We start from the raw sequence: 72,089 nt of genomic DNA on the forward strand, positions 1-72,089 counted from the left end.
CGAGCACTTTTGGCACCATTCCTACTCGATCGAACCACTCTGAACTGCTCGATCGAGTACTTGCGTGACTTTGCTGCTATTTTTTACCTCCTGTGATGCTACGCAGTTATCCGTGACCTCCCATGTTCATGGTCGGTTTGGGGAGGTTCCTCCTTTACGTCGTCTTGTAAGTTTTCCGACTCCCATTATCCTTTTCTCTTTAGTTTGCATCACTTTCCCTATTTTTGGTACAATGAGGACATTGTACGGTTTGGTTTGGGGAGGTATGCATCCATATCTATGTCTGCATGTTTTGTTGCATTTTCGTTTGCACGTTTATTTATTTTCGCATGCATCGTTGTTTTAATTAAAAAAAAATACATAAAATTCAAAAATTCAAAAAATTCACGTTTATAATCGCATTTAGGTCGAGTCGGAACGATTGAACTTTGACGCTACTTTGAGTCCCTTTACCCTTACCCTGCATATTCTTGACATTCTGTTGGCATGGTAATGTGCATAATCTACGAGTTTTTGTTTCACTTTTATCTGAACGAATAGACATGACTCATATATTGGCAAGCTACATTTACATTCTATGGTTAGAGCTTAATAAACTGGTGACATTCATGGCCGGTTTCATATAGGATATGAGTAGTACTCTCTATAAGGCATGTAACATCAATTTGCATAAACATAAATCCAGTCTTCTTGATACCTGTATGCATTCGGTCGGTGGTTGGTGACACATGTTAGAAGAGGCAGTTCCCTTTATTTCATTCTACCCATGAGCCCCACATAGCCAAATTGCCTATTTTGTCCTATATAGCTACAGTCTATAATTTTGCCTTCCCTAGACGAGCTAGTAATAGTAGCCGTTTGGAATGTTTCACTGCAATTTGGTTACATATCTGATTTGAGAGGTTGGTGGAAATGTTGAAGGGAATGAAAAGAACAAAAATATGAAAAAGAAAAAATTGTTGTGAAAGAAAAAACGAAAAAGAAAGAATGTGTAAAGAAAAAGAAAAGATTATGAAAAAAATTATGAGCGAAAGGTATTTTATGCTCTGATTTATGCTCCCATGTCTTATTTGTATCTTATGAGGAGTTAACAATTTTATGGTGGTCAGTGAGTTATGTGCTGTAATTTAGCACCATTTTGTATTGATACGTTGAGTATGAAGTTGGGAAGTGTTCTAATTTGGACCCGTTGCTGCTAGCTTGGCTGCTAACTCCACATTTCCAAATTCATTATAGCCCCTTATTACCCATTACCTTACTATTCCAGATGTAAGTCCTCGGCATGTGTCTTGGTCATCAGTTGGTGGGAATTCATATGTACGGTTATAGAGATTTTATTCATGTTATACTGCATGCATGTTCTTATAGGTCGAGTTAAGTGAGTGTCTTTACTTTTTTCTATCTCCTACTTATATACTCACCCTGTGCCTAAATTGTGTGATGAGCGACCCGTGAGAGTCTGATATTTGTGAGTCTTGCAAGGCTGACGGTTCAGTAGTCTGAAACATTGATTTAACTCGTTTGTACTTACCTATTGCTACTTTGTTAGTTGTTGCATTAAACTGGTTTTGGTGGGTGATTTGTAGCTGACGAGTTGGTCCCGTTCCGTTAGTTGTCTTTAGTTGCATTCATAGTTTGCTCGAGGACAAGCAAAGGTTTGGTTTGGGGAGATTTGATGCGTGTATTTTATATAAGGTTTTTACCTCATTTTTACACGCATTTCTATGTTATTTACATGGCATCAAGCTACAAACGCCCCCGAATAGTCTACTTTTGTTTGTCTTGTGTAAATTGCAGGTACGGACCAGAAAGGAGCAAAACCGAGCCGAAACCTGTCCCGTTTGTGTTCATTTTTGGAGAATAAGGAATCGGAGCTTGGAATCCATCACTTAAAGACGCGTGAGGTGGCCTCGAAAGGTGCCAAGGAGTTCATATGTGCTAATATAGCTCGATCGACCAGTTTTGCTACACTATTTGGTCGATCGAATGCTTTATCCATCAAAGAATCACTCGATCGAGTTGTTCTGTTACTCGATCGAGGTGGCTGATATAAGGAGTACTCGATCGAGCTGTTCTGTTACTCGATCAAGGGGAATTTTAAGATTTGTCCTCGATCGAGTGGTTTCATTTCACTCGATCGAGAGACTTTGTGTTTAATGTGTGTTTTAGCCTATTTTCGTGTTGGGCTTTGTAAATTAGATATAAGCTAGGTTAGTTTACGATGCACTTACTTCTTCTTCTCCTCTGAGACTTCGATACACTCTTCTCTCTACTCTGAATACTCTTCCCTTTTCTTAGAACCCTAATTTGGATTGGAATCATTTGTAATTGGTACTTTTACTCTTCTCTTAATCTTAATCCTTTATTGCTCTTTATTGTTTTCTCTTCCTTAATCTATAATTGTTATCTTTAATCTTCTTTATTCTTGCTATCATGTTTAATCTTTATTGCTTGTGTATGATTGTTGTCTTTTCAATGATAATGCATAGCTAATTCCCCCTTGCTAAGACATAGGGGAGCCATGATTTTAGGAGGATTGTAAAATAAGTAATTAGGTTTAATGCAAAATTTAATCTATGTTGTTAATCGCTACATTTAACTGTTCTTGTCTAATTGAGTCGACGCAATTTGTTAATAAATCGCGGTACACCTTGACCTAGATCGGAAGATTGGAAAGGGTAAGACCTGTAGCGAACAATAGGGCACTTTAGTGAGGGCGAAAGCTAAGCTATTAGTGTTTTAGGGCGAATTGAGACCGGAAGGAGATATTCATTGCCCCGTAGATCAACCTTGCATTGACCTGAGACCTTAGATTGCATTACTTGAGAATCATGGTGAACCGACTGTCTTAGCTGCTTTCTCTCTATTTGCTTACTTTCAACCCTTTTACTCTCTTTCTCTCTTTTGACCTTATTAGTTTAGAACAAACATTCAAACCCCCAAAGAACTGGTTACCTCGACAGACTTAGTTAAAGCTGACATTTTCCCATCTCCCTGTGGAGATCGACCCTACTTACTGCTAGCTTCTGTTAGTGTATTTAGGTATTTATTTTTGGTACCTGACGACGGTATCAAATTTTGGCGTCGTTGCCGGGGAGGTAACTATTTTATTTACTTGTTTATCTTTGTCCGTCTTTAGCCTTAAGGGATTTATTCCTTGAGGCAGTTCTCATCTTTTTCTCTAGTGTTGTTTTAATAGGGCCTACATGTCCTACCTAGACAGTTCTAGGTAGAAGATCATCAAAGGAAAGGCTTGAGTACCTTTGATCTTCCACCTATGTTCCATCCTATGGCGCAGCAGGTGGTTTACTGTGAGAGATGTGGTACTGCTGGGCACAATGCCGTTATTTGCTGGACAGGGAACGACGAAGTCTATGCGTTTAGGCAGCGTAGACAAGCTAGTCATTCCTTTACATATGTGCCGCCACATCCGTTTCAACAACGAGGCTATCAAAAGCCTCCATTCATTTGGCCACCGCAACAACAAGCTCCTCCTCCTGATAAACAGAAATAAGCGATTGCTGAGCTGAAGTCTTTGATTAAGACACTTGCACTTAAACTGCAAGAAGATAATAGATATAAGGAAGCTCAATTCAATGAGCTGGAGTCTCAAATAGCTCGGTTAGTTGCTGAGTCGAACATTAGGCACTCAGAGAAGGTACACGCTACCTACACCGATAACAGTCTTTCTTATGAAGGACCTGGATTGCCTATTGACGAAAATGATGTATATGACTCGGAATACGAAGATCTATCTGAAAACGATGCATCACTTGAAGATTTCTGCACTGTACAGCAACAAACACTCGATCGAACTGGTTATAGTGTTCGACCGAGTGAAATATCTGAGTAAGTGTTCGATCGAACAGAGTTATCCACTCGATCAAACAACTATTATGAGGAAGACCTCGATCGAGCAGATCTCTGTGTTCGATCGAGTGATATTCAGGAGGAAAGTCTTCGATCGAGTACACTCTTTGCTCGATCGAACATATTGGCCATGGAGAGCATTGATATGTCACTTTGGTCCGTTTTGAAAGATCATAGATCCATATTAGACTCTCTAATAAAATTAATTTATCTCATAAATTGTCATTTAGGCGATCTATGTAACATGCATGCTAATATGAAAGCATAAAAATAAAAGTATAAGGAAAAACAATTTCCTTACATTGATTTAGTGGTAAAAAGGGCACAAACTAGTTCACCTTACTAGTTTGTTCTTGAGCTATATGAATATGGAAGATCCTCCAAAAACCAACCTCCAAAGTAGAAGGTCTCCTTCCTTAATCCACCCAAGAACTTACCCAACAACCTTACTAATATTAACTAGATATAAGTAAGACTACTCTTGATAATATGTAGATATTACTAACATCTTAGTAATTATTTATTTTACTAACATATCTTAGTAAAATGATTTTATTGGTTTTTTTTAGAGAGAAAAGACCAACAAAACATTCACATGCAAATGCACAAAATGAGGTAGTGTGTACAAATGAGCAAATGTTGGTTCATAAAGAGGAGGAAAAGTGGCGGGTTGGTGAGGAGGAGTGTAGGAGTGAATTTCTTGTGTTTTTATCAATCTCACATCACATGCAAAATTATTATAAGATAACTTATGGAAGAATATAAAGTAAGGTGAAATGATTATGTGAGTAATCATCCACTACTCTTATTTTACACGGTCCACTTGACCATTTACGGGTCCATGTTGGTTCTTATATTTGTCGCAAAAATCCGTGTAATTTTTATTTTAAACATCGTATCATGTTTAAATACTTCCATAATTAATTCGTCCAATTGACTCCGTAAATATACGTGTACCACTACACATATTATTTACGTACTAATATTAATCACATTAATCAATTAGTACAATTTTAGTAAATTAACAGTTAATTAACTAAAACCCGTCTCCCAAAACTTATTATTCAATTATCGCATAATTAAATAATAACTGCCGCTCCTCGAGTTCGCAACTCGAAATCTCTCTAAAAATAATCGACTAACTTTTTAGTCTACAAATCAAGGGACTAAATAAATTGTATCTCATACAATTAATTAGTTGTCTATTGGGGTTCGTTCCTTTAGGTGTGACCGAAAGGGGTCAGTTGATCACCGCCGTTTCACGACAATAACGTCAAACTCTAGTCAGCCAACCGTTATCGATTTACATTAATCAACTGACGAGGATCAAATAATTAAATATCTGATGATATTCCATTAATGAGATTTAATATGTTAACGCACTATTGTGGAGGACACTAACTCCAATAATCTCCCACTTGTCCGACACAAGGTGTGCGCTACCAATTCTCTTGTCCGTTTTAATCTCCCACTCAATGCAAGGTGTCTTTCAGGTCGCACTTGCACACGAACATATCGCGAGTGGTTTTCTCGATCGGGAGTGTGACTACCTGACTGGAAAAATCTCTCACAGACACTTCCCGAGCGTGGCCACGCATTTGTAGTCATTAACTCCTCGAGTGGCCTTGAGATATAGTTACCCAACGTGGGTGGACAATTCCTGTATGCCCTATCTATCCTATTGCACAATACTGCTCACCATGACCTAGTAAATGCCCTTTTGGCCTCCTTTCACGGCACGACCTAGGACAAAAACTAAAGTCACTCGGAAACTGCACCTGCTCAGATAATAGTCTCCAGTCAAAAGAATCGACTCATTAGAACATCTTAGAGATCCCCGCCACGACCAGGCGTCTATAATAGAACTTAGGGACTCTCTAAATGGTCACTGTCCGGCAAAGTGTCACACACTCTGCCTATGTAATCGACCAGTCATCACATATGACCTTATGGTGTTGAACAACCATCAATCGACTTACAATCTAGTCACTCCGGACTAGGGACAAAATACAATGTTCATCTTATTCACTTGAATATTGTCCAACATTGTCTCCACAACTTATTCAGATAAACAAGGTATTCAATGTTTTCAGTCAAACTGAATAATTGAGTTCTTAAAGAAACTCTAACAATGAATGCGATCATCACTTATGTAAATATCAATACTCTATCCAATATTTACATAACGATCTTCAGCAATTAAGGTATACTACTCAATCACATTGAGATGACATAACCATCATGTCAACCTTATGCCAACGGCTTTGGTTAGAGGATTAGCAACAGTTGCATCACTCTAATTTCCATTGCAATTTTCCTTTGTTCTATGCAATATTTTCATCACATAGAGCCTTTCTAAGTACATGTCTAAACAAGTTTTTAGACTCTGGTTCTAAAGCCAGTCAAACACTCCCACTGTTTTCACAGTCTCTCGGGAGACGATATTCGGCTAACGGAACTACTCTAGTTCCATTAAATTCCGGTTATCAACTATCTCTTTTACAACATCGGATGCTGTAATGTACTTAGCTTTTCGTTCATGATTTGTACGCATAACACTTATACATACACATTCTTCATATGACATCTTTTATGTATGACTCCTCATACATATCTTCTTTATACATGTATAATTTCTTATACATATATGTATAACTTCTTATACATATTATTCTTTATGCACATAACACTCTTACATGCTAACCATTCCTTAACGAGGCCCATAACATCTTATAAGCATAGGAATGTTTCCGTGTAATCCTTTTACACAAAATTCATAAATTCCTCCAAACTATAAGAGTAAATCCTCAGTGCTTCTCAAGTACTCAAGAATGCTCTTGATAATCATCTAGTGACACTCACTAGAAAATGATTGGTAATGACTTATCATATTCTCAACATGATAAGTCCCGACGAGAGAAGCTTTTAGCATATTTAATAGATCCTGCAGCGGAAGCACAAGAGATCATATTTTAATTGTTCAACAACTTGAACGACTCAAGAATCTTATCACATAAGTCTCTTGACTATAATGCTAATATCCATAGAGATCTATCTCATTAGATCCGGATATTTAATATGCGCCATGCTACTCTCAAGTATTCACCCGAGAATATTTCTAGTCACTAATATGTCAAACACATATTTAGACTAAGAAACATCACCTTAGCTACATTTCTAGTCACTAATATGTCAAGCACATATTTAGACTAAGAAACTCACTTTAGCTCCCACTAAACTCCATTTATCATCATGGTACCTCGACACTCGAATAATACCATTTTGATAGACTACATGATTGAACCCAAAGTTCCAACTCTTTGACGTATATAGATCACAAAAGGGATCTTTCAAGCATGCTAGGCTTCTTAGCATTGACAACATCAACAAAACTTCTCCCAAGGAGAACGTTTCATTATTCATTTGCCGAATCTCATCCTCATGAGAAGCTATATTTCTAAGAACATACGAATTGATAAAGGCATTTGGGTAGTCACAAAACTCTCTATAACCAACCCAAATATTAAACATCTTATGTAACCTTTACGACAAGATTAAGGTAACCAACCAAAGTATTCACCTTAAATCAAGTCTCGAAAAACATCTCGTGTTTCCTTCCTTATCGCATCGTGTGCAAGGAGATCAATTCGAATTGCATGGTGACACGCCATCATATAGAGTTCATACTATAGAAAAGCCTTTGATGAGGGTTTAAGATTCGTTACTTTTCTCCTTATAACCACTGAGCCACAATAAAGAACGTCTTCTTGCATTGTACTCACCACTGAGCCTCAATAAATAACGTCTTCTTGCATTGTACTCAGTTTGTGGGTCTTGGACTTCCGCAAGTTCAAAATTTCTCCCACTATGTCTTCCAGAAAATGAAAATCTTTCTGGAAAGACAGCATTATGAGCCACAAACTCTTTGTTCTCGTTTTGGAGGAGTAAAAACCAAGTGGTTCAATTTTGGATAACCCTCACAAATACACAAATTGGTTCTGAACATAAACATTTATGATCCCAAATGTATAAAAGACAAGTTAAGGACTCTCCCTATCCATATCTCGTATGGAGTCATTTAGGCTATTATAGTTGGGTTTTAAACTTTTAGTGAAAAAAATAGCTTACAAAAATTGCGAAAAAACCTCAAACTATATCTCATAAAGTTCGGTTTATATACTTGACTACACCATACTCTATGGTGTCCCAAGGAGAAGGTATTATGTGAACTGGTTCACAATCTTCTTAGTGATTATCAGGATCATTACTTGATATTACCCATTTGATCTTCAAAGTCATTAGTTTGAAACTTCCGATCAACATCTTGATCTTGACGTGCTTTTGGTTTACTACTTCATTTTGAAAATATTCCACGTTTCAAAAATTACTTTTATGTCTTATTAAATAGATATGAGGTTTTCATATCTACTTAAAATTACGGTAAAAGTAACCAAGTATGTATATTACCAACTATCGGCCTTACACATCCGTATGTATATGGTCAATCACCTCAATATTTGTGTTTCTTTTCTACAAAAGAAAACATAATACATGCACACATACCATAAGACTCACAATCAAATGGTTGTTCGATGTGCTTATCGTTTATTCATGTAAACGAATTTACTTGAGGTTTGATCAATTTGGGTTCACCGAATTTCAGACATTAAAATCTACAAGGTAGTATAATATTTAGTTTTCGTGAAGAATGTAAAATTCCTCTAACTTGAGTGGTCTAAACCAACCACCAAGTCATCATAGGAGTAGGTACAACATTTTGTTTTAAATCACATGAGTGATGCCTTCTATGTATAAACATAGATGATTACATTCTTTTAAAACAAAATTTAGGTACATTTGTCCCTATCGAAATCATTGCTACTCTAGCACCATTTCGATACAAAAATGTCCTATGCTAGACGTCTTACGTTTTATCAATTTATGTAAACTTCTTTACTAAGAAATGACACATACTTGATATCTCATACCAAGATAGTGGAACTAGCCTATCCATTGAGTAGATGTCTCTTTCAACTTTTGCTCTATCGTATACATCTAAGGTTGATTCTTCTTAACTCCCACTCACTTTCACATTCCTCTTTGGTTCAATCAAGCAAAAATGAATCTCATGAAGACCTCTCTTCATGTCATTTGTGATATTTTATACACTTAGTAAGAGTGAATTACTATAAAGTGAGTGAAAACATGTGGCAAAATCTCAACTTCTTGCGAAATTGGACTACCTAACCGTTCAATTGTTATCACATGCCTAAACTCTTTAGCGCATAAACAATCGATTTGGCTTTTCTCGAATTGAGCCATTTGACGGTATTATATTGGAGTATTATTTGTGTTTTTGAAAACTCTTTTCGCAAACTTTTAAATTACTCTTGAGTAATTAAAAACTAATATGTCATCTTCATGACGGAGGTGTCACTTCCGAAATCAAGACTCTCTTGATAAAATGTGACTCCCTTTTAAACTCGTAATAAGAGTTTGCAAGATGAAAACCCCTTTTAAATATGTATGGATGTTAAGTTGTATAATAATCGCAATAATTGTTGTAAGCTTATATAGGTGAATTAGTAAATCATGTTACCAATCATTGCTACCGAATTCCTTCAAAGAAACCGCTTCCTATGAAAGAACGAAATGAGTATAACAATAAATAGAGAAAGGAGGATGAAGTGCGCGATGTCACACATTTATGAGAATGAACGAAAAATAGGAAAAATTAACATTCAATAGTTTAAAAATACTTGTGAAAAACATGTTCAACAAGTTTTAGCATTTATATAATGACCTCCCACTAAATTATATAAATGATTCCAAGACCCAAATATTAAACAAAAATGAGCATCGCTTGGGCGAAACATCCCATAATTGCGTAAATTCGGTAAGTCACGTTGACTAATTCTACCTCTAGAACTCTTGGTCGACGAATTTCCTCAAATTCATCTACTAGCCCCGGAACACAAGACCGTCTTATATCCCGTTGAGTCCAACCAATTTTAGCGTGTGATAACCGTTTACCACCCTACTTACCCAAGGTAAAAAGAGAACACCCCGCTTGGGCGAGCGTGACTCTAATGAACAAGAGATTCATAGGTGTTACTAATTGGTAAGGCTAATCTCAATTTTAGTTATGTGAGAGATCTTGTCAATTTAGTCATAAATTCCTTATAAGTGAATTAATTCGGTGAATGTAAATGACGTGAATTGACAACCGCGAAAATAAAATGCATGTGAATGACGATTTTGGTATGCGAAAATAAAATAAGCAAACATGTAAGCATATGAATAAATCCTAGTATAGCCTCCTAGTAAATAAAAAAAAAACTAGTCTATTACATTTCGGAAACCAACTCCTTGGTCCCTTGCCTCTTCATTCCAGAAGTGGCTCTTCCTTGTGGGATTTGGAACACCTTCCAAAAATAGACTCCGTCTCGTTGTAATCCGTCTTTTGGAAACGCCGGTAAAAATAACTATTACAAATGAATTACATAGCTATTCCTATTATACATTAATTAATAAAATAAATAAAACTATTAATTAATTACAAACCGACGATACGAGATCGTATTTATTACAAACAAATCGATATTCCCATTCATTTCGGGTAATAACGATTAAAATTAACTGGGCCATACTAGGTACAACAAGATAAATACATTAAATAAATGACAATCATTCATTCAACTTAAAAAAAAATATGTTTAAAATGGTGTAAATATGATGCCAAAATCGCCCTATCTATCATACGTTGGTATCCATCTCGGTTTTTGTGGATTTAATCGATTTTTAACATGTAAAAATCAATAATCAATTCTTAAATCTTATTTAAGCCCAAACTAATTGTCCAAACTGTTTTGAACCTCAAAATTAGTCCTCACTAATTTTATGATAAATAATTAGTTTGATTTGGTGATATTTTGCTAATTTAATCGGTAAAATCATAATATTTAAGTAAAAATCCAAAATAATTGAAAAATTACCCAAAAAAAAAAATTTTTTTAGTATTCTGTAACACTCCCAAGAACACCAAAATGTCAGAAAAATTTCCCAAAAAGTCCGGATACATTTTGTGAAGAAAAAGATCGATATTTATCGGTTTTTAACCACAAAAACCAATAAACATCAAAACAAAGTGAAAACACACATACAAAACCACTTTTGACATTTGAATAATATTCTTAAATGTACATAAATTTATCATGGGCAGAATCAAAAGTTTCAAAATTATGATTAATTAATTTGACTTTTATCGACTTTTAAATTAAAAAATCAATAAACATGCAAAAAATTCGAACCAACCTTCAACTTTTTGCATACAATCAGTAGAAAACATTCATGAACTACCATAAAAAATCCATGCACCGAATCAACCTTTAACTAATTTTAGTCAATTTTTAACTAAAATACGGCATTTTGACTCGGTTTTCTACCAAAAAACATTAAAAATAGCAAAATAACTTCAACAATCTCCAAAAAATTCCACAAACCTTTTGAGATCAGTAGGTATGCATGTCCCAAAAATTTCGTGCTAAAACTTCTTCTAACACAATTTTTGAGTTTTTATAAATTATCACATAATTCATTAAAATGCTTAAAATCAACATGCAAATTACAAGCCTCAGCTCTGATACCACTTGAAAGATCATAGATCCATATTAGACTCTATAATAAAATTAATTTATCTCATAAATTGTCATTTAGGTGATCTATGTAACATGCATGCTAATATGAAAGCATACAAATGAAAGTATAAGGAAAAACAATTTCCTTACATTGATTTAGTGGTAAAAAGGGCACAAACTAGTTCACCTTACTAGTTTGTTCTTGAGCTATATGAATATGGAAGATCCTCCAAAAACCAACCTCCAAAGTAGAAGGTCTCCTTCCTTAATCCACCCAAGAACTTACCCAACAACCTTACTAATATTAACTAGATATAAGTAAGACTACCCTTGATAATATGTAGATATTACTAACATCTTAGTAATTATTTATTTTACTAACATATCTTAGTAAAATGATTTTATTAGTTTTTTTAGAGAGAAAAGACCAACAAAACATTCACATGCAAATGCACAAAATGAGGTAGTGTGTACAAATGAGCAAATGTTGGTTCATAAAGAGGAGAAAAAGTGGCGGGTTGGTGAGGAGGAGTGTAGGAGTGAATTTCTTATTTTTTTATCAATCTCACATCACATGCAAAATTATTATAAGATAACTTATGGAAGAATATAAAGTAAGGTGAAATGATTATGTGAGTAATCATCCACTACTCTTATTTTACACGGTCCACTTGACCATTTACGTGTCCATTTTGGTTCTTATATTTGTCGTACAAATCCGTGTAATTTTTATTTTAAACATCGTATCATGTTTAAATACTTCCATAATTAATTCGTCCAATTGACTCCGTAAATATACGTGTACCACTACACATATTATTTACGTACTAATATTAATCACATTAATCAATTAGTACAATTTTAGTAAATTAACAGTTAATTAACTAAAACCCGTCTCCCAAAACTTATTATTCAATTATCGCATAACTAAATAATAACTGTCGCTCCTCGAGTTCGCAACTCGAAATCTCTTTAAAAATAATCGACTAACTTTTTAGTCTACAAATCAAGGGACTAAATAAATTGTATCTCATACAATTAATTAGTTGTCTATTGGGGTTCGTTCCTTTAGGTGTGACCGAAAGGGGTCAGTTGATCACCGCCGTCTCACGACAATAACGTGAAACTCTAGTCAGCCAACCGTTATCGATTTACGTTAATCAACTGACGAGGATCAAATAATTAAATATCTAATGATATTCCATTAATGAGATTTAATATGTTAACGCACTATTGTGGAGGACACTAACTCCAACACGTTTTGGATGACGATATGGACGAAGACAATGGTTATGGTGAATCCCCCATTTTCAAAGCCGAGTTAGATGCTTTAGAGGCTGCGATTTACGGGATAGAACCCACAGAGGAGGGGAATGATAGGGTAGCTGAGTCAGAGAACGCTTTTAGCACGGAAGAGGTAATACATTCTTTTATAAATGATTCCGACGTTAGGAGCGACCAACCTGAGGTAATTAAATATGATTTCATGATTATTGCTATGACTGAAAGTAAATTACCTCATATGACTTATGCTTTATATTTCAATACTCCACCCCCTCCCAGTTGGATAAATAAGCTTATTAAGTTTCACCATATTTGTCATCGAAAATTTGTTAGGCTGAGACAATACTTTATATTGCTTTCATATGCTCTTTCTTTATTATGGTGCTACTTACAGTTTTGTGTAGCACATGCGCAGTTATTTGATCGGCTGCTTCGTGCTTTGAGCTGTTTTGACTGGGCTAAATTAGAAGGACTGTTGAAGAAAAGATGGTCGAGCTAGGACCTGTTTGAAACTAGCGCTGTCCGGGAGGCAACCTGGAGTTTTAATTTTTAGTTGTTTTTCAAACATTTCAGTTGTGTGTGTAATAATTGGTTTTTGAACCATAGACTCTGAACAATTTAGGCTTAGTTTTGGTCGTATTTGTGGTTGCTATTTGCGTCTCTTGCAGATGTTTTACTGTACACCTAGAAATTTACGCTTTAGGGAGCTCTCAATCGAGCAGTTTTCTACTCGATCGAGTGCTTGAGCCCTTTGATCGCACTACTCTTCTCGATCGAGCACCCAGAGATGATGGCCATTCGATCGAGCCCTTTTGTTTCTCGATCGAGAGGTTTTGCAGCCCAGTGTACTCGATCGAGTCCTATACCTTCTCGATCGAGTACCATCCAGTTTGCTTGGTTTGATTCGTTTCCAATGACGCCACTATGAAGCTGTTTGTGACCTCCCATGTTGCTGGCTGGTTTGGGGAGGTTCCTACTTCGCGTATTCTTGTGAGTTTTCCGCATCTCCACTCTCGCCTTTTTAGTTTGCATTTTCCTTCCCTATTTTTGAGTACAATGGGGGCATTGTACGGTTTGGTTTAGGGAGGTTATGCATCCATATTTGTGTCTGCATGTTGTTTTTATTGCATTTCTGTTAAAACGTTTAATTTTTGTATGCATTGTTTTTTTTTTTTTTATAAAAATCAAAATCTCATAAAAAATAAAAAAAATAAAAAAAATCTATAAAATCAAAAAAATTCACGTTTACTTTTGCATATAGGTTAAGTCGGAACGTTGGTTTTCAATGATGAAATTGCACTATAATTTGTCCTTTTTACTTAAGCCTTGCTTAACTGTTATCTTTTAGCTTTGTCTTTGCATATCTACGAGTTTATGTTGAAATTTAGCTGAACAAATAGACTTGACCTAAAATTTTGGCAAACTACTTATAAATTCTAAGGAACTAGAGCTTAATAAATTTGTGTCATTTATGACCGATTTCATGTAGGATTGTGAGTAGTTACTCCTTGCATAACATGTTCATTAATTTGCACGTATATGAAATTCAATTGCTTTTTGCCTGCATACATTCGGGTTAGTGGTTGGTGTCACATGTAGGGAGGCGCTTACATATTCCATTTCTTTCATTTTTACCCATTTAACTCCACATTAGCCAAATTTGCCTGTTGACCCTTAACTACATTCCAGATTTAGCCTGCCTTGTCAAGCTAGTTAGTGTATGTTTTGCGGTATATAATTCATTGTGCCAAGTTTGGTTTGTATTGCATTACTTGGATTTGGTAATTTATGGAGGAAGGAGGATGATATATATGAAAAAAAAAAGTTGAAAAGAAAAAAAAAACAGAAAAAGAAAGAAAAAGAAACCGACAAAAGAAGAAAAAGAGAAAAAAAAAGATGTTTGATTGTTGACGGTTTCACTCATATGCGTTATTTATATCTATTGAGGAGTATGTTCGGTTCAGTTTGGGGAGTTTGAATGCCAAATATGGGCGTTGTGCTTAATTTCGATGGATTAGAAATGGATTTGTTCCATTTGGTTCTGTTCAGATACTAGCTTGGCTGCCTATACCCTCACATTTCCAAAAATGTTTTGCCTTTTCTTACCCATTGCCTCACTTAACCATATTTTTGTAAGCCCACGGCTGTGACGGACCTTGCTTGGTTGGAATGTATGTGTACGGTAGCTAGAATTGTCTATCATATTAGTTGCATGCATGTTTATGTAGGTGGTAGTTTAGGTGAGCGACTATATTTCTTTCTCTCTTACATTTATATATGCTTACCCTTTGCTTCATGAGAGAAAAGTGACCCGTGAGAGTCCATCATTAAAGGTCTTGCAAGGTTGACGGTTCAGTTTTATTATAGACATCTTACAACTCGTTTGCATTTGACTGTTTTGCTATAAGTATTAGTTTGCTTGCACTAAATTGGTTTAAGTGGGCATTTGTAGCTAGCTCTGAGTTTTCTTTTCCGTTCCATTAGTTTGCATTTAGTTTACTCGAGGACGAGTAAAGGTTCGGTTTGGGGAGATTTGATACGTGCATTTTATATAGTCTTTTTAAGTCTCTTATGCACGTATTTCTATGCGATTCTCGTAGTTTTACGCTACGAAATGCCCCGAATATTCTACTTTGGTTTGTTTTGCTTTATTTGCAGGAATGGACCCGAAAGTAGCGGAATTGAGCCTTTTATCGTCCGTTTTGCATGCATTTAGAGGATGAGTGGATTTGGAGCGGAGATAAAACAACAAGTCAATGCTGAAACTAACGACGCAATGTTGCTGGCCGAGTCAAAGTCACTCGATCGAAGCCTTTATTGATCGATCGAGCACTTTTGGAGGATAAGAAGACTCGATCGAATACTTTATGTGTTCAATCGAGGGGTGCTTTATTAGAGGTATTCGATCGAGTATTCATTCTACTCGATCGAGAAGATTTTGCTAGATGTTGTTCGATCGAGCAGTTCTAAACTGTTCGATCGAGTAACTCGCAAATGGGCTCGAGCTTTTTAGTTTAATTTCGTATTCTAGGTTTAATAATTGTTTTTCCTATAAATAGGAAAGACGACATGAGGTTTTAGTATCACTTCATACATTATTTTTCCTTTTCTTACCGTTGAACACTGCTTTTCTCTCTATTTGCCGGATCTTAATCTTTAATCCTCTCTTTACTCTCTCTTTAATTTGCGATGCTTATTATTCCTGTTAGAATTCATAATCTCGTTATTTAACATATTCATATATGTGACATTTTAATTTAGTCATAAAATTAAAACTAGATCTTATGCATGCAAACTTGAATAAGAATAGAGAAGAAATCGTCTTTCTTACTATGGGAGTTTCGGATTTTGGGCACAAATGAGTTCTCCTTCTCACTTGTTCTTGAGCTTTCCATATGTTTATTAGGATGATCCTCCATAAATCCCAAAGTAGAGATTCTCCTCTTGATTGCACCCAAGATTATCCCTTATCCCCACTAAACAATATTAGCTAGATATTAGTTTAGTAGTTTACCTTAAAATTGATTACTAATACTCATATATTACACTAATAATTTTAGTAATCTTTTATGAACAATTTGAATCAAAAATCTCATGTTTTGATGAAGAATAAGATGAATATGTGAGAGAGAGAAACTTTTTGCATGTGTATGAATACAAGTGAAAATTGAGAGAATAAAATTCTCTCCTCTTCCTACACAAAACCGGTGGAGGGAGTATCTTAAGGCCAATGCTTGGTCTTTTCTTTTACTTTTGTTCTTTTTTAAGTAAAGTAGGTGTAAGACTACCCTATATCATAGGTAATCATGGTGTTTTATTTATCCATTAAACAAAACACCCACTCACCCATACTACCTCCAATATTTCGGTCATATGAGATAAAATGGACCTCCATTTTATTTTGTCAATTTGTCACTTGTCACACATTATGTCACATGTAGTATGTTACATGTTATTTATTAATTTGATGCATATTTATCACATAAATATCATTTCATGGATTAATTAAATTACATACAACAAATTGACTAGTTATACTTGATCACATAAATAAAATGGGTCATATAATTATAATTCACAATATTTTGTAATTATAATTAATCATTCATCCTTATCTCTATTGTTTCTCAAACAATAAACAATTTTAGTAACAAAGCATTTTATTACTAAATTAAATCTTATTTAATCCCATTACAATAAGATGATTATTCTCTCTCACAAATTGAATTGTTCAATTTTAAGGAATTGATCAACTTGCATCGTCATACAATTAATCAACTTTACAGATAAGGGCATCATCCTTTAGGTGTGACCTTAAGGGACCAACTGATCACCACCATCCCACGACAGTAACGTCAAACTCTAGCAAGCCAATCGTTACCGATTAATGTTGGTCAGTTGACTATATAATTGAATCATCCCTTATGTATTCTTGAAATGAGATTTAAACATGTGATCATCATGATCGACAATTGTGATCGCATTATTGTCGGGGACACTCCAACAATCTCCCACTTGTCCTCGACAAGTGTGCGTCACCAATTCTCTTGTCCTATCACTATCTCCCACTCAATGCAAGGTGTCTTTCGGGTCGTACTTGCAAGTGATCATATCGAGAGTGGTTTCCTCGATCTGGAGAATAACTGATTGACCGGAATTTATCTACCATAGATACCTTCCGAGCGTGGCCACGCATTTCCAGTTCATTACTTCTCGAGTGGCCCTAAGATATGTTTTAACCCTGACAAGGGGGTGATCAATTCCTATCGCACTATTCCCTTCGACTAGCCACAACCATCATAACCCAAAATATGCCCATTTGACCCCATTTACGAAGGTCGTAGTAACATAAATCAAAGTTAATCTGAAACTGTGCCACCTTAGGCTAATAGTCTTTAGTTAAAAGAACTGACTCATTAGAATACTATAGTAGCTCTCGCCACGACCAGGATTTTTAAATTTGCCAGAACTCTATAAGCGGTCACTGCTCGACAAAGTGTTCCTAACAGTCTGCCTATGTGATCGACTAGTCATCTCACATGACTCTATGGCACTTGAACTTGCCATCAATCGCATCACACTCTAGTCACTTCGAGACGTTACCTCATACAAGTGACTATGGGCAAATACCATGTTAATCCGGTTTCACTTTAACGGGGTTCAATATTGTCTCTAGAACCCGTTTGGATATAACAAAGTATAAAAGGAGTTTTCAGATATAAAAACTCAAACGACAAATGTGATTATCACATATGAATAGTCAATACCTAATTACTACTCCATATTTTTATAATCCATTTTCATCTTATATGTTGTAACACTACGGATTTTGTTAAGTTTTATACTCGACCGAGTAGAGCCTACTCGGCCGAGTAGTGTTAATTGTGGAGTCTGTTTTGGTTCTGCCGAGTAACACTCGGCCGAGTATGGAGAATACTCGACCGAGTAGAGGATACTCGGCCGAGTGTAGCTTTACTCGACCGAGTATCCGGTCTGGCGAATGTTATTTTATCGGTTTGATTTGGGAATGTTAGGGTTATTTTATATTCGACGTCAGTTTCTAAAAACATCACTTCCAACCCTAATCATTCTACGATCTCTCCCTAATCACTCCCTAATCATCCTCATATCTCGTTGTGTGTGCAAATCGTCGTGATCCTTGCATGTAGTCTCTTATTCTACTGTTGGTAAGTTTCATTCCCTTGTCATTTGTATTCTTTTGGGGTTACTGTATATATGGAATTGGAGAAAATGGGATTGTGCAATGTGTAATTGTATTATGTGATTATTGTTGTAGGTGACGATGTGATATTTGTTATGCATTTGTATGGTTGATTGCAGCATAGCGGATTGCGAAAAGGTAGGGTTTCTCCTACTCGAAGATCGTTAATTGATTGAGATTGCATATGTTCATAATTGTTGTTATCTGCTGATCATCGGAGGATGGGTGTTGTGGAGACTGTGTTGGTGTGGTTGTGTTGTGACGGTTGTGGTGTTGTGACAGCTGTGATGCTGTGTGTGTGTGATTGTGGTGGAGTCACTTGCGGGAGTGGCTTCACACCCTAGTTCGCCCTCCGTGGAACCCGTCACGGGAGGGGATGTGCACATTAAGGGACAGGGGATTGTTAGTCGCTCGTTGATGAGTGAACTAGGTGGGGATGGGCTGGGTCACCCATCGGCGGCGAGGATTACCTGTTGCGATGGGTAATCTGGCGGGGCTACACACTTCGGTGTGTAGTCGATTCTTGTGCGTGAGATCGATGATCACCGGTGGTAATGTTTGTTGTCTTATACTTGATTGAGTAGTACCGACCCCGTGTTGTTGTTTTTTGTAAAACCTGCGGTGATCCATTCGGGGATGGTGAGCGATTGTGACAGTGATACATTTATTGAGCTTGGGGGCAGTCATGGGAGAGTCACCACGCTGGATTAGATGACACCATCACGAGCTTTAGTTATTGTTTTGATAGTTGTTGCCATTTGGTTAATTCGTTTAGTAGATTTTGGAGACTATGTAACTTTTATAATTACCGTACATTAATAAATATGTTTGGACTGTTGCTTTTGATATATACTAACCTCGGGCAACCGAGATGGTAACAACCTTTCATGCTGGGGTAGTCCTGGTAAGGTACCTTGGTATGAGGGGGTGTTACAAAGTGGTATCAGAGCCGACGATTCCGGCACCTAAAACAAATGAACCCAATGAACTTAGGGAGTCTAAATAAAATGAACCCGGGGAGAGTTGTTTGGAGCTACCGCAAAGACTTGGGAGACGTCCCGGAGTCGCACTAAGGCCCTTACGATCTCAAGCCGGTCACATGGGGGGAAACTGTTGTATGTTTGAGTTATGTGTGTTTGATATCTATAGTTTGAATCTTGTGCATAGTTGGATGAAATTATGAAAGAAGTGGAACGTGGTAAAATATGAAAAGTGAATTGTGAAATTATATCTGGTTATATTGAGCATGAAGAATGTGATCATGTTACCTGTTTAATACAATGTTGAACATGAAGTATGGTAGTGGTACATGTGCATATGGACATGATGATTTTAATGCTTGATTGTTGGTAGAAGCATGTGATTAAGGTCATGCGTCTATATATGTGAATGTCGTGTTTAATTTTCATGTGAGTATGATAAGAGTTCACTTGTGTACCGTTTCTTGGAGTTTTGAGTTGTTGTTGTTGCTTTATGCATGTTCAAATTGTTTTGGTTTAGGAAATTTGATTGGTATGAAGATCGATTACGGAAGGGTGATCTTAAAACTGTCATAAGTCGAGTTCTAGAAAAGATATTGTTGTGATTCTAAGTTGAGGTGATAGCTTGTCCTCTTACGATTCTAACGATAGGTCACACGCCCAAAATGACCAAGTAACGAGTGAGATATGACTGTTTTACGAAAACTGGACGGTGCTGAGAACTGCGCCGATACTCGACCGAGTAGTCCCTACTCGGCCGAGTATCTTTTATACTCGACCGAGTATTCCATATTCGGCCGAGTAATCTCTCTGTGATAATACTGTTTAGCGTCTGGAGTCGTGAACTCGGCCGAGTAGTCTCATACTCGACCGAGTAAGGTCTATTCGGCCGAGTATTCTTAATACTCGACCGAGTAATCCTTCTGTGACAGTTGAGTTTGCTTCTGGAGTCGTAAACTCGACCGAGTAATATAGTTACTCGACCGAGTACCCTATACTCGACCTAGTATGCCATGTACTCGATCGAGTACTTCAACGGGCGGTCATTTTGAGTCGGTGGTTATGTTCTTACGGTTGATTTGAGTCGTAAGGTATGTATACATGTATGTTTTGGGTCTTAAAGTATTCTTTATATGCGACGGTCATGATACGTAAGTTACCAAATGTTATGATAGGGAGAATGCCGGGTTATGAGAGATAAGTGTTGGATAAGGAAGACATGTGTTAATGTGGTTGTGAGAAATAGTGGAAAAAGGAAAGGGAAGGATGATGAGCTAGTCGAGGTAAATAGCATGTGTTGTGGGATATGGTGAGTGATATAGTTGTGTGTTGAGTAATATAAAAGTAAGTATTTATGGACAAAAGTAATGTAAGTTTAAAGAAACGTGAGAATGAAAGATTGAGATGAGGGAGACGAATAGTGACATTTCAGGATGTGTAAGGACTTATAGAGGGAGACGGTTAGCATTGTGTTGCTTAAGGATATATGTAATGAAAGGTTGCTTTAGAGGGATGGAGAAGAGGGGTATATAGTGAATTTAGATAGAGTTATGTCGTGACGTGGATTTGTAGATAGTGACCAAGTTTGGGAATTTGGAATATCAAGAGGTGAGCCTAGTGTGTAGTTCTTTGGGCGATTAACGGTATGAGATTAATTTTTTGGTTTTCTAGAGATACGAAAGGGAGATACGACTAATTGAATAGTAACTGTAGAGTGTGGAGTTGATGGTGACAAGGGTGAGTGAGAAACAAGATGAGAGAGGATAAATGATAAGAAGAATGATAAGATATTGATATGAATTAATGGAATTAGAGTTGTGGAGCTATGGGAAAATGAACAGTTTACTAAAAGTTAGGTAGAAAGAGAAAGGAGATGAATTATTAATTGGTATCATTGAGTAAAAAGGGGGAAAGATGGATGGATGGAAGTTGAGAGAACGTTGACCGGAGTTAAGGAGCATGAAAGTAGGAAATTAAGAAATGTACGATATCCCCACTAGAGGGTGTGAGTTAATGGTTATATAGGAGAGCAGGACGACGTGTTAGCCGTGAGTTTCGAGGTATTAAGGGAATAAGGAGCTTGTAGAGTGTTTGCACGATCTGAGATTTTGGTGGAGAGTTAGGTAACGATATGATAAAAGATAGAATTGGGATTAATGTTGAGGTAAATTTTGTTGATGGATTGGATGTTTGTTATTTGGGATGATAACCAAAGAGAGAAAACGGATTGTGATATTAAGAAGTGATAGTAAGAGAGTAGTCACATGAAGGATGTTGGTGTCATAGTATTGTCACTAGTGGTTGAGGATGATGTTACATTAGGGAAGCTAGTTATCCTAATGAGGCTGATTTTGTAGAGACCAGATTGATATGTATGGTTGTGAGAGAGAGTAAAATGTAGTTATATGAGGCGGTTGTTAGTAGTTGAGTATTAATGGTATGGTTACATTTGGCAGGGGGTGATGGTTATGCGGATGGGAGAATATGTTATGAGGGGTGTACGAGTTAAGCTCGGGTGAGAGGTAACTTTTAACAGGTGGTAACTTACGTGATCAGGATTGACTAGTTGGATGTGATTATGGGTCTAAGATGTATATAAATGTTTGGGTGAGGTTGTGACCTCACGAGAAGCGGTATGGTGTGATAGTTATAATGTTGTTATCCAATGTTCTCAATATATGTTGGATACGGTAACTTAATGGAATGATGATCAAAAGTGATAGTTTGGGTGGTCTGACAAGACTGGTTATACTTGCATGTGTATTCATGATATATGTTTATTCCATGAAAAAGTATGGATGGTATGCATGAGATTCTTGTCTATTTATTCCGTATGATATATGGTGTTGTGATCTGCGGTAAAGCGAGTTTTGAGTAAGTTTTTCTTGTCGAGATGTTATATTGAGTCGATTTTTATGGGATTGTGTATGTTGTGATGTCTATCGGTGTGGTTGTGGTGCCTCGGGTGGTGATCCGGGCACGGTACTTATCTGTTGTGATGCGGGTATTTTCGCACTGCGGTGCGTCTGTTGGTGGCGGTGTTGCGATGCCGTCACCGGTTGTGTGGAGTAGGTGAGATGACTATGATACGAGTTTTCGAAAGTGCATACCAGTTAAACATTGATTGTTGTTTTGTTTGTTTGCCGTTCCTTGTGAGTTTTGGTTGAACATAAAGACCGTTATTTTGGTTTGTTGATGTTTCTTACCGTTTTCGGTTTGGAATGAGGATAGAGTATGATATGAAAGAGAGTTGTATATGTTTTCGTTGTTGTCATGGTATAGTGATATTTTGTTGATGGGACACGATTTGTGAGAAGTTGTTACAGTAATTTTGATCTTGTTTTAAGATGAGGCATCGGTAGTCATGGTAATGACAAGTGATTCGTAAAACATGTGTGGTAATGACCTGAAAGATGCAGGTGGTTCATAATCCTTTGTTGAGACAGTGAGTGTAGGGTGTTGGGGAATTAGTGTCATGCTAGTTATGTATGAGTTTTGCGATAATGAAGGAAAGAACTTGAGGATCTAGTGTGAGCGTACGTAACGAGTGTGGATCGTGAGTTATGGTTTTGGGAGATAGGTGCTTTACATATAGAGGTATATATGTTGTTTTGCAGTAATAATGGAGAGTTAGTAAGGTGATTTTGCTACGAGTTTTATGGTATAGGTTAGGTGGTGTGCCGAATGAGTTGAGGTATGAGAAATGTTTAAGTAAGAGAGCCTTGGATATATGCATGGCGACTGTTCAGATTATAAGTGGTTATCTTTGACATGCGGTGGTGATGGGGATAATGAGAATATATAGCTAGGATTTAGTATTAGCGAGTTACGAGGACGTAACATTTATCTTAAGAAGAGTAGGATGCGATAAAAGAGATTTTGATGGTTGTGCATATGGTAGTATAATTGGAAGTAGAGTGTTGGTGTAGCATAAAGGACGGATATTTGTGTTGATTTTATTAAAGGTCATGACCGTGCTTGTAGTAGTTCGATGTTTAGGAATGAGAGAATATTTCAATAGTGCTGACAGTTGAATGATGATGATTATGAGTTCGATAGTTTTGACAGTTGGAAGATGATGTTTATGTGTTTGAGTAAACTTCGAGGACGAAGTTCGTTTTAAGGATGGTAGAATGTAACATTCCGTTTTGATGGTTGATCTTCTTTTGTGGATTGAGTGCTATTGAGTGTTATGGAAGTGATACAAGGTTGGCAACATTATATTGTGGTTATTGGGTAATGTTATGGAGTCAGTATTGGGAGCCTATGCTATAGTTGAGACGATATCGTGAGCCATGTTGTAGAAGTAAGCGTGGTTAGTGGAGCTGGTGTTAGGTGTCCATGTTTTATAGGTTGGGTTGGAACTTCGGGGACGAAGTTCTTTTTAAGGGGGGAAGATTGTAACACTACGGATTTTGTTAAGTTTTATACTCGACCGAGTAGAGCCTACTCGGCCGAGTAGTGTTAATTGTGGAGTCTGTTTTGGTTCTGCCGAGTAACACTCGGCCGAGTATGGAGAATACTCGACCGAGTAGAGGATACTCGGCCGAGTGTAGCTTTACTCGACCGAGTATCCGGTCTGGCGAATGTTATTTTATCGGTTTGATTTGGGAATGTTAGGGTTATTTTATATTCGACGTCAGTTTCTAAAAACATCACTTCCAACCCTAATCATTCTACGATCTCTCCCTAATCACTCCCTAATCATCCTCATATCTCGTTGTGTGTGCAAATCGTCGTGATCCTTGCGTGTAGTCTCTTATTCTACTGTTGGTAAGTTTCATTCCCTTGTCATTTGTATTCTTTTGGGGTTACTGTATATATGGAATTGGAGAAAATGGGATTGTGCAATGTGTAATTGTATTATGTGATTATTGTTGTAGGTGACGATGTGATATTTGTTATGCATTTGTATGGTTGATTGCAGCATAGCGGATTGCGAAAAGGTAGGGTTTCTCCTACTCGATCGTTAATTGATTGAGATTGCATATGTTCATAATTGTTGTTATCTCACGATCATCGAGAGGATGGGTGTTGTGGAGACTGTGTTGGTGTGGTTGTGTTGTGACGGTTGTGGTGTTGTGACAGCTGTGATGCTGTGTGTGTGTGATTGTGGTGGAGTCACTTGCGGGAGTGGCTTCACACCCTAGTTCGCCCTCCGTGGAACCCGTCACGGGAGGGGATGTGCACATTAAGGGACAGGGATTGTTAGTCGCTCGTTGATGAGCTGGACTAGGTGGGGATGGGCTGTGGTCACCCACTGGCGGCGAGGATTACCTGTTGCGATGGGTAATCTGGCAGGGCTACACACTTCGGTGTGTAGTCGGTTACTGTGCGTGAGATCGATGATCAGCTGGTGGTAATGTTTGTTGTCTTATACTGATTGAGTAGTACTGACCCCGTGTTGTTGTTTTGTAAAACCTGCGGTGATCCATTCGGGGATGGTGAGCAGATTGTGACAGGTGATACATTTATTGAGCTTGGGGGCAGTCATGGGAGAGTCACCACGCTGGATTAGATGACACCATCACGAGCTTTAGTTATTGTTTTGATAGTTGTTGCCATTTGGTTAATTCGTTTAGTAGATTTTGGAGACTATGTAACTTTTATAATTACCGTACATTAATAAATATGTTTGGACTGTTGCTTTTGATATATACTAACCTCGGGCAACCGAGATGGTAACAACCTTTCATGCTGGGGTAGTCCTGGTAAGGTACCTTGGTATGAGGGGGTGTTACATATGTAGTTGTTCATCTCAATGCAATTGAAACGACATATGACATGACTCATCATGTTAAGCCTATGAGAAGTCTTTGGTTAGTAGGTTTTATCAACTTCTTGTACCTTACTCAACCTTACTACATACTCGTTTTCCTTTGTAATGTATACATTTGCATTACAAAACTTTCTGAGTACGTGTCTAGATCCAATCTAGACATAGGCCCTCTACCCTTAGAATGGCTCCCACTGTTTTCACAGTGTGCGGGCTCATCCCTCTTGCACATCCCATGATTGCAAGTGTACTCAATTTCCGTTGTAAATATCTCTCATTGTTCTTCATTGCCTAGAACGATTCTAGAAAATCCATTTCCTAAATAACATAGCCACAATGGTTCTTTAACCATCTTTAGGTGTTTCGAATACGGTTTTGTCGGAAACCATGCGCAATCTCAATTGTCAATTGTCATTTGTGTAACACCCTTACACAAATTAGTGAATTGCATTAAAAACACTTTGCTTTACACCATTACTGCTTCTTCAAGCACTTAAGTGTAATCCTTATGGCTTAGTTGGTAACTATTACCTAAAATCGATTTGAAACAATTCATCATACTCAAAGTATATGAAGTGTTATACATCATTACTTATTCAATTGATCCGGCAGCGGAAGCAAATGGAATCAATCAAATGTGTTCAACTTGATTGAACTAGTTATGAATCTTATCAACATAAGACTTCTTATTTGACGCTAATATCATGTGGATTTATCTCCATAAATCTTGATATTAAAGATGTATTATGTATATCTCCAAGTTTTAAATCATTCCCAATGATCAATATGTCATCCACATATAAGACTAATTAAAATTTCCATAACTCCCACTAAACTCTATGTATAAACACAACTTCTCGACTTATCGAGAAAAATTTTATAACATGATCAAAACATTGAGTCCAACTCATTGATGTCCTACTTAAGACAATCTCTTAAGTTGCACATTATCTTAGGATTGTAAGAATCTATAAAACTCATGACATGTATTGAATACATTCCTTCTAATTGAAGAATTGGGTTTTAGATTCACTCGTTATATGTATATCATCATAATGAAATATAATCCCTAAGAAGATCCGAATAGTGCAAAACACTTTGCAACTAATCAAGCTTTGATATCTCTCTTTGATATCCAACAATTTCACTCGGAATTTATTTCGGATTTTCATGGCTCTAAGCCTTGTATTGAGTTGTGACTTAAATACTCTCATGTAAGTCATATATTCATTACTTTCCAGAAGTAACTTGAATCAAACAATTTCTTTGTAAGTTGTAAGCTCTTTACTTTATTAAAAGTAACACTAATTCATCATTTTCAACAAGTGATGACTTTAACCTCCTAGGTTTTGAAGAAATAACGTCTTACACAAACCGTCTCATGTAGCCAAGAAAGACCAGTTTCTTGCGACATAACATTCTTTGTGGCTCTTAAATAATTTCTCCCACTCTGTCTTCTAGAAATAAACTTGTATATTAGAAAGACAGCTTCACGAGCCACAAACCCGTTGTACTCGTGATTATTGTAAGGAAAAATGAGCATTTGTTTCTTTTGAAAACTTACAAACATGGTACCTTACCATTTCATATCTCATATGATTCGTTTTAGATTTAGAGGAAAAATAATTTCGACAAAATGATAAATTCCCCAAAAGGATCAAGTAACTCAAAATAACTTGATTGAAGTCCAAACCATATCGAATAGTGTTTGATTTCTTTATCCAATCACATATTATCCCATAATGCGTGCTAAGAGAGATTAGTTTGTGATACTATATCACATTTCCTTTGGCTTATATCAAAGTCTTTACTTTGATAATCCCATCACGACTAAATTGTGATTCTTTGAACTCTTTGAACTTCTTTAAAGATTTCCTTTTCAACCAAAAGGCATGAGAAATCTTGCTTTGAATACAAGATACGCATATACCATAAGATCTAATGGTTTCAAGAGTACTCGACAACTCTTTGCGTTCATCATTCCAGAATCTAAGGTTTAATCTTGGGTTACCAATTTGAGTCTTGCATCATCTTCATGATATATAATTCTAGTTTGGTTTAGAATATAATCACCTTAATAATGGGCTAGCCATACATCAAATCATGGTGTATAGGGTCACAAAAGTGAAACCTCTTTTGTATCTTAACAAGTTTATATTCTTTTTTAGAGTTTATGTACTTAATAGTCACAATTAAGTACAACTCTAAACCCAAAAACTAGATTGAGTACACAATGACTCTATCTCTCGACATCATTGTTGCTAGTCGTCATATTCTAATCATCCTATTTATCAAACATAATGATAAAAACCACCACCGGTTTCTAATATTGACGAAGTAGTACTAGCAAAATTTATGTCAATCAAATAAACATTTAGAGAAGAAGGTCTCATTAGATGTCCCAAAACTAACTTGTTGATTCTCAATAATTTGGGGTAGTTTCCTTTTTAGCGTCCAACAATTAAGACAATGGAAACTTTATTGGTTGGGATTGATAGGTTTAGTATCGTTATTAACAATAACTTTACTTTTAATATTACCTTGTATCAATTGCATTCTAATTTTACTTCTTTGAACCTCGTCCTATTCTTAACGGTTTAAGAGAATGCTCCCACTCATTTCAAAGAATCTTTACTTAGAGAAGCAAAGTTTGAATCTTATGAAGACTACTCTTCAATTCAATCGTTTTAGTCTTAAAACTTTCATTGAAGTGGTTGCGTTATTTTGGTCAATTACGATTTCTAACAAATCTAATTACCAAAACAATTCTATCGTTTCAAGGTACTTAATTCAATTAAGTATATGAAAAACAATCCATTGTAAGTAGATGTGTTAGTCAAGAATCAAAAGCCTGTTTGATAATGAATAACTTTGATCTTTCTATACTCTTCACAAGAGATCCTTCCAACGGATAACACGAGTTTTTAGAAGAAAAATTCAAGTTTTGTCTTTAGGTACGATGTTTTAATAGAGATTTTGAAAAATCGAAATGATATCGTATATGAATTGTGGTAAAGAAATAGAACAATATGATAACGGAATAGTGGAAAACTTAACATTTATCGTTTTATTAATACTTGTAAATAACAAGTAAAGCATTTACATAGTGACCTCTACCCAACTATGATAAATGATTCCAAGATCCAAATTCATATTAACTTGGGCATCGGTAAAGCCGAATACAACCCTCATCAATATAACTCGGTGGATTAACTCTTTAATCGATTCTACTTTTAGAACTCTTGGTCGATAAAATTACATTAATATTTATCTTTAGCCCGAAACACATCCGGCAACCGTCGAGAATACTTTCGTTGAGTTCAACCCAAATTTCGAATAAATGTGTCCATGATCCAAATCTACATCAACTTGGGCATCGGTAAAGCTGAATACAACCCTCATCTTTATAAATTCGGTGGGTAGACATTTATCACCCACTTCCCCTACGTAACAAGGTTTGTACCCCGGTAAAGCCGAGTGCACTCCCTCACGAAATAGGTTTTCATGGTTTCTACTTTTTGGTAAGGCTAAGTCTCAATTGTTTATTTAAGCGAGAGGTCATGTCAATTTATTATCTATCACGTTTTAAGTGAACTAAAGCGGTGAACTACGATAATTGTAATTGACACGGCCGATTTACTCGATATAAAATGCATGTTTAGTTATGGCGATTTAGCGATGCATGCAACATATAAATAAAATGCAAAGCATAAAAATAAAATCCTAGTGTGGCTTCCTAAAATAGTAAATCTAATAAACTATTTTACAAATTCGGAAACCAATTTCTTTGGTCCCTTGAACTTCGGTTTTGACACGCATCTCAAGGTAACACCGTCTTTGATGGACCGTCTTCTCGAAAGGCACCATCTTCAAGGAACTCCGGAATAATTAAATTACAAAATGAATTACATAATTTTCTATTATACATTTGTAATTAAAATTTAAATCTATTAAATTACAAAACGGTGATACGAGATCACAAAATTACAACCGAATCGATATTCCCATACATTTCGGGCAATACCAATTAAAACTAAGGCCATACTAAGTAAAATTACATAATTCAAAAACTACATAAAATTAAAATATGACAATCATAAATAAAATGCAGCATTATAATATGTATGAACATGCTTAATTTTATGCTAAATCGCCTATAAAGAGCCAATATCGTATATTAATCGGTTTTTACGGATTTGCGTGATTTAACTTACTAAAATCACAATAATTACATAAATTCATATTTATGTACAAGTTAATTACCCTAACCATCTTAGGACTCAAAATTAGTCTCCACTAACATTTGACAATAATTAACTCAGATTTCTTAATATTGTTCATAAATGGACCTAAAAACAAAATTATGCCATAAACTTCAAATTTAAATCATAAAAATTTCAAATAATTTCAAAATTTGAAATTTAAACTCATGAACATTCTGGAAAAATACCATGACACTCATAATGTTCAAAACATAGGTTAAAAAATTTCGAAAATTCATCGAGGAAAACAATGTTGCGGTTTATCGGTTTTAACAATTATGACCATAAAAATATGAGAAAAATTATTTTTATCAACTTTTCACTTTTAGATCTGAAATATATGATAAAATTCAACATGTGACGTTTTTCCTTAGTCATGAAGTATGTTTTAACATTTTTACTAATTAAAGTCACTATTTATGTGATTTTTCATCAAAAATTCATAAATCATGCATAAAAACTTCATTATAGCCAAATATTTTACACACATCTTATAAAACTGCATGTGACAACATACTAAATTTCCATGACCATATTCGAAATATAACTCATATTAACCTATTTACCCATTTAAATACGATTTTAACTTGAAAAATCCAACTTTCGAGCAAAACAGCTCACTTTATCATGAAAATTTACAGACCATAAGTAGATAATATATGTGAAAACATATCCAAAAATCACTGAAAAAATAGAAGTTTAGCTATTTTTCGTCCAAAAATGACATTTTTATCATAAAAATCACATTTTAATGCCATTATTATATAAAATGAACAATAAAATCCATAAATAAACCAAAATGTCCTAAAAATTACTTAGGACCAGAAACTTTTAACATGCAAGGTTATTATTAGGTTTTTCTTCATAAAACCAATTTAATTAGTTTTGTATGTTAATCATATAACTCGGAAAAATTATAAACTGATTTGCATGCAAACAACCTAAGGCTCATGATACCGCTTGTTAGAATTCATAATCTCATTATTTAACATATTCATATATGTGACATTTTAATTTAGCCATAAAATTAAAACTAGATCTTATGCATGCAAACTTGAATAAGAATAGAGAAGAAATCGTTTTTCTTACTATGGGAGTTTCGGATTTTGGGCACAAATGAGTTCTCCTTCTCACTTGTTCTTGAGCTTTCCATATGTTTATTAGGATGATCCTCCATAAATCCCAAAGTAGAGATTCTCCTCTTGATTGCACCCAAGATTATCCCTTATCCCCACTAAACAATATTAGCTAGATATTAGTTTAGTAGTTTACCTTAAAATTGATTACTAATACTCATATATTACACTAATAATTTTAGTAATATTTTATGAACAATTTGAATCAAAAATATCATGTTTTGATGAAGAATAACATGAATATGTTAGAGAGAGAAACTTTTTGCATGTGTATGAATACAAGTGAAAATTGAGAGAATAAAATTCCCTCCTCTTCCTACACAAAACCGGTGGAGGGAGTATCTTAAGGCCAATGCTTGGTCTTTTCTTTTACTTTTGTTCTTTTTTAAGTAAAGTAGGTGTAAGACTACCCTATATCATAGGTAATCATAGTGTTTTATTTATCCATTAAACAAAACACCCACTCACCCATACTACCTCCAATATTTCGGTCATATGAGATAAAATGGACCTCCATTTTATTTTGTCAATTTGTCACTTGTCACACATTATGTCACATGTAGTATGTTACATGTTATTAATTAATTTGATGCATATTTATCACATAAATATCATTTCATGAATTAATTAAATTACATACAACAAATTGACTTGTGATACTTGATCACATAAATAAAATGGGTCATATAATTATAATTCACAATATTTTATAATTATAATTAACCATTCATTCTTATCTCTATTGTTTCTCAAACAATAAACAATTTTAGTAATAAAGCATTTTATTACTAAAATAAATCTTATTTAATCCCATTACAATAAGATGATTATTCTCTCTCACAAATTGAATTGTTCAATTTTAAGGAATTGATCAACTTGCATCGTCATAAAATTAATCAATTTTACAGATAAGGGCATTATCCTTTAGGTGTGACGTTAAGGGATCAACTGATCACCACCGTCCCACGACAGTAACGTCAAACTCTAGCAAGCCAATCGTTACCGATTAATGTTGGTCAGTTGACTATATAATTGAATCATCCCTTATGTATTCTTGAAATGAGATTTAAACATGTGATCATCATGATCGACAATTGTGTTCGCATTATTGTCGGGGACACTCCAACAATTCCTTCATCTTTCGCTCTTGCCTTATTTACTAGTATGCATAGCTAAATCTCCTGCTAGGATTTAGGGGATTCAATGAATTATTGTTAGTTGCTAATTAGGTTTACAGATCTTGCATTGCTATCATGTCTTTGTTGTTAATCACTGCATATAATCGTTCTTGTATACTTGAGTCGACACAATTAGATAACTAATCTTGGTAAGCCTTGACCTAGACCGGAAGGTTGGAAGGAGTGAGACCTGCAGTGAACATTATGATGCTTTAGTGAGGGCGGAAGCTAAGCTAATAGTGTTTTAGGGCGAATTGAGACCGGAAGGAGATATTCATTGCCCCTTTGACCGATACAAGTGACCGATCTGTGACCTTAGCTGCAATTATCTGACATTCATTGATGACCCAACAATCCTAGTTTTCTCCCTTTATTGCTAATCCCTCTTATTCTTTTCTCTCTCTTTAATCTCATTTAGTTTAGTTTAAACAACTCAAACCCCCAATTGTGACTATAGACAGACTAGAATTTAAAAGTAGATAGTGACCGCCTCCCTGAGGAGATCGACCCTACTTACCGCTGACTTCTGTTAGTAGTACTTAGGTATTTATTTTTGGTACCAGACGACGGTATCAACGATCCGCGCATGTCCCTCGGGAGTTGCAAATCCTCAAGCTTCTCTTAGGGTCTTAATAGTCATTTAAGCCCTTAGTAACCCTAATCCTTGTACCTAATTTTAGTATAAATACCCCATTGTACTACCTAGATTATCATCAACCCTTAATATGAACTCTTAATATCATCTTAATTTAGTCTTAATTTAGTTGTAATACACATTTCAATATTAATCAAATCTTAATCTTTCCTTAATTTCTCAATTATTCTTAGTTTTATTTGGGTAATTAGAAGATTATTTGGGTTTATTGGAAGATTGACAACCTTCCATCAACCATCAAGTACTTCTATTATTCTTTGCTTTATTATTTTGGATCATCTCAATAGGTATAATCTCTTTTTACCCTTGTTTAATCATTGTTAATCACATCATTTATTCATCATGTTTTGCTTTGTTAGTATGATTGACAACCTTATTAGCATGTTAAATGATACATGCATTTTATATAGTCTTTTTAGGCCTTTTTATGCACGTATTTCTATGCTATTATTGTAGTTTATGCTACGAAATGCCCCGAATATGCTACTTTGGTTTGTTTTGTCTTATTTGCAGGGATGGACCAGGAAGTAGTGAAATCAAGCCATTTACCGTCCGTTTTGCATGCATTTGGAGGAAGAGTGAATTTGGAGCGGAATTATAGCTGTCTTGGGATGCGTGAAGCCATTTCGGGAGCCAAAAAGACAAGTCAAAGCTGAACTAACGAGATTATGAGCTGCTGAAGTTAGTTTTCACTCGATCGAGTACTTTACTGGTTGATCCAGTGGTTTTAGATCAAATAATAAGTCGATCGAGTACTTTATATGGTCAATCGGACTGTTGCATATTTAGGTTTACTCGATCGAGTGGTTATTTCACTCGATCGAACGGTTTGAGCTCGGATTTGCTCGATCGAGTGGTTCTAAACCACTCGATCGAGTGGATTCTCTTATGGGCTTGGGCTTTTAGTTTTAATCCGTCATTAGGTTAATCAATAATCCTATTTTCTTATAAATAGGAAGGTAGGACGTCATTTGTAACTCTCCCTTTACTCTGACACAGACTATCATACGTTACTTTTTTCCTCCTGTTACTTTGGATATTGCTTTTATTCCCTTTTCCGAATCCTTACTCTACTATCATACGTTACTTTTTTCCTCCTGTTACTTTGGATATTGCTTTTCTTCCCTTTTCCGAATCCTTACTCTGTAACTTTCTATTCCTTTTTATTCTTCTTATTTAATGTTTGTTAATTTTCTTTCCCTTATTCTTGATCTCTTATTATTTATGTCTAGCTAATTTCTCTGCTAGGATTAGGTGATTCAATGGATGAATGTTAATGGCTAATTAGTTTATAGATTGGTCGTTGTTGTTTTAGTCTTTGTTGTTAATCACTGCCCTAAACTGTATCCTGCTAGTTGATTCGAAGCAATTAGCTTTTTAACCTTGGTAAACCTTGACCTGGACCGAAAGGTTGGAATGGGTGAGACCCGCAGTGAACAATAGGATGCTTTAGCGAGGGCGAAAGTTAAGCTAATAACATTTTAGGGCGAATTGAGATCGAAAGGAGATATTCGTTGCCCCTTAGACCGACACATCGACTGATCTGTGACCTAAACTGTGATTGACTGACGTTCATTGATGACCCGACATCCTAGTTTTCTTCTCTTACTGTTAATTTCTCGTATCTTTATTTCTCTCGCCTTAGTCTCTTTAGTTTAATTAAAACAACCAAAACCCCCATCTTGTGACATTAGACAGACCGAATTTGACAAGTAGATAGTGACCGCCTCCCTGTGGAGATCGACCCTACTTATCGCTAGCTTCTGTTAGTAATATTTAGGTATTTATTTTTGGTACAGAAACGACCATATCACTAAACTTGATCATGAGTGAGTAGTCCTTTAGTTAGGGTTAATGGGGAATTAGGGAAAACAAACATGGGAATTGATCTATGCTTAGTCTAATATGTTTTCATAATTAAATTGCTTGCTTGTTGTGATTTAAACCTATGCACATGTTATGTTTGATGAAATGCGAGCCTATGAATCCTTGCATTTTTTACCCATCTCTTATCTTTTCAATGAGGCTTGTAAGACATAAACCAACTCGAGCCTCATTAGACCATACAAATAGTTGAATAGGAGGAGACTAAGTCGACTTAGAGGTGTTGTACAGTCTAGACAACTCGGCTCCGGGACCTAAATCTCCCTAGAGATTGTAAGATATACACTAACTCGATCCCATCACAACAATAAGTGCTTGGTTCGATTTGAGAACATGTTTGCATAATCTATTTTCATGAATCCTCTATGAACCCATGACACCCTAGTGCTTTTAATCAATTGTTTACAAACCCCTTTATTTGCTTTACTTTGTTTTCATTAATTTACATTCATCTTGTTGATTAGTTTAGATTACATCTCATATCAACCCAATTTGTGACACCCTAAGACATAGCTACTTGCAATTGAAAATCCTACATCAATACCCGCCCCTTGGGATCCGACTTTTACTTAACTCTTTAATAAGAGTAGTTTGTGAAGTTATAAATATTTTTTTGGTTGGTAGCTTTTGACGACGAGTTTTTCCCGAACCAAAAATGGCGCCGTTGCCGGGGACGGTGTTCAATTGATTTGATTTTCGTTAATTGTTTTCAGTTGTGTCTTTCTTTACCTTGGGGAAGTGGTCGTAGTTAAACTCGTCGTCAAAAGTCACCTTAACCAAAACAATATTTATAACTTCACCAACTACTCTTAGTAAAGAGGCAAGTGAAGGTCGGATCCCAAGGGACGGGTATTGATGTAGGATTTTCAATTGTAAATGGTCGTGTATAAGGGTGTCACAATTTGGGTTGAGATAAGAGGTCAATTAGAACTAATCAACAATAAAAACAAAGCAAGGTAGATAAAATGAAGGTGTAAACAATTGATTAAAAGCACAAGGGTATCATGGGTTCATAGGAGAATACATGGGAGTTGATCATACAAACATATTCTCAAATTATAAGCAAGCAATTATTGTTGTGATGGGATCGAGTTAGTGTATATCTTACAATCCCTAAGAAGGTTCAGGCCCGGAGCCGAATCGATTAGATTGTACAACACCTACAAGTCGACTTAATCCTTCCTATTCAACATTATGCATGGTCTAATGAGACTCGAGTTGGTTTATGTCTTACAAGTCTCATTGAAAAGATAAGTGATGGGTAAAAAATGCAAGGATTCATAGGCTCGCATTTCATCAAACATAACATGTGCATAAGTTGAAATCACAACAAGCAAGCAAATAAATTATGTGAACATATTAGATTAAGCATGAATCATTCCCCATGTTGGTTTCCCCTAATTATCCATTAACCCTAGCTAAGGAAACTACTCACTCATGATCAAGTTTAACATGCTAACAAGGTTGCCAATCACATTAGCAAGGCAAAACATGATGAATGAATGAAAATGATTAACATTAATTAAAGCAAGGATTAAGAGAGTTATACCTATGGAGATTCCAAAATAATAATGCAAAGAATAATAGAAGTACTTGATGATTGATGGAAGGTTGTCAATCTCCCAATAAACCAAAATAATCTTCTAATTACCCAAAATCAATGAAGAACAATAGAGAAATTAAGGAAAGATTAAGTATTGAGATTTGTATTAAGGCTAGATTAAGAGTTGATTACAAGATTAAGGAATGATTACTAATTGATTACAATCTTGATTAAGGAAGTATTAAGAGAGCATTCTAATCTAAGTAGTACAATGGGGTATTTATACTAAAGATTAGGTACATAGATTAGGGTTACTAAGGGCTTAAATGACTATTAAGTCCTTAAGAAAAGTTGAGGAAATGCTCCTCTCCAAGGAGATGGGCATCTCCGTTTTGCTAGTCTTGCTGTGATCCGAGCGGCTTGAGTCTTGGCACGGTGGGTTCTGTCAGCTGATCCGAGTGGATCATAGAGGAGACGCTCGAATCCTATGGCTTCAAGACGAGCGTCTTAAGCACGGGACACTTGGATTGTGGTGGAGGGAGACGCCCGGATTGGTGGCAATCCGCTTGGATCCTGGGTCAGACAGCTTCTTTTCTCTTCGTTCCTCAACAATCCGCGGGGATCTTGTTGAGGATGCAAGGATCCTTTCGTCATTGCCCTTTTCACTTTATTATTTATATAGGCCTTCTAGTATCGTCTTCCCTTTGATGCTTGGTCATTAGATGCGATCAATTTAGCTCCATTTCGCCATGTAAATGCAAGGTTTGCACTCCTCTCCTACCAAGGGATCAAAACCTCAAAGAATATGCAAAATGGGAAACTAAAGATAGTAAATGACCCAATTATGCACTATAAAGCATAGGAACGAGGCAAATTCGGGGACTAAATGTGCTCAAATATAAGTCACATCAAACATCCCCAAACCAAACCTTTGCTCGTCCCGAGTAAATAGGTGACAAAAACTAGGACCCTTATTCAAACTAACCTACTAATATAGTCGATGTGAGACAATTAGTGGGTCTCACTCCGCCCCTTCAACTCACAACAAGGCAACCATGAGGTAGGATGCCTTTTTGCAAGGCAAGGTGGGGCTTGCCAAAATGGCGACACATCTAAGCATTAAGCACACAAAACAAGTAATGGATGCATCTAAAAAAATGAATAGCCACTTTCCTCATCTAAGTGGCGAAAATTATCTACAAGGGAAGCAATCTAAGGGTACACATTCCATCATAGATACGGTTTCTTCAAACTACTAAGCCTAGAAGGATACCAATAAATCATCTCCAAGTTGTGTCAAGCTAGGGTACTTTTGTCCTCAATCGTTAAATGCTTTCGTCAAGAGTAGACTCCCTATGGTGTTAGAAACACTGGAGGGTCGCGGAATTCCCCTTCTTGCCTAAACAAGAAGAAGGGTCGTCCCCTCTCTACCATGCACAAAAGTGGATACGATGGAAAAGGGATCAATAGAACTTGAGTTTCATATGGGAGTTTGCTTTTGTTGTTGTTTTTCCCCCAATTTGTGGCATTTGACATTTTGAGAACATTTCTTTTGCCATTTCTTTGATGTTTGGCATTTTCAACACTTGACAATTTCAACTTTTTCTTGCATTTCTTTTTGAACATTTTCATAGTCACCCCATTTGTAGTGAGGGTGCTTGTATTTGAAGCATAGGAGTTTTCATTTTTGTTACTCCTCTTTTCTTTTGATGCAATTGCAAACTTTTTCTTTTCTTTTCAATTCTTGAACTCAAATTTGAACAATTTTTGTGCGCATTCCCTTTGATGACAAAATGTGGTAGAACATGGATGATGGTTGAATGGTTTCAAGGGTCACCTTGGAATAAACGGTAGCCAAGGAGTTATCACACCACAAGGTACTCTTGACTAGGCCTTAATCCATGGGTCAAAGGATACTAGCATGACACATCCTACGGTGTTTTACAAGTATTCTAACAAGCAAAGTCTCAAGAAAAAAAAGTATCTACAAGGGCCTATATACACTTGTCAAGTTTCCCAAATAGATGCTTTCACAAAAATTTTCCTAGATGTGACTATATGCCATGATGCAACTAACATTTATACAACCTAATGCATATGCTTCTACCAACTAGTATGCCAAATAATCTAAATGCAATCCTATAATCACATTGTTTATACCGCATCGATCAAAATAAAACAACATAGTCATTAACATAAAGAGGAAAAAGGAGATTGGAAAGATCATACCATGCGGTCTTCAATATCTTCATGTCTCGGATGTGGCGTAGTCGATCAATGTGAAAAAGGGTGAACAAACACAATATATACAAACACAATATATACACAAGACTATACTATAAAGGAAATGAACATGTTTTTGGGTTTTTGCATTTTTCAAATTTTTATGGTTTTTATGTTTATAAAAAGACATGTTTTTGTATTTTTCAAAATTTTCCAATTTTTATCATTTTTTTTGTTTTAAAAGTCATGTTAGAATTTCCCATCCCCACACTAGTATGGGCATTGTCCTCAATGGCCAATACGATAGGAAATTATGCAAGCTATATGAAAATGCATGATTTCTATACTAAATGAAAACTATATGATATATATACAAAAGTGAATGCAAACTAAGCTATATTATATGATGTATGGATTTTGTTTGGTTGGAGAGCATAATTTAAATTAACTCCCAATGCGTATGCTTGAACTTCCCCAAACCAAATGAGACACTATTTCTAAATGTCAAAAATTGGGAAAGTTCATGCATAAGAATGCTATGCATGAAACTAAAATTGTCATTTTGGATTTTACATGGTAGGAACAATAAAAGACACCTCAATGGGACCGAGGTGGGAGTCCTCTAGGTGGTGCTAGGACTCAATACTCATGATCAAGAATAAAAATATATGAAAACAAGAGAAATGGACAAAGCTAAAGGAGGTGTAGGAAACTCACAATGCATTGTGGCATCCTCCAAAAAGCTTGCTAATCCTCAATTGTCACCCATGGCGACATCACTACCATCTCCATCATCATCATCATCCTCACTAGCATCATTATCTTAATCTACCTCCATAGACCCGGAGGCTTCACCATCATCTTCACTACTTGAGCTTTCTTCTTCTTCCTCACTTCCCTCTTCTTCGTCACCTTCTTCATCTTCTTCTTCACCATTCTCAACAACAATCTCCTCATCACCCATGCTAGCATCCCTAGGAGCATTAGGAAAGAAGACTTCCCTAACCGCCCAACTAGGCAAAGGACATGATGGGTCAAGAAGTCCTTGCCTAGCTAGGTGTAAGAGGGGCGGATATTGAGCTCTATATGCATTGACTCGGTCTTCGTGGGCTTGCTTATGCATTTCTTGCATCAAAGAGTCAAGTAATCATTCCCCACCGTAACATTTTTGGGTCGGAACTCAGGGTAGGTGAATGGGTAGGGTGGAGTGACAATGGAGGAGGAGGAGGATTCGATAATGTCCTCCCTTTGTTGTTGTATAATCAATTCGGCTTCCTCGGAGAGGGGAAGAAGATAGTTTGTCCTACGGACATTGAGTCGGCATATTTTGCTTGGTAAAATGAAGGATTTTGCATCTTTGGTAAGCCACTCAAATTTGTTCTTAAGATTGTCGTTCTTGACCCAATGGAATTTGTGAACCATAGTGGCTAGATCAATGAGGTGGCCTCCCTTAACCGGCTTATAAATGTTATCTTTGTTGAAATTCCGGTTGAAATGCTTTGCCAACAATGTTACCAATCCCCCATTTACTATAAAGGCCACACCCTCCTTGCCATGGTCGATATTAAGCCACCTTTCGATTAAAAGTTGAAGAATATTGTATCTCGTGGTGAACTTCTTATCGACATTCAAGGTTGACTCGAGATAGATGAAATCAAGTTCGGTAAAATGATTAGTCCCCTTCCTAGCAATTAAAGTGTTCCCAACAACCTTGTGCCATACCCTTATACCCGGATGGTGGACATAAAGGGCACGACAATCGTGGTAAGACGTAAACTTTCTTCCGGTAATAGCCTTCCATAAAGGAGCGGGATCATATTTTGTTGGAGGTTTCTTCACATAGTTCGAGTCATTACTAAGACCAAAAATTTTACCAAACGCACCAAAGCCCATCTTTCTATCCACATTCTCAAGGCGGAATTCAATGTTTGTTCGAGTCTCCACCTTTGTAACTTTCAATGAACTTAGAAATTCCAAGGTGAGGAAGGGTAGGTCAATTCTTGCATATCAAACAATGTAAGCAATCCCATAGACTCAAAGAAGTTCTTGGTCCTTTCCAGGACACCCAATTTGGTCAAGGCATCTTGGCAAATAAACTTGGTGGGTAAAATCGACTTCTTAGCAAGAGACACAAAATTTTTCCTATGAGAATCGGATCTGAAAGTTACCTCCGGATATTTTTCTAGTTGCTCAATAACCGGGATTGAAGTAGTAGCTTCCACCATAGGAGTTTCTTGAGTTTCCTCTCTTGCTTGATGTATCACCAAAGCCTTAGAAGCTTGAAGTGCTTGTTGTCTTTTAGAAAGGTTTGGTTTTGTGGGTGCCTTGCTTCCACCTTTGGTCCTAGCCATTGTTCTTCTCCTTTGTATGTATCAACAACCAAAGATTTGCTTGAATTCTTATAGTATCCTCAAGCTTTAATAAAACCCAAATCGACTTAGGATTTTTGAATTTTGCCCTTAATCATAGAGAATCGATTCAATTTTTGAAGATTTCTATGTTTAGATGGCTTCTTGTTGATAAAGGAGTGATTTGTTTGAGTTTTGAGGAAGTTTGGAATTGATTTGGGTGAATTTGGTTGAGGAAATTGATTTTTGTGGATGGAGGGATTGAGGGTTTTGAATGTGTGTTTATGTTTTGAATGAAGGAAATGAAATGGGGAAAGGGACTTAAATCCCGTGTTTTTTTAATTTCAGCAGGGGGAGACGAGCGTCTTCTGGCTGGGACGCTCGGATTCTAGGTCAGCCAGTTTTAAGAAATGAAACATGTGCTGAGACGAGCGTCTTCAGCAGGAGACGAGCGGATTATTTCGAGGACGGTCGGATTCCAGGTCAGGGAGAAATCCCAGATTTTGATATAACCAGGACGAGTGAATCTTCACTGAGACGAGCGTCTCGAGGTTGAGACGAGCGGATTCTTGAGGAGACGCTCGGATTCTCACCCAGTGTATATTCTTTCTTTCCAGCTCTGCCAGGACGAGCGTATTCTAGTCAAGACGCTCGGATTTTCACACAAGACGAGCGGGTTCTTGAGGAGACGCTCGGATTGCCCCTGTACCTCACGAATTCAGTTCCACCCGTGGATATTTTCATAACCCAAGTCATTCTGCCTTCGTTCCTTTGGTCTTCATTGTGGGGGCACTACGAAGGCTTGGATAGCCTAGGCAATTGCTATACCCACACTAAGTCAAAACACTACACATCAAGAAACATATAAGTCCCTCCCTCACTCTCTCTCAAAATGATGATCTTGATCGAAGCATAAAAATATAAATCCAAAATTGACAAAAATGCAATACAATAAGTAAAATGCAAGTTAAGGGGTTAGAATATTTACAAATGGTGGTTTAGGGAGGACTCCACCAAACTCTCATTAATGTATGAGATGTCAAGGGGGCATAGCCAAGGTGTTGTTGATGTTGCTCAATACCTTGAAGAAGTAATCGAAGGCTTGTTCATTGTTATTATAAAGATCTTCAATAGACCTTTGCACATTGTGTTCTTCATTGTGGTGACTTGAGTGGAAATGGTCACCAAAGCCTTGGTCTTGGGTAATAGCATTACCAATATAAGGGTTGACTAACCCTTCAAACTCATCATCCCATAGACCGCATACTTCATCTACTTGTTCCCCAATAGTATCATGAGTTGATGAGAACAACTCCTCTTTCTTCTTGTCATTATGGCCAATGAGGCCTTCTTATTCTCTTCTCATGAGTGGTGGTGAGCTATTCAAGTTCTCATTCTTGTTGAAACATTCTTGCTCTTTGGATGGAGCATCTTGGAGATTACCCACTTTCTTCTCCCATATGCATGGTGATTCTTTATCCATAGCTTGTCCTTTGCATTGAGATGCCAACTTCTTCCTATCACTTTCTCGGCTATAATGATCAACCATGAAACATGGCTCATGTAAGCGGGGAGCTCTCATTGTCTTGTCAAGGTTAAAAGTGATTGTTTCATCTCCCACTTCAAGTGTGAGCTCTCCATGTTTCACGTCAATCACCGCTCCCGCGGTGTGTAAGAAAGGTCTTCCTAAAATGATAGGAATGTTAGAGTCTTCCTCCATGTCAACAATAACAAAATCCACCGGGATGAAGAACTTGCCAATTCTTACCGGCACATCCTCCCATACCCCTAAAGGTGTCTTCGTTGATCGATCCGCCATTTGAAGTGTGATATTAGTGCACTTGAGTTCTCCTATTCCTAGCCTTTTGCACACCGAGTATGGCATGACACTCACACTTGCCCCAAGGTAACATAGAGCTTTGTTGATTGTAGTGTCGCCAATGGTGCATGGAATAGAGAAACTTCCCGGATCCTTGAGTTTTGGAGGTGAACTTCCTTGTAGGATGGCACTACTCACCTTAGTGAACGCAATAGTCTCTAGATTCCGGATGGATTTGTTTTTTGTAAGAATATCTTTCATGTATTTCGCATAGGCCGGAACATGATTAATCAATTCGGTGAATGGGATTGAGACTTCCAAGTTCTTCACAATCTCCATGAACTTTCTAAGTTATTCATCAAACTTAGGCTTAGCTTGACGACTTGGAAATGGAAGTCTAATCACAATAGGCTCTTTCTCCTTAGCCTTCTCTTCATTCTTCGTTTTTGACATTTCTTGAATGGTGGTGGGTCCTTCTTCTTTCTTAGAGTTTTCAACTCTTTCCTTGTCACTAGCATTCACAACAACTTCATCAATGGGCCTTTTCGGCCCCTCATACCTTGTAACACTCCTCAAATGGATGGCACTTACCCACTCATGTCTTGGGGGATTACCTTGAGGTGGTAATTGCCCCTTTTGTCTTTGAGAACTAGAAGATGTTAATTAAGACATTTGGGTTTCCAACATCTTCGTGTGAGCTAGTATGTTGTTGATGGTGATGTTTTTTTGCTTGGCTATCCTTTTGCATTTGAGTGAAAAATTCTTGTTGGTTCTTTTGCATTTGGAGGACCGCTTTTTGAACATCAAAACCTTGGTCATTTGTTTTATTGTATGGAGGTTGATTTTGATAACTTTGGTTTTGATTGTAAAAGGGTCTTTGAGCTTGGTTTCTCATTAGAGGTGGAGTGTATGCTTGAGGGTTTTGAACATTTTGACTTTTGTATGAAATATTGGGGTGGAATTTGGTATTCTAATTGTAATAGTTGGAATAAGGGGTGCCACTTTTGTATGCTTGGAAAGCATTCACTTGTTCCCCTACATTCACTTTGGCCATGTCCCAAAGTTCCACAATTCTCACATACTCCACTTGGAATTGATGATGATGCTACCATAGCATTAACATGTTGCTTGGGTGATTTGGAGGCCTCTTCAAGTTTAGCCATGGCCTTCTAAAACTTCAAATTGGTGGTATCAATACGAGCACTAAGTTGAGCACCCAATTGAGTAATGGAATCCACCTCATGCTTTCCTCCTCTAGTAGCCTTCCGAGGTCTACTATATTGTGAGTTATGGACCGCCATTTCTTCAATTTTGTTCCAAGTTTGATAGTCATCAATTTTGTACAAGGAACCACTCGCTAAGTCCATGGTGTGGACAAGATCGGCAAGTGTCCTTGAATCTTTCCCATGCTTCGTACAAAGATTCCTCATCCCTTTGTTTGAACCCGGTGATTTGGGCTCTCAACATGTTAGTCTTTTCCGGAGGATAGAATTTCTTGTAGAAAGCAAGTGCCAATTTCTTCCAAGAATCAATACCAAGAGTAGCTTTATCTAGGCTCTTCAACCATTGTTTCGCGGAACCAATCAAAGAAAAAGGAAATAAGACCCATCGGATTTGGTGTTGAGTAACTCCGGTTTGAGAAATCGCATCACAATAGTCACAAAAAGTCTCCATATGAGAATGAGGGTCTTCAATAGGCATCCCTCCAAATTGACTTCTCTCAACTAAATGTATGAATGCGGATTTGGCAATGAAATTACCGGTTAAATGTTATGGTGTAGGAGTACCATTTGGTAGGTTCTCCTCGGTTGGTACGGAATGTGATGAGAATTTAGGCATTGTGGGTTGATTTTGTGGTGGGTTTTGTATTGGGTTATCCTCTCCTTCTCTTGTAAAAGGGTTGATGAACTCAATACTATTTGGTTGAATGTCCACAATCTCACCAATACCTCTCAAAGTATTTCTAGCAAGTCTTCTATTGTTGGTCAAAGTTCTTTCGATTTCACGATCAATGGGTAACAAGTTACCTTGTGATCTCCTAGACATGAAAAATATCAAACAACTCGAAAATAATTAGAACAAACATTGAGGAGTTTGACTTCCCCAAGGTAAAGAAAGACACAACTAAAAAAAATTAAAGAAAATCAAATCAAGTTAACACCGTCCCCGGCAACGGCGCCATTTTTGGTCGTAGTTAAACTCGTCGTCAAAAGTCACCTTAACCAAAACAATATTTATAACTTCACCAACTACTCTTAGTAAAGAGGCAAGTAAGGGTCGGATCCCAAGGGACGGGTATTGATGTAGGATTTTCAATTGTAAATGGTCGTGTCTAAGGGTGTCACAATTTGGGTTGAGATAAGAGGTCAATTAGAACTAATCAACAATAAAAACACAGTAAGGTAGATAAAATGAAGGTGTAAACAATTGATTAAAAGCACTAGGGTATCAAGGGTTCATAGGGGAATACATGGGAGTTGATCATACAAACATGTTCTCAAATTATAAGCAAGGAATTATTGTTGTGATGGGATCGAGTTAGTGTATATCTTACAATCCCTAAGAAGGTTTGGGTCCCGGAGCCGAATCGATTAGATTGTACAACACCTATAAGTCGACTTAATCCTTCCTATTCTACATTGTGCATGGTCTAATGAGACTTGAGTTGGTTTACGTCTTACAAGTCTCATTGAAAAGATAAGTGATGGGTAAAAAATGCAAGGATTCATAGGCTCGCATTTCATCAAACATAACATGTGCATAAGTTGAAATAACAACAAGCAAGCAAATAAATTATGTGAACATATTAGATTAAGCATGAATCATTCCCCATGTTGGTTTCCCCTAATTACCCATTAACCCTAGTTAAGGAAACTACTCACTCATGATCAAGTTTAACATGCTAACAAGGTTGTCAATCACATTAGCAAGGCAAAACATGATGAATGAATGAAAATGATTAACAATAATTAAAGCAAGGATTAAGAGAGTTATACCTATGGAGATTCCAAAATAATAATGCACAGAATAATAGAAGTACTTGATGATTGATGGAAGGTTGTCAATCTCCCAATAAACCAAAATAATCTTCTAATTACCCAAAATAAATGAAGAACAATAGAGAAATTAAGGAAAGATTAAGTATTGAGATTTATATTAAGACTAGATTAAGAGTTGATTACAAGATTAAGGAATGATTACTAATTGATTACAATCTTGATTAAGGAAGTATTAAGAGAGCATGCTAATCTAAGTAGTACAATGAGGTATTTATACTAAAGATTAGGTACATAAATTAGGGTTACTAAGGGCTTAAATGACTATTAAGTCCTTAAGAAAAGTTGAGAAAATGCTCCTCTCCAAGGAGATGGGCATCTCCGTTTTGCTAGTCTTGCTGTGATCCGAGCGGCTTGAGTCTTGGCATGGTGGGTTCTGTCAGCTGATCCGAGCGGATCATAGAGGAGACGCTCGGATCCTATGGCTTCAAGACGAGCGTCGTAAGCACGGGACGCTCGGATTGTGGTGGAGGGAGACGCCCGGATTGGTGGCAATCCGCTCGGATCCTGGGTCAGACAGCTTCTTTTCTCTTCGTTCCTCAACAATCCGCGGGGATCTTGTTGAGGATGCAAGGATCCTTTCGTCATTGCCCTTTTCACTTTATTATCTACATAGGCCTTCTAGTATCTTCTTCCCTTTTATGCTTGGTCGTTAGATGCGATCAATTTAGCTCCATTTTGCCATGTAAATGCAAGGTTTGCACTCCTCTCCTACCAAGGGATCAAAACCTCAAAGAATATGCAAAATGGGAAACTAAAGATAGTAAATGACCCAATTATGCACTATAAAGCATAGGAACGAGGCTAATTCGGGGTCTAAATGTGCTCAAATATAAGTCACATCAGGAAGTCAATCTCCTCAAGGTTGTGCTAATTGTTTTCTAGTTGTTTGATATTTTGCATGACTAGGAGATCACAAGGTAATTTATTACCTATTGATTTTGAGATTGAAAGGACCTTAACCAACAATAGAAGAGTTGCTAGAGGTACTTCAAGAGTGGTAGGTATTTGAGAGATTGTAGACATTCAACCAAATAACATTGAGTTTGTCAACCCTTTTGCAAGAGAAGGAGAGGATAAGCCAATTCAAAACCCACCACAAAATCAATCCACAATGCCTAAATTTTCATCACATTCCGTACCAACCGAGGAGAACCTACCAAACGGTACTCCTACACCACCACATTTAACCGGTAATTTCATTGCCAAATCCGCATTCACACAATTAGTTGAGAGAAGTCAATTTGGAGGGATGATTAGTGAAGACCCTCATTCACATATGGAGACTTTTTGCGACCATTGTGATGCAATTTCTCAAACCGGAGTTACTCAAGACCAAATCCGATGGGTATTGTTTCCTTTTTCTTTAATCGGTACCACAAAGCAATGGTTGAAGAGCCTAGACAAGGCTACCCTTGGTATTGATTCATGGAAGAAGTTAGCACTTGCCTTCTACAAGAATTTCTATCCTCCGGAGAAGACTAATATGTTGAGAGCCCAAATCACCGGGTTCAAAAAAAGGGATAATGAATCATTATATGAAGCATGAGAGAGATTTAAGGAGACTTGTTATTCTTGTCCACACCATGGACTTAGTGAGTGGTTCCTTGTGCAACAATTTTGGAACGGCCTATATGAAGACTCACGCAATGTTCTTAATATGGGATCCAATGGGATGTTTACCGAAGTTGATGACAATCAAACATGGGCCAAAATTGAAGAAATGGCGGTTCATAATTCCCAATATAGTAGGCCTTGAAAGGCCACAAGAGGAGGAAAGCATGAGGTAGATTCCATCACTCAATTGGGTGCTCAACTAAGTGCTCATATCGACACCATCAATTTGAAGTTTGAGAAGGCCATTGCTAAGCTTGATGAAGCTTCCAAATCACCCAAACAACATGTCAATGCTATGATGGCATCATCCTCAATTCCAAGTGGAGTATGTGAAAGTTGTGGAACCTTGGGACATGATCAAAATGAATGTAGGGGAACAAGTGAACAAGTGAATGCTTTCCAAGCATACAAGAATGGCACCCCTTATTCCAACTACTATAATGAGAATACCAAATTTCATCCAAATCTTTCATACAAGAGCCAAAATGTTCAAAACCCCCAACCCACATACACCCTACCTCTAATGAGAAACCAAGCTCAAAGACCCTTTTTCAACCAAAGCCAAGGTTATCAAAATCAACCTTCCTACAACCAATCCAATGACCAAAGCTTTGATGTTCAAAAAGTGGTCCTCCAAATGCAAAAGAACCAACAAGAATTCTTCACCCAAATGCAAAAAGATATCCAAGCTAAGGAAATCACCATCAACAACATTCTTGCCCACACCAAAATGTTAGAGACTAAAATGACTTAATTATCATCTTCTAGCTCTCAAAGACAAAAGGGGCAATTACCGCCTCAAGGTAATCCCTCAAGACATGAGACGGTTAGCGCTATCCATTTGAGGAGTGGTACAAGATATGAGGGGCCGAAGAGGCCAATTGATGAAGATATTGTGGATGCTAGTGACAAGCAAAGAGTTGCGGAGAACTCTAAGGAGGTAGATCCTACTTTCAACGAACTTTCGAAGAAGAAGAATGAAGAGAAGGCTAAGGAAAAAGAGCCTATTGTGATTAGACTTCCATTCCCATGTCGTCAAGCTAAGCCTAAGCTTGATAATCAACTTGGAAAGTTCATGGAAATTGTGAAGAACTTAGAAGTCTCAATCCCATTCACGGAATTGATCAATCATGTTCCGGCTTATGCAAAGTACATGAAAGACATTCTTACCAAGAAGAAATCCATCCGAAAATTAGAGACTATTGCCTTTACCAAAGTGAGTAGTGCTATTCTTCAAGGGAGTTCCTCTCCAAAGCTCAAAGATCCGGGAAGTTTTTCTATCCCATGTACCATTGGCGACACTATAATCAACAAAGCATTATGTGACCTTGGAGCAAGTGTAAGTGTCATGCCATACTCGATATGTAAGAGGCTAGGAATGGGAGAGCTCAAATGCACCAACATCACTCTTCAAATGGCGGATCGATCAACAAAGATACCTTTAGGGGTATAGGAGGATGTGCCCATGAGAATTGGCAAATTCTTCATCCCGGTAGACTTTGTCATTGTAGACATGGAGGAGGATTGCAACATTCCTATCATCCTAGGAAGACCCTTCTTGCATACCGCCGGAGCGGTAATTGATGTGAAACATGGAGAGCTCACACTTGAAGTAGGGGACGCGACAATCACTTTCAATCTTGACAAAACAACGAGAGCTCCCCGACTACATGAGCCATGCTTCATGGTCGATCACTATAGCCGAGAAAGTGATAGAAAGAAGTTAGAATCTCTATGCAAAGATCAAGCCATGGTAAAGAAACACCACGCATATGGAAGAAGAAAGTGGATGACCTTTAAGTTGCTCTATTCGGAGAGCAAGGAATTTTCAACAACAATGAGAGCTGGAATAGCTCACCCATCATGACAAGTAATGAAGAAGGCCTCATTGGCCAAGATAACAAGAAAGAAGAGTTGCTCTTGTCAACTCATGACATCATTGGGGAACAAGCTAGTGAAGTTTGCGGTCTATGGGACGATGAATTTGAAGGATTGGTCAATCCTTATATTGAAAATGCTATGACCTTAGACCAAGGCTTTGTTGATCCTTGTCATCACTTTGACTTGGATGACTACAACAATGAAGAGAACAATGTGCAAAGGTCTACCCAAGACCTCTAACATGAAAATAAGCAAGCCTTCGACTACTTCTACAAGGTGTTGAGCAACATCAACAACACCTTGGCTTTGCCCCCTTGACATCTCATCCAAGAATGAGAGTTTATTGGAGTCCTCCCTAAACCACCATTTGTAAATATTCTAACCCCTTAACTCGCATTTTATTTCCTTTATTGCATCTTTGTCATTTTTGTGCTTTGATCAAGATTTTTGACATGAGAGCAAGTGAGGGAGGTATTTTAAACGTGTTTTGATGTGTAGTGTTTGACCAAGTGTGGGGATAGAAAATGCCAAGGCTAAACGAGCCTTTGTAGTGCACCCACAACATTTAACAAAGGAAAAGAAGAAAGAATGACACGGGAAAAGGAACCCCCACGAGCGGACCTGAGCTCGTGGGAGCTGTAGAGGATCCGAGCGTCCCTAGGAGAATCCGAGCGTCCCCAGCATCAATCCGCGCGTCCTGACCTTAGGACGTGGGAGCTGGGAAAGTTTAAATTGAAGAAAACGTCCTGTAAGGAAATCTGCGCAAGCCAGCTTCAATCCGCTCGTCCCCAACTTCAGGACGCTCGAGCTGTAGTGAATCCGCGCGCCCTGGGAAGTTCCAAATTTATCAAATTTTCCTGTAAGGAAATCTGCGCATCCCAGGAAAAATCCGAGCGTCCTAGCAGAAATCCGCTCGAGCTGAGGAGGATCCGCGCGTCCTGGCACTGTTTTGCAATTTCGGGAAATCCTGTAAGAGGATCCGCGCGTCCCGTGAAGAATCCGAGCGTCCCAGGCCTGTACTTAAGCAAAACACAGGACAACCCCTTCCTTCCCAATTCATTTCTATCTTTCAAAAACACAAACACACACCTCTTCTCCCACTTAAACCCTTAATCAACCCATTCAAAAACACCAATTTCTCAACAAAATTCACCACCATTCAAACAAAACTTGCTCAAAACAAGATTAAATCACTCCTTTATCAACAAAAGACCATCTAAACATCAAATTCCTCCCAAATTGAATCAATTTTCTAGGGTTTGGGCAAAAATTCGAAAATCCTAAATTGATTAAGGAATTGATTGAAGTTTAAAGAAGCAAGGAACATTCAAGCAAAATCTTGGTTTGTTGATACCAATTTGAGAAGGATAATACAATGGCAAGGACCAAAGGAGGAACCAAGGCACCCAAGACAACAAATTTATCAAAGAGACAACAAGCTCTTCTTGTATCTAAGGCTTTGGTAGTGACCCAACCAAGGGTGGAAATCCAAGAAACCGCAACTCCTATTGAGGAAGCTACCACACTGATACCGTCGTAGAGTATCAAAGATAAATTTATAAATCCAAACTACTACTATAGCTAGTGGCAGTCAGGGTCGAACCACAGAGAGGCGATGCAATTAATAGTTGCCTAGTTTTAGTCTAAAGTAACAATTGTGAGGGGGTTTGATTTGAATAGTTCTATAACTAATGGTGACAAAACTTAAAAGTAAACTAAGCAAATAAATGAGCTATTAAAGGAAATAGGTGAAATCAAATATTAAAAGAATGTTAAGATTGTCGGTTCACTGTAGTTTCGACGGCGGTATCCTAGGTAAGTCTGAAATAATCACATAAGACGGGAAAATAAGAAGTCCTCTCGGTCCATTCTTAACAGGTAGCATCTTTCGATCTAGCTACGGGTCCCTAATATCACTAGTACTGACTCTCGCCCTGAAAAGTGATTCATAGAAGCCTAAATTAACTTATCTCTCGATCTTATTAATTTAGTCGTCTTAATTAAGTAGTCTATTTCCCTCCCCTATCTTTCGATCTATCGGGTCGGTCAATTCCTAAGCATTCAACTAGTCGCGTGCACTCGATTCGTCAAATATAGCAATTAAATTAATTAAGATGGAGCTAATCTCACATGAGCCGGTCGATCGACCAGGGTAGGCAGTCGATCGACCATGGCGCGACTCAGGTTTACGAAATCTACGCCGCCTACACTACAGGTCCCCTACATCCTAGCACAAAGGGTTTAGCTACTCATGATAAAATTCATAACAACAATGAAATTAATAATTAACGAAATTTGATGCATGATTAAATAGACTAAACAAATAGGATGCATAAACGAAATAAGGCTTGGGAAACTACTCTATGCAATTCTAATCTATGAACGAATAAAGATAAACTGAAATTAAAGAGTCGGAATTACCGAATGAAAACAGGACGAAGAATCCCAAAGCACGAACTTTATTAAGGAAGATAAAACTAATTGTATTGAATGATTATGAAATCTAATGCTAAACTCGATATTGAACCCTAATTATTTCCCTAAAATTCGATGATATAACCCGATGCCTGTTCTGAAACATAGGGTTCACGTTATATAAGAATATAGCGTGATTCTTATTCTTAAAACCTAATTACAATTGGGCTTCTGACTTCTCGTCCTTTTAATTTGTGTCAGATTAAAATAGCGGTCGATCGACCACTAAGACCGGTCGATCGACTAAGATGCGCTGTACAGAAGCTTCAGACAATCGTGCTCTGGTCGATCGACCATGTAGGTCAGTCGATCGACTGATTTAGCTGGTACTTTGCTCCAAAAGCCTCGTAAAGTTGTCTTTCAGGCCTCGATACGCACACCAAGTTTGCTTCCCGAGTCTTTACTCCATGTCAAATGCAATGTTAGGTACTCAAGGACGGATTCGGCTCGATTTCCGCTGGATTCTTCACATTTCTGCAATATTACACAAAAACACGAAAGTAGACGGAAATAGGGAAAATAGTAGCATAAACTACATAATTGAGCTCTGAAATGCGTGTAAAATAGGGTGTAAAACATCATATTTAGGACACGCATCAAACTTCCCCAAACCAAACCCTTGCTTGTCCCCAAGCAAGAACTAGACTCGATCCTAAGACCTAATTGGAACGAGTTCAATCTCAGAGCGAAATGCGACTATAAAGCCTAAACCAGTTTAATCCAATAACTAACAATCAATTAGCAATATGAATCATGCAAACGAGTTATGTAGTCGTTAAAAACCGCTGAACCGTCAACTATAGAGACTTATTATCATGGACTCTCACGGGTCGCTTAAATAACACAATGAATACGGGTGAGTATATGTAAAGATAGAAATAAGTAAATGTAGTGACTCTCACCTGACTACGACCTATAAGAACATGCCTGCAGTCTAATATGAAAATAATCTCTACAACCGTACATATGCATTCCAACCAAACAAATGACCATGACACATGCCGAGGTAAATATGGATATGTGAGGTAATGGGCAAGAAGGGGCTAAGATAAATTTGGAATAGAGGAGTTAAAGCCAAGCTAGTAACTTACTAAACACCAAATGATAACAACATCCGACTTTCTTACTCAAGATTCAACAATAAAACCGGTGCTAATGATTAGCACTAATCTCACAATCTCATAAAATATTAATTCCCCAAATGATGTTCATCGCAACATGGGAATATAAAATCACCAACTAATGAAGATTCGATCATGTGATTTTTTCTTTTCTCTTTTTTTTCTTTCGCTACTGCAGCAGGCAGTCAATCGACCAAATGGGACGGTCGATCGACCGATCTTTTTTTCGAATCATTTTTTCTTTTTTCTTCTTTTCTAACATTCCACCATCCTTCTCATAAAGAGCAATATAGCCAAAATGCAATAAACACATTCCCACAACTACCAATACTAGCTCAGATAAGGTAAGTTAAATATAGTATGTAGCTTATGGGACAGAAGGCTATTTTGGCTATGTGAGGTTTATGGGTAAAATGAGAAAAGGGGACCTCTACCACATGTGTCAACAAACCACAAACCGAATGCATACAGGTATTAAGCAGATTAAGTTCATATTTATGCAAATTTATGTAACATGCTTTATAAGGAGTAACTACTCACATTCCTAAATGAACTGGTCATGAATGTCACCAGTTATAAGCTCTAAAACTCAGAATATAATGTAGTTTGCCAAAAATCTAAGTCAAGTTTCAAGATTCAGCAAGATATTTAACGAAAACTCGTAGACTATGCATATATGATTCTACTAATAACATGTTAATTAAGCACGGCTTAGGCATAAACAGCTGAAAATGTAATGTCATCATTGAAATACTACCGTTCCGACTCAACCTATATGCTAAAATAAACGTGCAATTTTTTGAATTTTGAATTTTTGAAATGTTTTCAATTTTTTTGAATTTTCTGTATATAAGAGGAAAATAAACAACAATGCAAGACAAAAATGTAAACGTGGATGCAAAACAGAATGAATGCAACGCAAAACCCTTCCCCAAACCAAATCACACAATGTCCCCATTGTGCAAAATCATATAATGAAAATAGCAAAGGAAATGGGATTTTGTGATAATATTAACTAAAAAGACATGAAGTTAAACTCGGAAACTCACAAGACTTTAAGCGCGCAAAAGGAAACCTCCCCAAACCAGCGTGAGCTAGGAGGTTTCAGTAGCCAGCAGTGCTACCATAAGTACCAGAAAAGAAACAAGAATACCGCGCGTAATTCCGAGAAAACAATTTGCGAAGCGCAAAATTATGTGCAAAATTAAGAAAACGTAAGAAAACAGAAATGAATCGGAGAATAAAGTGGAGAAAAGACTCCCTCAACTCCGCAAATCGACCAAACACAGCAGGGGAATGGTCGTGAATAGGTACAACAGCGAAGGCGGTCGATCGACCATACAGGCCAGTCGATCGACCATACAGGCCAGTCGATCGACCAAGGTGACAGGAACAGAAGCCCCTAGAGTCGCGGCACAGTCGATCGACCACACAAGCCAGTCGATCGACCAAGATACCTGCTATAAGTTTCTGATCTCTTCGAATTAGCTCAATAAATTGAGCTAATATGGTCTATGAACCTGCAAATACACATAATACAGCGCCCAAAATTGCGCAAAACCCAAAGTAACAGTCTAAAGTCTTTAAATCCTAAGCAAACTTATTAAAGCGAAGCCTCGCGCACACCAAAGCAATAAAAAGTCTAACAAAAGCAATAAAATGTGTTTTTTTTTTCAAAAAGTCTTAATCAACTAATAGTTGATCAAGAATGGCCACGGAATGGCCCACTTGCTCGGCTTCTGACTACAAGAAGTAGCCTCTACAGTGCTCATCTCCTCAGCGGCACTCCTAACAACTTCAATATCCATATAAATCAACGGATCATCATCTCTAACATTTCCCCAATCACGGACCTCGTTTGGTTCGTCAAAATCCAAATCGGACTCCGTCACCTTGACTGGCTCCTCATCAGGCTCCTCATCTGTGTCATAGCTAAGACATCCTAGACCGCCTCTTTGAACGATTGGCTCCTTCACAACTGGAGCAATTAACGGCTCTTCCTTCCCCAAACCATTTCCTGCAACAGTCAAAACAGAAGAATTGTCCTCCAAATTACTCCCAATCTGGGGCAGAGGTGTTATAGCAGAAATAGGTATAGAGGTAGGCATGTCATGTAACACAACATAAGATTTAGCTACATTGCAAGTTACTGGGTACATAGCATTCTTCTTCTTATATGTCTGGGCAAAAACAATAGACTGTTTCCCTACCTTAAAGGTCAATGTCCCTGAGCCAACATCTATCACTGCACCAGCAGTGTGCAGAAATGGTCTACCCAAAATGATAGGAATGTGAGCATCCTCGGGCATATCTAGCACAACGAAGTCAACTGGGAAAAAGAACTTTCCTATTTGCACAGGAATGTCCTCTAAGACTCCTATAAGCTGGACCGCAGAACGATCAGCCATCTGTACTGTCATATTAGTAACCGCAAACCTAGTCAATTTCAATTTCTTAGCAAGACTCAAAGGCATAACACTAATACTGGCCCCTAGGTGACACAAAGCCTTCTCAATAGAAAAGGTGCCAATATTACATGGGACTGAAAAACTACCTGGGTCTTCTAGCTTATGAGGTGCAGTATGAGTCAAATAGGAACATGACTCCTCAATTAGTGCGACAGATTGCACAGTATCAAGTGACTTCTTTTTAGACAACAGCTGCTTCATAAATTTCATGTAAGCAGGCACTTGATTAACTAATTCTAAGAAAGGGACTTGCACATTTAAACTACGAATAACATTTTCAAACTTGTTAAACGATACCTGTTCCTTTGTCGGCACCAATCTCTCTAGATAAGGGGTTGTAAGAAGTAACTTAGCCCTCTCCTCTAGGTCTCTCATACCGGCATCAATGGACTTAGGCTTAAAATCCACTACTTTGTCCTTGTTGTAGCTCGAACCTTCTTCAGACCGTCTCAGGAATAAACCATTAACCATCGTAGGGTCATACTTTGGAACCAGAACTGACCCATCAGCATTTGCATCTTGCCTCAATAATTTCGGAGTCATCGTACAGGTTCACGATCAGCAGCATCTTCAGTCGATCGACCATGTAGGTCAGTCGATCGACTGGCTTCCTTAGGACCAGAAGCTTCACTGTTGCGCGAGCTGGTCGATCGACCAGGTGTGTCAGTCGATCGACTGATGTACCTGCTGATCGTCTTTTTCTTGCCACTGTTCATTCCAGCCTTTTTCTTACTTGGTTCCGCCTCAGCTTTTTCAGCAACATCTTCAACCATAGCGGGCCCATCAAGGGTAGACCCACTCCTCAAAGTAATCGCATTCAGAGTCTCTTTTTGATCCGGCTGTGACGGTAAATGCCAAGGAGCTCTAGTTGCACTTTTGCTTGCCAATTGAGCGATCTGTGACTCCAATATTTTCATCCCAGCCTCTCTAGCTTGAGACTCCTTTAGCAACATATTTTTCAACTCAGTAAGATCGAAACCTTGGAACTGCTGCTGCTGCTGAGGGACATACGGAGGCTTTTGGTATGGCTGCTGCTGCTTATGAGGGGGCACATAGTTCTGCTGTTGCGGAGGTGGGGTCGTATTTTGGACATTCTGGCTACTCCACCTCAAATTTGGATGAACATTCGGCTCAAAATAAGTGTTGGTCTGCCTATAATGTTGAAAAGCAGCACAAACCTCATTGGGACTGATACAGAAATCTGCAACGTGTCCTTCTACTCCACACCTCTTGCATGAAAAAGGACCGTCTGAAACAGCATTCACTTGGTAAATACCTCCCTTTTGAGATCCTCCTCCTAGCCCATACTTATCAAAGTGCGCAGTTAGAGCTTCTAATGCGGCTACAGAAGGAGATTCAGCAGCTCTCCTTTGATTTCCCCTAGAATTTCCATGCTCAGCTTTATGGGTAGCCATATCTTCAATAATTTTCCACCCCTTAGTTTCTCCAACATTCTCCTGGAATCTGCCATTAGCTGCAGCATCTAAGATAGCCCTCTGATCATCATAGAGCCCATTATAGAATTGATTGCACAGGCTCCATTGCTCGAACCCATGGTGCGGAATAGATCACACCATCCTCTTGAAACGGACCCATGCTTCATGAAAATCTTCATTAGGTCCTTGCTTAAAGCTCGTGATCTGAGCTCTAATCGCATTGGTTTTCGATGCAGAGAAATATCTTTTATAAAATGCTAGGGCCAGCGAGTTCCAATCAGTGATCCCATGAGCAGCTCGATCCAGATCTCGGTACCACTCCCTAGCAGCATCACGGAGTGAGAATATGAACATCGTCACTTTTACCTGGTCCTGGGTCACACCTGCTGGTGGGGGTATGGAACAACAGTAGTCAGTGAATATCTTCATATGTTTAGCTGCATCTTCATTTGCAGCTCCCCTAAATTGGTTTCTCTCAACCAAGTTAATGTAGGACGGTTTCGCTTCGAATTTTCTATCCGTCCTGGCTGGTAATGCGAATCCCTTATAGAGATTCTCAGCTGTTGGCTCGGAGTGACTGGCTATACTTGCTTCCTGGGCCATCTCTAGAAAATCTGGAGATGTGACAGTCTCAGCTGAAGAAGTAGAAACAGGAGACGAAGGTGGATCCTCCTCAAATAACTCGTTCTCGTAATAACTGGACAGATTACTCAGCTCTTCCTCTGTCGGCAATACTCTAGATGATCGTCTCAACTCACGTAAAGTCCTTTCGATCTCCAGATCTAACGGTCGTAATTCACCACCCTGTGACCTGCGCATAAGAGGAAACTACAAGTAGAATATGAGAATAGTTTAAGGAACAGATATCCCTTAAACTAAGAAAAAGACTAAAATAAAAACAACTAAAAATTAAACAATTGCCTCCCCGGCAACGGCGCCAAAATTTGATACCGTCGTAGAGTATCAAAGATAAATTTATAAATCCAAACTACTACTATAGCTAGTGGCAGTCAGGGTCGAACCACAGAGAGGCGATGTAATTAATAGTTGTCTAGTTTTAGTCTAAAGTAACAATTGTGAGGGGGTTTGATTTGAATAGTTCTATAACTAATGGTGACAAAACTTAAAAGTAAACTAAGCAAATAAATGAGCTATTAAAGAAAATAGGTGAAATCAAATATTAAAAGAATGTTAAGATGGTCGGTTCACTGTAGTTTCGACGGCGGTATCCTAGGTAAGTCTGAAATAATCACGTAAGACGGGAAATTAAGAAGTCCTCTCGGTCCATTCTTAACAGGTAGCATCTTTCGATCTAGCTACGGGTCCCTAATATCACTAGTACTGACTCTCGCCCTGAAAAGTGATTCATAGAAGCCTAAGTTAACTTATCTCTCGATCTTATTAATTTATTCGTCTTAATTAAGTAGTCTATTTCCCTCCCCTATCTTTCAATCTATCGGGTCGGTCAATTCCTAAGCATTCAACTAGTCGCGTGCACTCGATTCGTCAAATATAGCAATTAAATTAATTAAGATGGAGCTAATCTCACGTGAGCCGGTCGATCGACCAGGTTAGGCAGTCGATCGAGCATGGCGTGACTCAGGTTTACGAAATCTACGCCACCTACACTACATGTCCCCTACATCCTAGCACGAAGGGTTTAGCTACTCATGATAAAATTCATAACAACAATGAAATTAATAATTAACGAAATTTGAAGCATGATTAAATAGACTAAACAAATAGGATGCATAAACGAAATAAGGCTTGGGAAACTACTCTATGCAATTCTAATCTATGAACGAATAAAGATAAACTGAAATTAAAGAGTCGGAATTACCGAATGAAAACAGGAGGAAGAATCCCAAAGCACGAACTTTATTAAGGAAGATAAAACTAATTGTATTGAATGATTATGAAATCTAATGCTAAACTCGATATTGAACCCTAATTATTTCCCTAAAATTCGATGATATAACCCGATGCCTGTTCTGAAACATAGGGTTCACGTTATATAGGAATATAGCGTGATTCTTATTCTTAAAACCTAATTACAATTGGGCTTCTGACTTCTTGTCCTTTTAATTTGCGTCAGATTAAAATAGCGGTCGATCGACCACTAAGACCGGTCGATCGACTAAGATGCGCTGTACAGAAGCTTCTGACAATCGTGCTCTGGTCGATCGACCATGTAGGTCAGTCGATCGACTGATTTAGCTGGTACTTTGCTCCAAAAGCCTCGTAAAGTTGTCTTTCAGGCCTCGATACGCGCACCAAGTTTGCTTCCCGAGTCTTTACTCCATGTCAAATGCAATGTTAGGTACTCGGGGATGGATTCGGCTCGATTTCCGCTGGATTCTTCACATTTCTGCAATATTACACAAAAACACGAAAGTAGACGGAAATAGGGAAAATAGTAGCATAAACTACATAATTGAGCTCTGAAATGCGTGTAAAATATGGTGTAAAACATCATATTTAGGACACGCATCACACACCTACTCCGGTTATAGAACAATTGCCAAATTTTCCGGAGGTAACTTTCTTAACCGATGCTCATAGGAATGCATTTTTTATCCCTTGCTAAAAAGACTATTGTGGCTACCAAGTTTATTTGTCAAGACACTTTGGAAAAATTGGGTGTGCTTGAGCGAACTAGAGCATTTTTCGAGTCCATGAGGTTGTTAACCCTTTTTGAAATGGAAGAATTGACTTACCCTTCATTGACCATGGAGTTCATAAGCTCCTTGAAGGTGTATAAGATAGAGACTCGAAATTATGTTGAATTCCGTCTTGAGAACAAGAGTAGAAGCATGAGTAAGACCGATTTTGGTAAAGTCTTTGGTCTATTGAAATATGATCATTTTGAGAAAAATCCTTTGAAGTATGATGCCGCACCCCTTTGGAAAGCTATTACCGGTCGAAAATTTGATTCTTTCCGGGAGTGACATGCTTTATATGTTCACCATCCGGGCATAAGAGTATGACACAAGTTTGTGGGCAATACCTTGATTGCTAGAAAAGGCACCAACCACTTCACCGAACTTGATTTTGTCTACCTTGAGTCCTTCATGAATATCAATGGAAATTTCACCAAAACGTACAACATTCTTCAACTATTGCTTGATCGGTGGCTTGAGATTGATAATGGTAAAGATGGAGCGGCCTTCATTGTAAACGACGGCTTGGTAACGAGGCTAGCTAAGCACTTTAACCCAAATTTCAACAAAGATAACACCTACAAACCGGATAAAGGGAGCAACCTCCTTGATATGAGCACTATGATCAACAAATTCCATTGGGTCAAGAATGACAATCTTGACAATAAATATGAGTGGCTCATCAAAGAAGCTAAGTCCTTTGTCTTGCCTAGCAAGATTTGCCGTATCTCCGTCTGTAGACCAAACTACCTATTGCCCGTCTCCAAGGAAGCCGAAGTGATAATTAAGCAACATAGGGAACCAATTGCAAAGCCCTCCTCCTCCACCATTGTGACTCCACCCTATCCCTTTGCCTACCAAGAATTCAAACCAAGTAGCTCTAATGTCATGGTAGGCAACGACTATTTGACCCAACTAATGTAACAAATGCATAAAGAAGCTCACAATGATCGGGTGAATGCTTATCGTGCCCAATATCCACCCCTTCTACATCTAGCTAGGCAAGGACTTCTTAATCCTTCATGTCCTTTGCCTAGTTGGGCGGATAAGGAGGTATTCTTCCCAAGTGCTTCTCAAGATGCCGAAATGGATAGTCGGGTGGGTAATGGAAATGAGGTTGTTGTTTTTGAAGATGGGGAAGGTAATGATTCATGCCAAGAAGAAGAAGAAGAGCGAGGTTCAAGTTCCAATGATGATGATGAGAGTGGTGAATCCTCCGGGTCAATGGAGGTGGATGATGAAGAAGATAATGAAGATGTTGATGATAATTCCGATGATGATGATGACGACGACAATGATGCCGGTGATGAGGATGTCGCAATGAGCGACAATTGAGGGTTGACAAGGCTATTTGGAGGATACCAGATATGCGGGGTTGATCACTTGACTTCAACCTATTCCATTGTGAGTTTCTTACACATCCTTTAGCTTTGCTTTTATATCTTGTTTTAAAATTTTAATCTTGATCATTTGTTGAGTCAATCTTGACTCTTGGTAGTTTTGAGTCCTAGCAACACTTAAAGGACTCCCACCTCGGTTCTATTGAGGTGTCTCATTTATTGTTACCATTTGAAAATCCAAAATGACAATTAGAATCATGCATTGCATCCTTGCCTTGTGCATGCACTTCCCTATTTTGACACTAGAAATAGTGTTTTGATTGGTTTGGGGAAGTTCAAACACAAGGAATGGGAGTTAATCCAAATTAGCTCTCCAACCAATAAAATCATGCATCATATAGAATAGAGTAGAATGCATTCACTTGTTTTATATGTCATATAGTTTGCATATTAGTGTAGAAATCATGCATTTTCATTTAGCTTGCATTGCATAATTTCCTATCGTTTTGGCCATTGAGGGCAATGCCCATACTAGTGTGGGGATGGGAAATTCTAAATTAACTTTGAAAATAAAAAACGATAAAAATTGAAAAATTTCGAAAAACACAAAAATATGTTCTTTCCTTTATAGTGTAGAATTGTATATTATGTATATAATTGTGTTTGTTTGTCCTCTTATCACATTGGATCGACTACGCCACATCCGAGGCATGAGGAATATGAACACCGCGTGGTATGATCTTTCCAAATCTCCTTTTTCCTCTCTATGTTAATTACTATGTGGCTTTATTTTGGTTGATGCGGTACAAACCAATGTGATCTTAGGAGTTGCATGTAGTTTATTTGGTATACTAGTTGATAGAAGCATATGTATTAGGTTGTATAAATGTTAGTTGCATCTGGCATGTAGTTGCATTTTAGGAAAATTTTGTGAAAACATCTATTTGTGAAACTTGACAAGTGTATATAAGGCCCTTGTAGATACTTTTTCTTCTTGAGACTTTGCTCATTAGAATACTTCCAAAATACTCTAGGATGTGTCAAGCTAGTATCCTTTGACCCATGGACTAAGGCCTAGTCAAGAGTAACTTATGATGTGATGAGTCCTTGGCTACCATTTATTCCAAGGTGACCCTTGAAACCATGCAACCATATTTCACTTCTATCATCATTTTTGTTAACAAAAAGGGAATGGGCACAAAAATATCAATTTTAGTTCAAGTACAAAAATGAAAAACAAGAAGTTTGCACAAATTTGCATCAAAGAAAAGAGGAGTACAAAAAAAAGAACTCCTATGCTTCAAATAAAAGCACCCTTGTTACAAATTGGGGTGACTTTGAAAATGTTCAAAAAATGCAAAAGTTGAAAATTGTCAAGCATCAAATTGCCAAACATCAAATAAATGACAAACGAAATTGTTTTAAAAAATGTCAAATGCCACAAGAAATTGGGGGGGAATAACAAAACCAAAAGCAAACTCCCACTATGAAACTCAAAAGCATATTGATCCCTTTTTCCATTGATCCCACTTTTGTGCATGGTAGAGAGGGGACGACCCTTCTTCTTGTCTAGGCAAGAAGGGGAATTCCGCGATCCTACAGTGTTTCTAACATCATAGGGAGACTACTCTTGACAAAAGCATTTAGCGATTGAGGACAAAGGTACCCTAGCTTGACACAACTTGGAGGTGATTTGTTGGTATCCTCCTAGGTTTAGTAACTTGAAGAAACCATATTTGTAATGGAATGTGTACCCTTAGATTGCTTCCCTTCTAGATAATTTCCGCCACTTAGATGAGGAAAGTGGCTATTCATTTTTGTAGATGCATCCATTACTTGTTTTGTGTGCTTAATGATTGGATGTATCGCCATTTTGGCAAGTCCCACCTTGCCTTGCAAGAAGGCATCTTACCTCATGGATGTCTTGTTGTGAGTTGAAGGGGCGGAGTGAGACCCGCTAATTATCTCATCTCAGCTATATTAGTAGGTTAGTTTAAATAAAGGTCATAGTTTTAGTCACCTCTTTACTCGGGACGAGCAAAGGTTTGGTTTGGGGATGTTTGATGTGACTCATATTTGAGCGCATTTAGTCCCCGAATTAACCTTGTTCCCGTACTTTCTAGCACCTATTAGGGTAATTTCTTATCTTTAGTTTCCCATTTCGCATATTCTTTGAGGTTTTGTGTCCTTGGTAGGAGACGATCGTTAACCTTGCATTTATGGAGCGGAATGGAGCTAAATGGACCGCATCTAATGACCAAGCATCGAAGAGGAGACCGACACTAGAGGCCTAAGCAAATAAATAAAGTGAAATGGGCAATGATGAAAATATCCTTGCATCCCGAACACGATCCCCACGGATTGTTAAGGAGCCAAACAAGAAAAGAACCCTGTGCCACGATCCGAGCGACTTGAGCTCAGGACAAGCGTACCAGAGCACGATCCGAGCATCCCGACTGCCAGCCCGAGCGGATCTTCTTACAGGACAAGCCGTGCTTCAGGTGAAGAAGAGCGGATCCTGGTGGGAGTTGCAAGCACGATCCGCGCATGTCCCTCGGGAGTTGCAAATCCTCAAGCTTCTCTTAGGGTCTTAATAGTCATTTAAGCCCTTAGTAACCCTAATCATTGTACTTAATTTTAGTATAAATACCCCATTGTACTACCTAGATTATCATCAACCCTTAATATGAACTCTTAATTAACTCTTAATATCATCTTAATTTAATCTTAATTTAGTTGTAATACACATTTCAATATTAATGACATCTTAATCTTTCCTTAATTTCTCAATTGTTCTTAGTTTTATTTGGGTAATTAGAAGATTATTTGGGTTTATTGGAGGATTGACAACCTTCCATAAATCATCAAGTACTTCTGTTATTCTTTGCTTTATTATTTTGGATAATCTCAATAGGTATAATCTTTTTTTACCCTTGTTTAATCATTGTTAATCACATCATTTATTCATCATGTTTTGCTTTGTTAGTATGATTGACAACCTTATTAGCATGCTAAACTTGATCATGAGTGAGTAGTCCTTTATCTAGGGTTAATGGGCAATTAGGGGAAACAAACATGAGAATTGATCTATGCTTAATCTAATATGTTTTCATAATTAAATTGCTTGCTTGTTGTAATTTCAACCTATGCACATGTTATGTTTGATGAAATGCGAGCCTATGAATCCTTGCATTTTTTACCCATCTCTTATCTTTTCAATGAGGCTTGTAAGACATAAACAAACTCGAGCCTCATTAGACCATGCATAGAGTTGAATAGGAGGAGACTAAGTCAACTTGTAGGTGTTGTACAGCCTAGACGACTCGGCTTCGGGACCTAAATCTTCCTAGGGATTGTAAGATATACACTAACTCGATCCCATCACAACAATAAGTGCTTGCTTCTATTTGAGAACATGTTTGTATAATGTATTTCCATGAATCCCCTATGAACCTATGACACCCTAGTGCTTTTAATCAATTGTTTACAAACCCCTTTATTTGCTTTACTTTGTTTTCATTAATTTACATTTATCTTGTTGATTAGTTTAGATTACATCTCATCTCAACCCAATTTGTGACACCCTAAGACATAGCTACTTGCAATTGAAAATCCTACATCAATACCCGTCCCTTGGGATCCGACCTTTACTTACCTCTTTACTAAGAGTAGTTTGTGAAGTTATAAATATTGTTTTGGTTGGTAGCTTTTGACGACGAGTTTTTCCCGAACCACTCCGAATCTCAGCAACATTCTTCGGTGATTCCCACTAAGTCACTCCCTCAATCTTGCTAGGATCCACCGACACGCCCTCTTTAGATATCATGTGACCCAGAAAAGCCACTTTCTCTAACCAAAACTCGCACTTAGATAACTTGGCATATAACTGATTATCTCGCAAAGTCTGCAAAACTAACCTCAGATGCTCCTCATGCTCCTCCTTAGTCTTAGAGTAGACCAAGATGTCATCAATGAAAACGACCAAGAACGGGATGAAAATCTGGTTCATAAGATCCATGAAAACCGCTGGTGTATTCGTCAACCCAAAAGGCATCACTACGTACTCATAGTGACCATAACGTGACCGAAAAGCTGTCTTAGGAGTATCCTCATCTGCTATCCTCAACTGATGATAACCCGACCATAAGTCGATCTTAGAAAACACTCATGTGCCACTCAGCTGGTCAAAAAGATCATCAATCCTTGGCAAAGCATACTTGTTCTTCACCGTGACATGATTCAGCTCCCTATAGTCGATGCATAGCCTCATGCTCCCATCTTTCTTTTTCACAAACAACACTGGTGCTGTCCACGGTGACACACTAGGCCGGATCTACCCTTTGTCTAACAGGTCATTCAGCTGCTTCTTCAACTATTCCAACTCCTTAGGTGCCATACGGTACGATGCTTTAGATATAGGACCCGTCCCCGGTTTGAGCTCAACGTTGAAGTCGATATCCCTCTTAGGTGGTAACCCCGGTATATCATCTGGAAAGACATCACTAAACTCCCCAACCACATGTATATCAGATGCCGTCAACTTCTCCACACGCATATCTCTCACTTGGCAAAGAACCAAGGGACACTTCTTCCTTAGACATGACTTTAAAGTCACCACAGCGATAAACTTACACTTTGGTCTCACCACAAACCCCTTATATGATACCCTGACACCCTTGGGACCCTTTAAGGATACTTTCTTTTGTCTGCAATCTATCTTAGCATCATACTTACCCAACCAGTCCATCCCGACGATGAACTCAAACACATCCATAGGAAACTCTAACAAGTTGACTGGTAAGCCTACCTCCCCTACCAACATGGACACATCTCTATACAACTTAAAACAAGACTCCGCCTCCCCAGAAGGTATAAACAAACTATATTTTAAAAGTTCATATTCTCCTAAACCCATAGCTAAGGCATGACCCCTAGACACAAAAGAATGGGTTGCCGCTGGGTCAAACAAAACGAAAGACGGTGTATTATGAATAAGAAAAGTACCGGTAAACACATGAGCATTGTTCTCTGCCTCCTGTTTGCCCACCATAAAGCGCTTCCCACTGCTTTTCTAACCCCCACCCTAGACCGTGGTGTTCGAAGTAGTCGGCTTAGCTGCCGAGTTCTGAGTCACACCGTTGTTCGAGCGCTGATAGGATCTTCCACTGTTGCGGTTGAAACCGCCGTTATTGTTGTTCTGCCCTCCACAATTGCCCCACAACCCAGATGGCCTGTTGCTAGAAAACTTCTGGCTCGAAGCCTGAGAAAAGTTCCCCTGATAAGTTCCCGGAAAGCCTCCTCCAACTCTAGCACTGGTACAATCATGCCTCTTGTGATCCACTCCGCCAAAGTTGAAGCAGGTAAGGTTGGAGTTGTCACTAGTACTCCGACCACCACCTCTTCCCCGCGCTCGAGATCCCCCTGTATATCCAGACCCTCCAAAAAAAGCCCTAGACTGACCATGGTTGCTTTTCTTGTGGCCTGACTGATTGCCACTCTAGCTCTCTACCTTTCTCTTTTCAACGTTTATTTCCTTAGCCTCCTTGGCTAATTCCAACAACCTCTCACCATGCCCATCTCGTGTATATACTTCTTTCAGATTGGTAAGTATCCCAGCTGGTAATCTATCCATGATCTTAGGTGCCAACCCCTTTTCAAAACGAAGAGCTAAACCTCGCTGACCCAGCTGCATATCCTTTGCGTAACGTGACAACTCTAGGAACCGGTGATACTACTCCGTGACAGTCATATCATCAGCCATGGTGAAAGAATCAAATGCAGCCCTCAGCTTATGACGGATGTGCTCCGGCACAAAATGCTCCCATATAGCGCACTTTTGACATGCCCATAATATAACATCGTATCCCTAGTCCTTGTAGTATGCTCTAGAATCCTCTTTCATATTCTGCCACCAAACCAGCCTCGCCTCTTGTAGTACGCCACCAGTTCCATCGCCATCTCCGCCGGACACTTCACAACTTCAAGAAGACTCTCCATCTCGCGGTGCCAGTTATCGAGCAGATTAGGCTCACCAGTGCCCTCATAAGTTGAAGGGTTGAAGCAAGCAATGATGGTGGTTACATGGGTTGTGTCCACCGATTTCTCACCTCCCTTTCCCACGTTCTTAAGAGCCTCCATGAGCGCATCTTGCTGCTCAATCATACGGGCGACCTCATCCATAATCATCTCAGTGGCTTGGATGTATGCTGCTGACTTCTTTGGCGGTATTTTGAGCTGATAGAAGTAAGGAAACGTAAGCACATAGCCTACGACTCAAAATAAACAAGACCCTCCGCCAAAGAAGTACTCGGTCGAGTATGGTGAAATACTCGGTCAAGTATGGACTACTCGGTCGAGTAACACTACTACTCGGCCGAGTATTCCACTCCAGTAGCCAACGTCAAAAACACAGAGAACATACTCGGTCGAGTATGTATGTTACTCGGTCGAGTATGCCTCACTCGGTCGAGTATGCCTATTACTCGGCCGAGTGATCACAACCAGTAGCTACTACTACTTATATACCAATGAACACTCGGTCGAGTGCTTGGTTACTCAGCCGAGTATCCCCTACTCGATCGAGTACCTGCCCTGCTAAGCTGATTCATGCAAAAAACGAGCTATATACTTACGATAACATACTTTATCATGCTCAACTACGCAATTCACTTCTCATATACCACCATGTTCAAATTACGCAATTCACTTTTTATTTCATCCAACAACTTCACAAGATTCATAGCTACAAGTAAAACACACATAACTTTAAATATACAACGGTCCCCAAGACACCCCCATGTCTCCCATGTCTTTGCGGTAGCTCCAAACAACTCTCCCCGGGTTCATTTTATTTAGACTCCCTATATTCATTAGGTTCATTGGTTTTAGGTTCCAGAATCATCGCTCTGATACCACTTTGTAACACCCCACATACCAAGGTGCCTTACCAAGGACCACCCTAGCATGAGAGACTATTACCATCTCGCTTGCCCGAAGATAGTATATCAAAAGAAACCATTCCACAACATTTATTAAAGTATATAAGTTAATGTTTAGACAGTTCCAAACACCAAACCAAAGAAATGTTTACTACTACTCAAAACAACTGAAATCTAGAACAGCTAATCTCGTAACAGCGGAAGCTAGACTCGAAGTGATGACTCCCCATCTCGTCCCCATAGCTAAAGAGCATCATCACCTATCACAATCTGCTCACCTCCCCGATTGGATCACCACAGATTTTACAAAAAAACAACGGGGTTAGTTCACTGCATAAACAATATAAGACAAAGTACAATAAAGATACACAGTTGTTTCACAATCCATCTCCAACTCCCAATCACACCTCACAACTGACTACACACTAAAGTGTGTAGCCCTGCCAGTGGGGGACCGCAGCCTTGACCACCTAAGCCCCGCTCATCACACGAGCGAAAACCCATGTTCATTAATGTGCACATCCCCTCTTGTGGCTGGTTCTACAAAAGGCGAATCAAGGGCGTGAAGCCACTCCCGCAAGTGACTCCACTCAGCCGAGGATGCACCTTGCAAACATCATCAACAATCACCTCAACTCCAATACTCTATACTCCAATCAACCAACAACGATCAACCAACAATATTAATTATATCAATTAAATCATAACAATATATCTTAAATCAATTATACAGTCAACTGAGTAGGGAAACCCTACCTTAGCACTCGATTTAGTAAGGAAACCCTACTTTAGCACAAATCTAAAACGAGTCAATCAAGAAAGCTAGAACGGCTCCTCTATGAAATCTCAACCTAACAACAACCATACAATTCCAATCACAATCATGCCAGAATCCCTTTTTCCCCAAATCACAAAACTAAGGTAAACCCTAAAAGACAAATTGACAAAACTTGTAGAACTAGAGGCTTACCGACACAATCGATGCAAGGGAGAAATGAACAAGACTCACGAGCAATCCATAAACTTGAGAGAGATTAGAGATGATTAGAGTTACGTTTGAAGGTTTAGTTTTTGGTAAAAATTAATTATAAAACTGTAAATCTCATTTTATAACTCTAATCCTCTCTAAATCAAACCGCGAAAATAAACATCGTCAGACCGGATACTCGGTCGAGTAAAAATTATACTCGGCCGAGTATCCCCTACTCGGTCTAGTATTCCCATACTCGGTCGAGTATTCCTGGACAGTAGCCTGACCAGAAATACACGACGCATTACTTGCCCGAGTAAGCCATATTCGGCCGAGTAACAGACTTAGAAAACCGTAGTATTACAGTAAAGGCGAAGGATCGTCCCAAGCTCAACAAGGTGGCATAACAAAAATGATTTTTGGGAATGAAGTGCTCAAGTCAATTAAAACAAAGAAAGTGGATTTGACTAGTATTCAAAATTTGGCCTCATTTCAATTTCCGCATTTCACATTTCAAAACTTTGAGATGGGGTTTGTCCCTAATTTGCTAGTGTCCTTTGCTTTCGCCAATCGCTTATTAGGTAACCGGTTAACCTCTAGACAATAGCTCTTGGGGTGATAATCACTTTGTCTTTGGGCGGCCGAATTCACAACCGTGTGGGGGCCCAATTCAATGGATCCCGCACCAAAGCACATTGAAGTGGTACGCCTCCATCAAATTTCTTGGCAATTCAACAATTCAAAACATTTGAGGTTTCCTTGACAATAAAAATGATTCCACATCACAAAACTTTTGAAATGAGCACTTTCAAACTTATTAGAGAAAAGTATTTTTGGGTTGCCAAACCACCAAGTCAATTAAGGTCCCCTAAATAGGTTGATCAGGTCCATATCAAATCATAAGGTTGGATAAATGACACACATGCAAACTCTTGACTAGACCTTAGACTATGGGACAAAAGATACTAGTATGACACATCCTAGGGTGTCTTGAGAGTATTCTAGCAAACAAAGTCTCAAGGAGAAACATTATCTACAAGGCCTTATATACACTTGTGAAGCTTCCCAAATAGGCATTTTCATAAATTTTTCTACCATGCAAACTACATGCCATGATGCAACTAACATATATACAACTCTAATACATATGCTTCTATCAACTAAAATGCCATATAAACTAAATGCAAACTCTTAACAACACATAGGTTCATACCGCATCAACAAAAAGTAGCCACATTGTCATTAACATATAAGAAGGAGGAAGGAGATTTGGAAAGATCATACCATGAGGTCTTCTATATCCTTCATGCCTCGAATGTGGCGTAGTTGTCCCAATGTGATAAGAGTGACAAACAAACAAATATATACAATTTTATGCTACAAATAAAGAACATGTTTTTGGATTTTTTAATTTTTTGAATTTTTATCATTTTTTTTTGAAATAAGGGTTAGATGTTAGATGGTTAGATGTTAGAATTTCCCATCCCCACTCTAGTATGAACATTGTCCTCAATGGATAAAACGATAAGAAATTATGCAAATGCAAATGCATGATACTATATGAAATGCATGATTCTACACTAAATGCATACTACATGAAATATATTTATATATGATGCAAAATAAACTATGCTATATGATGCATGCTTTCGATTGGTCGGAGAGCTAATTAACTCGTGTTGCTTATGAATGAATTTCCCCAAACCAAACAAAACATTATTTCTAGTGCAAAAAATAGGGAAGTTTATTCACAAGGCATGCAATGCAATGCATGAAAATTCACTTTGTCATTTTGGATTCTTTATGGTGGGAGCAAAAACGATAGTCACCTCAATGTTACCAAGATGTGAGTCCTTTGATGTTGCTAGGACTCAAAAACTCTTAGCCATCAAAGAGTCCAAAATGACTCTCTAAATGCTCTAAACTACATGTTATACAAGTTATGCAAGTTATGTAATCATGAGATAAAAACAAAGAAAAAGGAGGGGTAGGAGACTCACAATGGTATAGGCTGAGATGGTAATGTAAGCCATCAACCCCGCAGTTGCATCGTCCTCCTTCATACTTTGTCAACAATCAACTATCACTAATGTAATCATCATCATCTTCCACCATGGAACCGGAGGCATCATCATCATCATCTTCACTTGAACTTTCCTCATTGTCATCATGGATTGATTCACTACCTTCCCCATCCTCATCATAAACACCCTCCTCACTCGTAGCTACTGGACATCCCTTTCTTCATCTTGAGAAGCTTAAGGAAAGAACACCTTCTTATCTACCTAATCCGGCAAAGGACTCTTAGGGTCAATAAGTCCTTGCCTAACAAGATGATAAAGTGGTAGATATTGGGCGTAATAGACATTCACCCAATCCTTGTAAGCTTCTCTATGGATATGCTTCATTAACTTGGTCAAATAATCATTTACACAACACTTGGGTCATTTGTTGTGAACTCTTCAAAGGCAAAGGGATAGGTCGGTACAACAATGGAGGAGGGCTCTTCAATCGGATTTTGTTGTTGCTTGATGATGTTCTTGGAAGCTTGGAGACAGGGATAAGGTAGTTGTTTTGGCGAGTGGAAATGCGGCATATTTTCTTTGGCAAGATAATAGAGTTGGCATCCTTGATCATCCATTCATATCCTTGGGCGGAGTTATCATGCCTCACCCAATAGAATTTGTGAATCAATGTGCTCATGTCAAGGAGGTTACCACCTTTAACCGGTTTGTAGGTTTTGTTTTCATTTAATTTCGGGTTAAAGTGTTTGGCCAACCTTGTTATAAAGCCTCAATTAACAATAAAAGCCGTGTTTTCTTTTCCCACTTTGATGTCCATCCACCTCGCCAACAACAATTAGAGAATATTGTAATCATTCTTTTGACTTTTCATGGATATTTATCCTAGACTCCAAGTAGGTAAGGTCAACTTCGGTCATGTGGGCTGCTTCCTTTCTCGCAAACAAGGTATTGGAAATGGACCTATGCCAATACCGAATACCCGGACGATGGATATACAAGGCATTGCATTCTCTAAATGTGGTCAATTCTCTCCCGCAATTGCCTTCCAAAGGGGTTTGACATCAAAATTATGGGGTTTCTTGTGGAAATTCCAATGGTCACGGAGTCCAAGCACCTTTCCAAAATCATCCTTAATCATTCTCCTACTTTGGTTTTCAAGCTGAAATTCAACATATTTTCGAGTCTCAATGTTATACTCCCTCAAAGAACTAATGAATTCCAAGTTTAAGGAGGGGTAAGTCAATTCATTCATCTCAAATAAGGTAGATAACCCCATGGACTCGAAAAATACCTTGGTTTGGTCAAGCACTCCCAATTTTTCCAAAGTATCTTGGCATACAAACTTTGTGGCAATGATTTTCTTTTTTGCAAAAGATTCGAATGCAATTCTATGCTCATTAGATAAGAAAGTTACCTCCGGATAGTCCTTGTGTTGTTCGACCTCCGGTAGAGTTGTAGCAACTTCCTCAATAGCCTCAATAGGCTCCCTTACTTGCTCACTAGCTTGTTCTACTACCACCAAAGCCTTTGATGCTAGAACTTTTTTCCTTTTTGATCGAGTTGGGGATTTTGATTCTTAAGTATTACCTTTTTTTCTTGCCATGATGATTCCTCCTTGCAAATGGTGTCAACAAACCTTTGATAAGCTTGAATGTTCTGCTCTTCTTTCAACTTCAATCAATTTCTCAATCAATTTGGGGTTTTCGAAATTTGCCTCAACCCTAGAAATTTTTGATTGATTTTGGGAATATTTTGATGTTTAATGGTCTAAATGTTGACAAAGGAG

The 72,089-nt window shown here is 38.0% G+C and overlaps 2 non-coding genes across 2 annotated transcripts; one reads left to right on the forward strand and one right to left on the reverse strand.

The window, feature by feature from the left end:
* Positions 1-43,677: 43,677 nt before the first annotated feature.
* Positions 43,678-43,784, forward strand: LOC141609685 (small nucleolar RNA R71). The gene has a single exon (XR_012527605.1). It is a non-coding gene; the product is annotated as a small nucleolar RNA R71 (small nucleolar RNA).
* A 3,075-nt stretch (positions 43,785-46,859) lies between these two features.
* LOC141609708 (small nucleolar RNA R71) lies at positions 46,860-46,966 on the reverse strand. Its single transcript, XR_012527626.1, has one exon. It is a non-coding gene; the product is annotated as a small nucleolar RNA R71 (small nucleolar RNA).
* Between the last annotated feature and the right edge of the window lie 25,123 nt (positions 46,967-72,089).

The sequence above is a fragment of the Silene latifolia genome, chromosome 10 (assembly GCF_048544455.1).
Source record: "Silene latifolia isolate original U9 population chromosome 10, ASM4854445v1, whole genome shotgun sequence".
Lineage (NCBI taxonomy): Eukaryota > Viridiplantae > Streptophyta > Magnoliopsida > Caryophyllales > Caryophyllaceae > Silene > Silene latifolia.